The 72089-nt window shown below is 46.5% G+C and overlaps 1 long non-coding RNA gene across 1 annotated transcript; it reads right to left on the minus strand.

The window, feature by feature from the left end:
• Window positions 1–26141: 26141 nt before the first annotated feature.
• Window positions 26142–49040, minus strand: A330076C08Rik (RIKEN cDNA A330076C08 gene). Its single transcript, NR_045088.1, has 4 exons — window positions 48924–49040; window positions 48681–48712; window positions 30600–30668; window positions 26142–27860 (listed from the first exon to the last, which is right to left on the minus strand). It is a non-coding gene; the product is annotated as an RIKEN cDNA A330076C08 gene (long non-coding RNA).
• Between the last annotated feature and the right edge of the window lie 23049 nt (window positions 49041–72089).

A 72089-nucleotide genomic window follows, 5' to 3' on the forward strand; every position in this document is an offset into this window, starting at 1 on the left:
AGCCCCAAAGAGAATAGAAAAGCTGCCGAGAAAAGAACTGTGATTTTGATTGGCTCTGACACATGTTGCAGAACGTGGCTAATTAGCGCACAGTCATACTAGCGTGAGAAATTGAGAACCTGTGGATGTCCCTTACAAGTCAAAAGACTCCTCAGGTGTCTTCAGGTTTGTGGAGGACTTTGAGCCAGAACCGCTCAGCTAAGTGATCCATGTTCCTGTCCCACAGCAGTGATGCAATGGCAAATACTTATTCCTTCATGGCACTAGCTTCTGCAGTCATTTGTGTGCAGCAGCAGGTATCTGATAGACAGCCCTGAGGGGTGACAGGATGCGTTGTGTGCTCGTGTACCTTAGAGTGGGTGCAAAGTTGGGAGCTAAGAAATTAGATTTCAGAAAAGAGAGTCAATGCATAGTATAGGAAAGTGAACATTTGAAAATAGGAGCATAAAACCTATTTCCCGAGAGATAGAAGACATATTGGAAAAACTAAACAGTGTTTACCTTGTGGTCCAGGAACCAAGTGTAAAAAGTTCAGTGTCCAGAGTTAGGCGAGGCTCTATTAACGACACTAAGAAAGGAATTTGACTTTTAAATTCTATCCATATCTCTATTAGAAAATAAATGTATTAAAAGGCCATTTCTATGCACTTCCTGATAGAGTCAAGTATCAGAGACCACCTTGCTTAGGTACAAGCAAAATTCTAACCCTTTGATTAGGCAAAAAGAACATAAAAAGGGAGGATTCTGAGATGAAGGCAGACCCCACAGGGATCCCCTCTTAAGTAGAGGTGTTTGACAGCTTTTCAGAGCTCCATGATTCATCTAAGCCAGGCAGTGAGGGCCAAGAGGCCCACAGCAACATGGAAAGGAATCCAGAGTGGGATGAAGGAGTTGGTTCTTTATGTTGAAAAGAAAACTGGCCGTGAAGAGGACCAGATGTTAGGCTAGGCATTAGTCACTCCAGAGCCCTGGGGAAAGTATTCATCCATCAAAAGCAAGCTAGCTGCTGTAAGCGCTCTCTGAAGAAGCACTCCATAGACATCCTTAGCTGCTTTGAACAAGCCCATCGGGAGAGCGACTGACAGGTTACCAAAAGGTCCTCGTAGATTATTTTCTACACAGCAGGTGGTGTCAATTCTCTTCGTGTGCTGACCAGATTACTAGACGAAGTTCATGCTCAAATGGCAACGGCTAACTTTATTATTGTTATCCTAAAACTCACGATAGCTTTGGCCGAGTGTATGATGGTGGGTGCGCAGTTTTCAGTTGTTGAATTCATGGTCCTGGCTGCTGAAGACCCAGAAGTCTTCTCTTCTGAACTAATACCAGATTCCCATGAGATGAGTCACCCACACTGTAAGACGTTAGTGTGGGGGATATAATGATTCTATGACCCTGGAGCTGCCAGATGATGATGACAATGACATCAATGGAGATGATGATAGTGCTGATGGTTATTACGATGATGAAGATGACGACGACGACGATGATGCTGATGATGATGCTGGTAATGATGGTGATGCGGGTGGTGATGATGATGATGGTCATGAATGTCGGGTTGGAAATCTTGTATCTTTCTTTTTTATATTTTGGTTTTTTAAACTTTTTATTAAATTCTTTCTGAGTTTCACATCATGTACCCCAGTCCTCGTCATCTCCCCATCCTCTCATATCCACCCTCACCCTTTGCTCTTGCAACCCCTCCCACAAAATAAAGCACACACATACACAAAAGTATAGAAAAAAATCTTGTTGAAGCTGTGGTGTGTCAGTGTGTCCCACAGTACAACCTTCTGCCCACACATCTTCACTTGCAGATACTCACCGCAATGAGTCATTGGTCTGGTTCAAGGTCTTCAGATTCTCACCAGGACTTCTCCCCATCATCCTGTATTGCCCTGCCTCATGGAGATCCTGCAGTTTTGGATCAGCAGGAATGGCCCAACTGCTCACACATGACATAGATTTTGGGGCAGATCAATTCAGAATTCTGGGCTGTAACTGGGCTGGTCAGCCTGCCTGCTTTTCCTTATCCACACCACCAGGGCGAGTTCTCCAGCACTACTCTGGCTAGGCCACCAAATGCCATCCTTGGTAGGAGAAAAGGCTAGCTCTCCTGCTCTAATGCCCTCGGGCCACCTCACCCACGCCCTTTCTACCAGGGTCAGCATATTAGGCAAGGAGGATGCAAGGCCCACTCTCCTGAGTGCTGCAGCTGGTAAAAGGTTGGGCCAGCCAGCTCACTTGATCTCATGATCCCAGGGCCAGCTCTCCTAACTATCCCAGGTAGCAAGGGAGGAGGAGAGAAAGGGCATCGCCCTGAACCCACAGGATCTCATGGTAGAGGAGCGGTGGGACCAACTCTCCCATGCTCTCACCCTTGGGACTGGATCCTCTGTGCCCCCACCACCAGGGTCAGCTTTGCAGTCCTGCCCAAGCAAGGCACAGGGCCCACTCTCCCCAGTGTTGCCCATGGTAAGAAGAGGGGCCAGCTCTGTGGAACCCTGAAGCCAGTGAGGGGCAGGATGAGTTCTGTATAGCCCTAGACGTCCCCATGGTCCCAGGCGGCTGCGCCAACCAGAGAAGTCCCCATGTTCTCTAGTGGTAATATGAGCTACAGACATCACACCAACCCCAACTTCTGTGAGCTGTGTAGCCACAGACTCAGACTCGGCCCTCCACAGCAGCTTGGACTGGGACCTCATCATGGTTCCAGGTGGCGGGGTTGCCCACTCTCCAGGTCCACCTCTCTTCATAATGCTCAAGCTCCTCCCCTTTCCCTTCTCTCCCATCTGACCACTAAAAGTAGTGGCTCCCACTGCAGGCTGACCACGTGACTGCCGGGCCCCTGGATGATATCCTCAGTCCACAAACTGCATGCATTATGGTGGCAACCGGCCAGCCTGTGCTGTACTCAGGAGGGCAGGTCTGTGGATGGCATGGTGGTCCACAGGTCTCACTCTTCCTCCATCCACCCTTGCTGCATTTCATAGTGGTAGGCGGGGCTCCGTGTGTCTATCTATGGCCCACCTGTGCCACGGGCAGAGGGCAGGTCTGTGAGCGTCTTTCCCCACCAGTTCCACATGACATGGCAGAACGCAGGTCTCTGTCACTCTTCCTCCTCCTCCCATGTTGCACAGCCTGGTTTTGACAGGATTTGATTTTTATGTGTCCTAGGCAGAAAACAAGTTTTGGCCACCAAGCCGGTCATCAAGCTAAGATGAACAAAGGACTGACATCTGCTCTGCTTCTGACTGAGATAAGAACACCACAATCAACAAAGACTCTTTGCCCAATTGCGGGGTCAGAGATGTTGTGGTTTTCTAGAGCAGCTTCTCCTAGAAGCTCATGGTCATCTGTGATGAGCAACTGCTGCAACTCTGTCCCAATCTATGAAAGAACATCCTACCGGAAAAGGGGAAGAAGAAGGAAAGTTCGGAAGACTCAATCACTTCCACTGGGTGGCCGCATCCTTCTCCATTGTCAGAGGACGTGCAGACGAGGGAATGGCATGAGACTACCCATTCATAAAAGGGTGGCCTGTCTCGAAAACTAAAAACCAAAAACCAAACAACAACAATAACAACAACAAAAACAGAAAAGGGCAGAAGTGTCCGGTTGATAGTTTGGGATTGCTTCTGCAATTGGATTTCTCTCGATATGCTTCAAGTCTCTGGTCACACCCTAGTCATCTCCCTGTCACTTGCCTCGTTAAATCCTGATTTTCCCATCCAAATGTGGGGCAAAGTGTCCAGCTATCCTGTAGGGTCTCGGAATCCTATCTCCAGTCCTCTGCTCCTGCTTCCTTCTTCCCCATGTCTCCCTAGCTTTCTCCTTCTCTTACTGCCTCTTTCTCTGGCTTTTTCTGGAACCAGACAAGGGACATCCAACTGTATAAGTGCAGTTTCAACGAATGGAAGCCCTCTCCTTGCAACTTGATGTCAACCAGGTATCCTTTGATGGCAGATATGTTACTATTATTCACGATGGCCTATCTTAGCAAGCTATGTACAAGCTCACATTCACTCCCTTCAGGCTGTCCTAACTCACTCCTCTATGCTTGTGTTTGCTAACATCTACAAGATAGTTTCAGATAAGGAAGAAAAAAAAAACTTTAAAAAAGAACTAACAAAGCTCCTTTAAAATCCTGCAACTCATGATAAGGATAAAGGGATAAAGACACGCATTTACCGTGAGAATTAGGCATCTTTCAGAGATAAGGCCCCGAGTCAGGCTATGAGTGAGTTCTACACTGCCTGTGAAGATTAATAATAAACACAGCCATTGGGAGATAAAGCCACCAACATACAGGGGACAGGAGAGTAGAGCACGGGTCTTGTCCTCGGGGACCTGAACCATATGCAAACAAAGACAGGAGATGGGCCAGCCTCTGAAGCAAAGTGTGACTCATCCTTGAATGTCTACCGAGGACCAAGAGACAACCGCCTGCTCAGGCTGGGGGGAGAGGCCACATGACACCTATGATCTTGATAAGGAAGCAGCAGAAGGCAATAGGAAAGGCAGTGAGAACAGAGCTTTAGAGTTCTCACCCATGATCCCAGGAGCTGGAGTTGGAGGTAAGAGGATCATTGAGTTTAAAGTCAGTCTGTGCTAGATAGAGAGATTTTGCCTTAAAAAAAAACAAACGAACAAGCAGCCCTATTTGAGGTATTCTGACAATAAGGACAGCAAGAGACTGAGTTATTTGCCACTTCTCTGTAATTGCTGTTTTTCCTCATGACCCACAGTAAAGACCTTAAAGACAAAAGATCTTCTCTGTTCACCCTCGGGGGACTTTAAAGGGAAAAACTCCAAAGATAGTGGCCACTCCTGAAGGAGAGAAAATGAGTTGATTTTTTTTTCTGGAGCATGCTATAGAGTTGGGGAAGATGCTATGGAAAATGGAAAAAGACTTTAGAACCGATCTCTAGAGATACATCATGGAAGCCAAGCACGGTAGTGCACATAAGCAGTCTTAGCACTGAGCAAGAGTCAGAATGTTCACAGGTTCAAGGCCAGCCTGGGCCACAGAGAGCCCTTCTCTCAAAATGGAAAGAAAGAAAGAAAGAGAGAGAGAGAGAGAGAGAGAGAGAGAGAGAGAGAGAAGGAAGGAAGGAAGGAAGGAAGGAAGGAAGGAAGGAGGGAGGGAAGGAGGGGAGGAGAAAAGGAAATAAAGAGGAAGGGAGGGAAGAGGAGAGGAGGAGGAGAAGGGAGCAGAGGAGAGGAGAGCGGAGGGGAGAGGGGAGGAGGGCAGGGAAAAGGAAACAGGATGGTGGAAGTGAGGAAACAACACAGCACAGCGTGAGATGCTGCTGAACTTGGCAGTGAAGCCCTGGATCTGGGAAACACCACACCCCACAGAAAGATAGCAAGCTTCCCCTGCCTCCTGCTTCCCCTCCGATGGATGAGACTAGCTTTTGTCTGGTTAACCTCCTTATGCCAGCTCATGACATCAACATGTCATCAAGGGCCTCAGTCGCTGATGAGTCCCTCTGGCAATGTTGTATGACCAAGATAAACCTTAAAGCCACCACTGGATGATGCTCTCTTCGAGGTCCTAGCAGAGCGTTTATCTTCAGGAACAGGCTGACTGGCTTCTTAATATCTCTCAGAGTGTTCTGAAGAAATGGTTCTCAACCTGTGGGCCATGGCCTTTGGGGGTTGAATAACCTTCACATATCAGATATCCTGCATGTCAGGTATTTTACATTACAACTCATAACAGTGGTAAAAATCAGAGTTATGAAGTAGCGAGGAGGTGATGGTTAGGGGGTCACCACAAGGTAAGGAGCTGTTTTAAAGGAGGCGGCATTAGGAAGGTTGAGAACCACTGCTCTAGAGCCTAAAACTAGAAAGCTACACTGTTGCCATTGATCAACCTTGTGGTACACAGTCAGAAGATGGGGCTTGGGAATTCCTCTTCGGGTTCTCAGGACCCAGCTCTTCCGATTCTCAGGACCCAGCGCTATTGTATTGTATCAGTGACTCTGACATCACCGTGAAAAGACACCCAACAGAAGTGAGAGGATGGAGGCTCTACTCTAGGTATGGTCCGTCGTGGTGAAGACCGCACAGCAGTGGGAGCAACTTCCAGGCTGTGGCACCAGTGGTATGAGGTTCCTTCCTATCAGGAAGGGCTGTAACCAAGAAGAGACTGTAACCCACTTCCTGGAATTATACTGGAAATGGCTCTGTACCCTTGCAAACGAGTGCCACTAGCAGGTGACTGAGTCTTCAGACATATGAGCTCCTTCGAGGAGACACTTCACGTTCAAACCAAAACAATACACCTTGAATGGCTTATTCCAGCTCCTGTTCCAAACCAGGGGGTTGTGTCTCCTCCAAGTCTGCAAGTTGCTGACCAGTTTCCAAAGGGCCAGAACATGCTTCTGACATCCTTTGTTGGGTTTTCCACTGCTGTGATAAAGCACCATGATCAAACTCAAGTCAGGAGGGGAGCGTTTGTTTCATCTTACCACTTGTAATCCATCACCTAGGGAAGTCAGGGCAGGAACTCCAAGCAGGAACCTGGAGGTAGAAACTGATGAAGAGGCCATGGAAGACGGCTGCTTTCTGTTTTTCTCCTTATGGCCTGCTTTCTTATGCCTAGGGGTGGTAGCACCCCCGGTAAACTGAGCCCTGTCACATCAGTCACTATTTAAGAAACCGTACTATAGACTTGCCTATAGGCAAATCTTATGGAAGGATTTTTTTTTCAGTTGAAAATCTCTCTTCTTGGTAACTCTAACTTGTGTCAAGTTGACATAAAACTAACAAACACACATGCCAAGGAGATACTGACAAGTGTACAGGAGCTCTAGTATGCATGGATGTACACACACAGAGATAGACACACATATACACACATATCACATACACATGAAAGAGAGAGAGGGGTTGCAAATATCCATCTGCACATGGGTTTCTTTGGTAAATGCCAAATTCCTAGGTGCCGTCTAGATGTCCAGATTTAACCACTTGGCACAGACAGGGTGCCCTAGCTCTGAGTCATTTATAGACAGCAATGGTTCCTGTAATTAGTCCTAGTAGATATGTGTGCCATGCAATAACAATGGTGGATGATTCGGTGTCTCTCTCCTTCATTTCTCTGCTGTGCCCACCCCTACACCTCCTGTCTCTTACTCACTCTTTTTAGCAGAACAGTGAGACATGGCTTGCTTAGCCATCCTTCACAGCGTCACCCTGCCATTTAGGATGAAGAGCCCAGATGTGGGTGACCCATCTGCAGTGTGTGTCACGTTTCAGCATCTTCCTTATTTAGAGCTAGGAGAAAGAGACTCATTAGAGAGAGGAAGTCCACAATGAAATTAGGAGACATTTGATCGGACCATTATCCCGGCACAATGCAGGCAATGAGAGACGCGCGCTGGAGTTGGCTGTAAACCCTAACTGTGCTTTGCAGCCCCCATGAGCTTGCTCATCATTCACTGCTGTGAATGATGCTGACCAGGGAAGCCTACAGAGAAGCGGAACATCATTAGGACACAGAACGTCTTTCCTCTTCTCTTGTGGCTTTACTATGGCTTTAAAGTCTATGGCAATGAGAACATTCTAGGCCTTTGTCTACCTTGGTTCTTCTTTGTTCCCTTCATAGAAGCATTTGTGAGACCCTAGGGGTGGATAATAACCACCTCAAAGCATCCACCACTGGACAACAGGCCTTCCTCAGCTTCCTACCACACAGAGGGCAGAGGGTTGCTACCTCTGTCAAGGACTCCAGGTCATCCTTGAATTCCGGTTCTGTTGCTCTGTTTCTGGTATCTCAGCTCCTTTATTGTGTAGAAGCAAAGATCAGAAATAGATAGCCATCCTAAACTGAATCACTAATAATATGTGTTGAGCCCCAGGAGATCATTTGGCTCAAAAAATGTCCAGTTGTATCATTAAACACATGATCTGAGTGCTACAGAAATTGGCTCCATACTAGAAAAGCAGAAATGAAGCCCAAAGTGATGGCGTCTAGAGACGGGGTTTAAGAGAGAAAAGAATGCATTTTGCAGAATGAATAAACTCCAGCCCAAATTCAGTCACTGGCTGTGAGCCACTCAGACACTTCATCTCACTTGTAACCGGATTCAGAGTGGTTGTTTTACCCCCTCAAAAGGTTGTTGCGAAAACATAATATGAAGATGGTTATTAAAGCGACCTGGAGAATTAAAGCATTGTATAAAAAAGTAAAGTGTGAGTTTTATTACTATCCGGTCCCACAGCAAGTTCACTGCCATTTGTGGGGTTGGAATTCATTTCCCATCTGGCTCTAAATCCACATTGTTTCATCTGCTTAAATGGCATTAGAGACTTGCTATTCTCAAAAGACATGGAAAATCCATCTCTTGGTCCAGGTTTAGAGCATCGTGTAGCTCTGAGCAGGCAAACATTAAGCAACAATGTTCTAAAGTCCACCACTCAAGCATTAATGGCTACACACTCAGCATCTGCACAGGGTGGGCTCTCCGTGTCTGCTCACTGGATTGGTTAACCAAGGAAAATGTCTACATAAAAATCCTGCTAAAAATTAAACTAGGGGCTGGTGGGATGGGTCATCAGTTAGGAGCACTGGCTGCTCTTCTAGAGGACCCAGATTCCGGTTCCAGCACCTACATGGTGGCTCACACCCCTCTGTATCTCCAGTCCCAGGGGAATCTGACACCCTCTCCTGGCCTTGGTGAGCATCAGGTGACTTCACGATGCACAGACAAATCTATACACAAAAATGCACACATTAAAAGAAAGGAAAGAAAACAGAAAAGGAAAACCAGACGTAATCAGCAGACGCGGTATCACCGAGTGCCCAGGGTGCTCATGCCTGTGGTTTTAAACTCATCTGATGAGCTGAGTCAGAATCCTGTTATCCACGAGTCAGTCACCTAAAGCCTTTCTTTATGGAGAGTTTGGTAAACCAGCAAAGAAAAGCAATAAGAAGTATGTCCTAACTTGACTCATCAGAGCCAGTTCCAACAAATTTATTCCCCACTCTCAGTTGAAAGGAAAGATGAGGGTAGTGTAAAGAAACAGAAAGAAATGAGTAAAAAACGGCGGCAGGTAAAGTAGCAACCAAGGAAGTCGCAGGGAAACTGAGATGCTCGTAAGTACAGTGAGTTTTGGGGGTTGGCAAGATGGCTCCGGGGGTAAAGGCACTTGCCACGAAAACATAAAGGTGGAAGGAAAGACTCCATAAGGCTGTCCTCTGACCTTCACAAAGCATGACACAGATGTCTACAAATACACACACATATGCACATACACACACTCATATACCATTTACATACATAGGCTCTCACACTCCTGCACACACACACATGCACACACATACATACACACACACTCATATATCATATACATACATAGGCTAGCACACTCATGCACACACACATACATCACACACACTCATATACCATACATACAGACTTGCATGCACATACACACACACATGCACACACTCATATACCATAGACATACATAGGCTCTCACACTCCTGCACACACACATCATACACATTCGCGCATGCACATACTCATATATCACATGCCCTCACACACATGTACTACATGCACACACAATAATAATAAATAATAGTTCTTAAATCAACATTGAGTCTGGGGTAAAGAGAATCTATATTTTTATAAATCTTGGGACATTATCATTTTGGGTTTCTTTGAAACTGTTACGGCAGAACAGAAAGAAATTGTCTTTTCATTACCGCATTTGTCTTGGTACCTCTAAGAATAACTTGTGCTGAACAACTCACTAGATTTTTCTTTTAAAAGGTAGAAAATGTTGTTAATATATACTGTTAGTGGAATCAAATATTAGACAGTGAGCCATGCATAAAGAGCAGCTACACGCACTTCTTTATGTTTATTTTTCTGCCATTTTTTACATCTATTTGTGGATATATTAGACAATTTTCCATTATGTCACAAAATACCTGAATATGCTAACTAAATAAGAGAAAAGTTGATTTGTCAACTCACTATTGTGGAAGTTTCAGTCCATCGCCAATCAGCTCCTTCGCTTTGGTCCTGGGGCAAAACAGCTCAGGTCATGCCTCAGATACCAAAGAGAGAAGAAGACAACCTGAGTTTCAAGGGTGCACTCCCATGAATGACCTCTTCCTGTAAGGCCAGTACCTCCCAATAATATCTGGGGAACAAGCATTGACCACATGGGCTTTCTTGGAGACATTTCAAATCTAAATGCTAACATTAAGTGCAATGCTTAGTAAACTCTCTGAATTTGTCTGGTTCTATCTCTGTGCAGTCTCAAGTTATAAGCCAGGAACCAGTTCCTCTTCTTGCAGAAGATGCTGATGAATGCATCAAACACGCCTCCTGCCCCAATTTCCCACCACTCTAGTGCTCCAAATTCCTGTGATGTGACCTGCCTGACTTAACCTCAGCCTGAGGAAAAGGACCTGGAACAAGGGACACAAGCCTTTCTGTGGTATATGTCCAGATATTTTCTTACAAAACATGTATCTTGGTGCCCTGCCTTGCACTGCTTTCTGTCAGCTATTACTTGTGTTGCCTCAGTCCAAACTTCCAATTTAATACTTGATTACCCTGGAGAACTCCCACATGGAATAATATTAGCGGAGAGGTGGGGGTAGGTTTTCAGTGGAGTGACCACTTGATGTGCTCAGTTACCCACCGAACATGAGGATACCTTTAACGTTTCTTATTTAGAAACCTTTGGGTTTTGGTTTTTTTTGGGGGGAGAGGGGGCGATTGATGAGATGTTTCCAATTTAAATCCAGATGTTTGAGATCCTTAGATGAATCCAGGAACTGGAAAAATAAATTATAGTCCAGCGAACGAGCCCTGGGTTGGATGTCTCTATTTAGATGCAATCTGACAGCATGTGGAATTGAATATCAGAATTCTGGACCTGGGTCTAGATGTAGACACTGAAATTCTTCTGTAGCTGGAAGAAGCTATTTATACCTTTGTGCTCATTCTCTCTGCAACCAGAAGGAGATTTATAATACTGCATTCTGGGGAAAGCAATGGTAGTAAGAGACTACTCCTGCTGTGGTGGAGCTTGTATTTTGTCTGGCACACAAACAACAGAAAAATGCAGTTCCTACCACAGAACTACGTTGGTTCTATAACGTGTCCAAATGTTCCTTGATACCTCGTTTGAAAAGAAAAGGAATCTACAGAGCCGGGTTTGGTGACTCACCCTCGTAGGTAGACACAGGTGGATCAGAAGTTCAAGGCCAGCTTTAAGTACTTCAAGTCATCATTGTAAATCTGAACTACATTTGACCCCTGCCTCAAAAATAAAGTTTTTTTTGAAGTCAATAGACGTGGGAGCTGAGGCAGGAAAAATCTCATCCTTAAGGTCAGCCTGGGAAATGCAAGAAAAAAATCCTGTATCAATTGGACCAACCAGTGAGTTCTAGTGGTGAGGGGTGCAGCTCAGTGCTCAAGCGCCTGTGAAGTCACTTTCTCCTCCGGGCTTTCCTCGGTAAGTTGCATCCAGTAAACAGATGCAGAAGAAATCATGGTGTTCATTTGAATTTATGGTTGGGACATAAAAGCCAATGGCTTCCTCCTCACTCTCCCAGATCACTCCTTTAAAGCAACCAACTGCCATGTTGTGAGGGTTCTCAAACAGTCCTAAGGAGAGGTCCTCACTGTGGTGTCCTGAGGCCACCTGCAGACGGCCAGCTCAGGACTGAAGCTACCTGCGGACCACCATCCAGCAGTGAGCTATCTGAGGAGCAGGTTCTCCAGTGCCAGGTTGGTAGACAGATCTCTAACCCTGACTTTCATGGTAAGCCTCTTATGTTCACTCACATAAGAGACTCCAAGCTACAAGTCCCAGCTAAACTACTAACCTATCCCTGAATGGCAACTTAAAAACTGCCTGTGGTATGGATCCAGTAAATTGTAGTATAAGTTATTATCCAAGATAATACAGTATTGGGTTAATTCCTTATTCTTCTATAATAATCTCACCTCTCTCTGTGTCTTTCTGTCTCTCTCTCTCTGTCTTTCTTTCTCTGTGTGTGTGCATGTGTATAAACCTCACTTTGAGTATGAAGAGTGGTTTCCAGATTTTTCATCACTGAAATCCTACTTAAAAAACAACCTCTAAGAACACTTCTCCATTGCTGGTGGGAGTGTAAACTTGCACAACCACTCTGGAAATCAATCTGGTGGTTTCTCAAAAAAATTGGAAATAGTTCTACTTCAAGAGCCAGCTATACCACTCCTGGGAATATACCCACAAGGTGCCCCACCACACCACAAGGACACTTGCTCAACTATATTCATAGCAGCTTTATTTATAATAGCCAGAAACTAGAAACAACTTAGATGGCCCTCAACCAAAGAATGGATAACAAAAATGTGGTACATTTACACAATGCAATACTATTCTGCTATTAAAAACAAGAACATCAGGAATTTTTAGGCAAATGGGAGGAACTAGAAAACATCCATCTTGAATGAAGTAATGGAGACCCAGAAAACCACACATGATATCTACTCACTTATAAGTGAATATTATTAGCCTTAAAGTATAGGATAACCATGCTACAATCCACGGACCCAAAGAAGCTAAGTAACAAGGAGGGCCCAAGGGAAGATGCTTGAATCTCACTCAGAAGGGGAAATAAAACAGACATCAGAAGTGGATGGAGAGAGGGAACTGGGTGAGAAAGGAGCTGGGGAGAAGAACAGGTCAGGGAGGGGGAGGGTGAAAGGAGTAGGAAAAAGAAGGGAAATCAATGGGGGAGGGGCATCTCTGGGACAAGCCAGGGGGTGGGGGTAGGTTCCTGGAAGTATATGAGGGTGACCCTAGCTGAGACTCCTAGCAGCTGGGGATATGCAGCCTGAAGTGGCCACCTCCCATAGCCAGCTAGGACCTTCCAATGGAGGGAGAAGGACACCACCCCATCTACAAAACCTTTGACCCAAAATTTGCCCTGCCTACAATATGTGCCGGAATAAAGATGGAGCAGAGATTAAGGGAATGGTCAACCAATGACTGGTGCAACTTGAGAACTACCCCATGGGAGAGATCCAACCCCTGACACTATTAATGATACTCTGCTATGCTTGTAGACAGGGGATAGCACAGCTGTCATCCGAGAGGCTTCACCCAGCAGCTGATGGAAACAGATGCAGGCACCCACAGCCAAACATCAGGCAGAGCTCAGGGAGTCTTGTGGAAGAGTCGGGGAAGGACTGAGGGAGGAGGCAGAGGGTCAGAGACAGCACAAGAAGACCTACAGAGTCAACTAACCTGGGCCCCTGGGGGCTCACAGAGACAGAACTGCCAACCAAAGAGCATGCAGGGGCTGGACCTATGCCCCCTACATATATGCATTAGATGTATAGCTTGGTTTTCATGTGGGCCCATGGGAGCAGGGGCTGTCTCTGACTCTGTTGCCTGTCTTTGGATCCCTTTCCCCTTTCTGGGCTGCCTTGTCTGGCCTCAGTGGGAGAGGATGTGTTAGTCCTGATGAGACTAGATGGGGGGGGGGGAGGTGGGTTGGTATGGGGGGGCTCCTCTTCTCTGAGAAAAAAAGGATGGGGGAATGGGATAAGGGGGTGAGAGGGTAGGGCTGGAGGAGAGGAGGGAGGGGGCTGAGGTTGAGCTCTAAAGTGAATAAATAAATAAATTAATTAATGAAAAAAGGAACAGTCCCTGAGTCTCCCCCCTTTAAACCCACAGCCTGCTGAAGTTACCACATAGACAAACAAACACATGCGTTAACTATTTTAAATGCATGGGGTAGGCACAGATTCTTATTATCCCACACTGACTATTAATAATAAATTGAACAATGCATCCGGGGTTACTTCTGGGTGCTTCCTGCATTAGCTTCCTTTTTTTAAAAAAAAATAAGGTCATCAATTTACTTTTTATTTGTTTAGGAACTTACGTTTTAAAAGGAAAGCAGCTGTGTGTTTATTATGAAGATAAAACTTATCTTTCATGAGAATGAGATAAGAAAAATTGCACTTGGGATATTAAATAATGATCACGCGACAGCACCAACAAACGACTCCGGACATCTGCTGAAAGCTCACGGATACCTGAGTGAATCTCAGTCAGTCCCCTCAACAGTCTTGTAGGGGCAGGGGACAGAACATTTTCCTATTTTGAATACATAATAGCCAAACAACAACAAGACCTCTTAATGTGAGGAACTTCTAGAACTCAGCCCTCTTTGAGTCTTCAAAGATAATACTCCAGTTGCAAACCCAGTCTCCCCCTGCCCTTTCCAGCTAGAGACAGAAAACCATTTCTGTAAAGGGCACAGAGAGAAAGCAAGTTAGGGGGAAAGTCTTCCCAGCTACAGTTAGAAAGGTGTTCAGGAAAGGGGAATGTGAGAGCTAATCTAGATTATGAAAGGCCTGGGAGTGCTATGAGTGTGTATATGCAAATGTGTGCATGCATACATGCATGTGTGTGTGCATACATGTGTGCGTGCATGTGTGCATGCGCGTGTGCATGTGCATGTGCGTGTGTGTGTGTGTGTGTGTGTGTGTGTGTGTGTGTGTGTGTGTGTGAGAGAGAGAGAGAGAGAGAGAGAGAGAGAGAGAGAGAGGAATCCAGAGTTTGACTCGGGTGTCTTCCTAAGTCACTCTCTACCTTTAAAAAATACATATCCTGTTAATTCTTGGGCATTACATCCAATACATTTTGATTGTATGACGCACTTCCTTGTTTCTCAGAACAGGGCTCTCTCCCCCACTGACTGGAACACACTTGCTCACTAATCCCCACCACAGGTACACACCACTCTCATTCTCTGGTGGTCCAGAGACCCCAGCTCTGGTTCACATGCTTTTGAGGATGTATTTCCCTGACTGAACCATTGTTCCAGAGTAGGAAGAGGGGAACATAATTCTATTCCCATAGACTCCACTGGCGATGTGGGAAATGGGTAGAAGCCATGCTCGTTATTTTGATCTTTGCTCCATCCTTTTCCAATACGTCACTCTCTTAAACTCCTGAGTCCAGGTTCAGATAGTAAAAGTGATCTTCGCAGAGTCCAGCTCTCCCAATTAAATCAAACACTTTCTTCAGTTTATCAAACTTCACCTTTGTTCCTTCATTCGTGTTAAGCAAATAGCAACTAATCATGGGATGGAGTCGGAGCCTGGGGAAAGAACTTGGCTTTCAAGTGTGAAAAATGTCATTCTTCCACTCAGCCAAAGAGTTCAAGACCTGACTTCAGGCTCCTCTGGGTCAGGCTGCTGCCAGACTTGAAATAAACAACCTGGATGGAGTCTTTAATGACTCCGACACAAAGCCAGCATTGTTGCGAGCTAGCCCCGTGGTACAATGGCAATGCCTTGGGATGTGAATGAAACCCGTCTCTAATTGTACATTTTTACCTAGGGTCGAGCCAAGGTTTTACTTTGTTTTCCCCTCTCGTTATTCCTTTATTTTAGGAATATGGCTTTTTCCACGGATCTAGACAGCCTGTGCCAGAAAGCCTTTTGTCCCTTTGGAGGAGAAAAGGACATTCAGGCGCGATCCCAACGTTAGGAGCCAAGAACTGTGAGCAGTGCTCTTGGTGCTTCGGGCTGTGCTGCACTGCGGGTGTGCTGTGCACTGTGTCTTTTAAACACACCTTGGGGAATTCATTAACCTTAGGAGACTTTGTTCTCGGCTGCTTACATTGTTAGAGTCATTCTGACTGCCTTAGAATAGCTATTACTACCAAAATAGAAAGTAGAAAATAGGACTCTTCCCACCTCCCCTAGGTCTGTGTTAAGGTGTGTGTGTGTGTGTGTGTAGCCCAGGCTAGCCTCAAACTCATGCTGTTATCAGAGTTTTTAGTGTCAGAGCTGGAGCATGGTAGCCTTAGCAAGCTATGCTTGCTACTATCTTCAACAGGCCAACTAGATGGATAACTAATACAGCAGAGCAGAAATTTGAGTAATGTGACTACGCTGGGAAGAACAACAAATAACGAGGTCCAATGGTACAGTCCCCTGAGCACCAACTCCATCTTCAGTGCCTGGACATGAGGTTCAGATTTAAGTAGAGGATAAGAGCATGCAAAGCTCAACAGTCCTGGTGAAGGGATGGTCCCGCCCATCACTGACCCATCCGTGTCTCAGCTCCAGCCTCTCTTGCCAAGTGCTCTCACAAGTTGTGCGAACTATGCAGAATATCTTCCTGGAAGCTAGAGACTGGAGACCGTTTCTTCCTTTTACTGACATCAGAGCCTTGCCCTTCCCCAACATGGAATTCCTGTGGAAACAGCATTTTCTTTGAGTCTGTTGTTTTAATAGTTTGATAGTCAAAGGGAAGGGCAAAGTATCTCTTTAGAATACCTTCATCTCTGTCAGGATGGTAGAATTGCACATTCTACGTACTGGGACAAGACCAGGCAAGCATTTCTCTGCTTCGAGCTACCCAAGTCCTACTTGATGCCTCCCTGTCTTAATATCATAAGATATCACTCTTCCCTGGTTTCCTTCCTCATTACAGGACTTTGTCCAGACTCCTTTCCTGCCTCTCTTCCTACACTCAAGTTCAACTGCCCCAGGACTGGGCTGATGGTGGTCATCTAGGCATGTACTGTGCTTTCTCCCTCTGGGGTATTATCCAGGGATGGTCATCTAGGAGTGTACTGTGCTTTCTGCCTCTTGGGTATCATCCAACCATGATCTGTATTTTGCTGATACCAACATTTGTCATTTTCCTTTGACCTTGACATTTGCATTTCTAGCTGCCTTCTAGGAGGATGGTCACTTTGGCTACCCAGGAGCTAGCACAAATTATACATCTAAAAGGTATCCTTGGTTTGGTCCCCAAAGCTACCCCTCTGCCACGCCTAAGGAAGTGCTGCCTCTGCCTATTCAGTTGTTCAACTAAAGACCAGAAGTCATCCCTTGTCTTCCCCATTCACTTCTAGTGCTGCCCATCTCAGCCTCCAGGACAGCCCTATATGTCACCATCATATCCTATGGTCTGATTGTCTGGGAACCAGTGTACCAGGGTCTCCATTTACTATACAACACTGTTTCCTTAGCAGCCAGCATTATCTTTTAAACACATGTTATTGTAGTTCTTCTTGATCACTATCTCCAGCTACAGGAGATAAAACCCAAAGTCTTTCATGTCAACATGCTCCTAAACAACCTGCCTCCCACCTGATATCCAACTTTATTCCTCTCCAATTCCCACTTCTGCTATAATGTCTTCTTATGGGGGATCAGACACCACAACACCCATACCCCAGACAGAACAGTGGAGGTAGCTCTGTTCTAGGAAATGTAGCCTGTGGACCTACTGGGAGACCACAGCAGGGATTCAGTACAGATGTAGAGAAGGGGACACAGATTCAGCAAACGCTCAGGCAAGCACCAGAAAGTGTGGCATCAGGTGATCCTGTGGCAGCCATGAAGAGGCCAGAGGATTTGGGATGGAACCAGGCTGCTCCCAATGGCACCAAATGTCTACCTATGGTGATCTTAAAGCATCAGTGGAAATCTGACAGAGTCACTCAGTGACAAGAACTTAGGACTTATCACTTTTGGACCAGTGAGAAAAGATATAGCCTCTGTCCTCAATCATTATTCAGCCTGATGAAAAAAGGCAGGCAGACAGACAGACAGACAGACAGAAAATTGCTATCCAGTTTGATAAGTTCTATTGGCAGAACCTATGTAGGAAGAAGTGTGTCACAAGTCTATCAATGAGCAAGATTTTCTAGGCAGTGACACAGAGCAGACAGGGCAGTCACAGGACTGTGTGTCTGCAACTGGTCATGGTCTCTGTATTAGTCACTGCTCCATTGCTGTGAGGAGACATCATGACCAAGGCAACTCATAAAAGAAGTCATTTATTAGGGTCTGGCTTACAGTTTCAGAGGATTGGCCAATTATGACGATGGCAGGGAACATGGTGACACACACGGTACTGAAGCAGTAGCTGGTAGTTCTACATCCTGATCCACAGGCAGCAGGAAGAGAGAGAGAGACAGACAGACAGACAGACAGAGACTGGGGCTGGTATGGAGGACCTTTGAAAGCTCAAAGCCAACCCCCATGAACACATGACCTCCAACAGTGACACACCTACTCCAACAAGGCCACACCTCCGTATTCTTCTAATCCTCACATCCAGAGTTCCTGTAGGGCAATGAAGAAACTCATCCTTACTGGTTAATTCATGCTCCAAATAAAGTGCTACAAAAACATGCATTGGAGATTTGCAGAAGGACCTAAAACCCTAGTCACTCACGTTTTGTTTTTACACAGGTTTTCTGTGTCATACCAACATTACTAGCATTGATATCTTTTTTTTTTTTATCAAATAAATTGGGAAGAAAGCCATAAATGGAGCCAAGGAAAATGTCCGTATTATTATAGTAGAAATGCCATCATTTGAGTGTGGCAGGAAAATAGGCACTGGTCAACTAAGTAAGAGAAGCCATTAGGCTTTGGGTTTCTACTTTGTCCATGTGGTTCACAAGATACACTCTTCCCTTCTTCTGAAAACCTTGGCAAGGAAACTCATCAATTTGGGGGCTGGGGGGAAGCAGCACCACAGAGATAAAAGCCAGCATTTGTCCAACTAACGTCTAGCCCCTCTGCCCCATCTCAAAGCCCTTCATAGGGTAAACTTTCCAACATGCAGGCGGTCACCCCAGCACAGCAGGAGCTTACTAATGGTAAGGAGTGCAATTGGATTAGTTCTCTGGAGGCAGGAATCAATAGCCCAAGAGTATGTGGAGCCGATTAGACATTGCTAATTAGAGCTCTCAGACATTAATCAAACACCACGTATGGGGCTAATCAACCAATGTAGGAAGCAGAAAAAATCAATAACTTCCCAAGTCTCTCCTTGAATCTTCTAACCTGGTTCACCTTGAAATCCAGCCTAAAACCAGCAATCCCTGCAGTGTGTCCGTCTGCATGCAGTAGGTTAGGGCACTGTGCTGTTCCGTGAGCTCCTGAGCCTTCTAAATCAAGAAGTGGATGTGATGTCATCAGGCCCCTTCTTACATAAGCACAGCCTTCATCCTACAGCCTTGTCACTTTCCATCAATGGGGCATCAGGGCTATGGGTCAGCTGCAGGCTGGTCCCAAAGAGGCTGACCAATGGTCCTAAGGCAGGAACTGTAAATAAAGACAAATGCTCTCTCACTAATACGTTACACATGAGTAGCCCAGCATGTGACTCATACCATTGCTCCTAGGCAATAAAATAATAAACGATAGGCTTGTGCTTACTCACGTGAGTGGAGACATCCACTCAAATCAAATAGTGCTTTATAAACTCTAGATGATACTCCACTAGATTTTAACCTGAAGTCTAAGGTATGACTTTAAGTCCTTTAATACGACAAAGTATATAAGTTAAACTGGGCTTAGATAGATGCTCTTTCTAATGCTAAGCAAATCCAGACACACTTGAAAGTCAATAGCAGCGGGGCAGTGGTGGCACACGCCTTTAATCCCAGCACTGGGGAGGCAGAGGCAGGTGGATTTCTGAGTTCAAGGCCAGCCTGGTCTACAAAGTGAGTTCCAGGACAGCCAGGGCTACACAAAGAAACCTTGTCTCGAAAAACCAAAAAACAAGAACAACAACAACAACAACAAAGTGAATAGCATATTGTCAGACTAGTTCTAAACACCTACATCCCAATCGCTGGCTCCCTCAAATGTCTGAGTGTTATGCACGAGTTACTTCCTGCACAACATGTTCTTTGTACATCATCGGACTCTCTTTTGTAAAAATATTTTTTGTTGAAAATCACATTGTGTGGGTGTTTGCCACCATTAAACTTTTGTTTCTGTGGAAATAGAAAGTCAGCTCGAAATGAACTCAGATCCTGAAAAAAAAAACAGTAGAGTGAAAATTCCCACACTGTTGGGACCGAGGCTCTTAGAACACGTGTTCCTCCAGCCCCCTCAGCATTATCAGCTTTAGACTTAAGAGGGGAGAGGGAAATAGAGTTCCAGGATTGAATTATGGGATACAGAGCAGTACTGGAGGATGGGAAAGCACGACATAGAAAAATTAAGACGGACATAAAATCTCGCTTGGATCCCCAGGTCATGACACATGGATGGCAGGGCCTGGACAAGTATGTAATGTCCCCGAGCCTCTGAATGAAGACAGGAGTGTCCAAGGTCATCATGTGATATTAGACAAGACATATGAGCACTTAGGGTACCATGTGTGCTTGGAGTTAGAAGACTGTGGGTGCTTGGCCAAGTCCCCTTGGCTTTTCCCGTGGACGCTGGATATTGGGTATTACCTTCTAGAGAGCAATAATTGTATTTTTCATCTTTTACCTCTTTAGTGCCTAGAACCATGGTGGTGCAAAACTGACTTAGGAAATTATTATTGAGACAAATGAATTGATTAAAGGACATGAAAAGAATTAGTAGAGGAATAGAAGGATATCTCTTTCTCTTCTGTGTATAAGTCAATGCTGAACAGGATTTCCAAGGATCTGGGAATTAGAGGAAATAGTTCAGAGGAGCCAAGATAGGTTCTTCCAGCAATTTTCACCTTTGAAAAGATTGGTTATAGTGGAAAAATTATGTGTCATTTTATTTTTTTAAATTAAAGTACAATCACTTAATTTCCCCTCTTCCTTTTTGTTTTAGCTAGGGGTTTACTGCTGTGAACAGACACCATGACCAAGGTAACTCTTATAAAGAACACCATTTAATAGCAGCTGGGTTACAGGTTCAGAGGTTCAACCCACTACCATCAAGGCAAGAACATGGCAGAGTCCAGGCAGGCATGGTCCAGGAGGAGCTGAGAGTTCTGCATCTTCATCTGAAGGCTGCTAGCAGAATACTGGCTTCCAGGCAGCTAGAATGAGGGTCTTAAGGCCACACCCACAGTGACACACCCACTCCAACAGGGCCACACCTTCTAATAGTGCTACTCCCTGGGCTGAGCATATACAAGCCCTCACTTTTCATCCCTCAAACCCTTCCCCTGTTCCCTCCCTTCAACTCTTGCTTCCCATCCCTCACTTCCTTACTCTCAAACTCATGACTTCTTGTTCTTTGATTGTTAGGGTTACATATTGTCTTGTTAGGTTTCTACTGTGATAAAGACCACAACCAAAACGGCTTGGGGAAGAAAAGGGTTTATTTCAGCTCCCAGATCTTCTTCATGGGGAGAAGACAGGGGTAGGAACACCGTGAAGGAACCCGGAGGCAGGAACTGAAGAAGGGATGATGGAGGTATGCAGCTCCTGACTTGCTTCCCATGGCTTGTTCAGTTCACTTTCTTAGACAACTCAAGATGACCTGCCCAGGCAGAATGCTATAGGCTGGCCCTGCCACAACAAACACCAACTGAGAAAAGGTTTTATACATTTGCCAACAGACAATCGGATAGAGGCCTTTTTTTTTTTTCCTTCACCTAAGGTTCTTTTTCCCAGAAAACACTAGCATGTGTCAGTTTGGTACACACACACAGAAAGAGAGAGAGAGAGAGAGAGAGAGAGAGAGAGAGAGAGAGAGAGATGGAGAAACAGAGAGAGAGACAGAGACAAAGACAGAGACACACAGAGAGAAACAGAAAGAGAGGTAGAGAGAAAGAGACAGACAGAAACACAGAGAGAGAAAAATATAGTGCTTACATGTACATAACCTCAGGGCTGACCACTTGATACTGGGTAACCAGTTAAGAAGCTTATCCCTGAGGAAGACTAATTCTCTGTCTCTCACTTATCCTTCATTGTCTGTGTGGTTCCTTGTCATGGGGTAGGGCCCCATGAGAATCCCTCCTTCTACCTTAGCATGTCTACTGGCATTGTTGAGGTCTTCCTCTGGCAGCCAAATCACTGCACTCTCATGGGGCAGGGGTAGCTTTCCTATCATTTTCTTTTGGAGACATAATACCACAGAAGACTTCTTGGTCCTCTGGCCCGCACCCTCTTTCTGGCCCCTCTTTGGTCATGCCCACTGGAGCCTTAGCTACAGGAGTTGTGTTGTAGATACGTCCGCTGAGGCAGGACGCTCCATTGTCAGTTATTCTGTGTGCTTTGACCAGCTGTAGTTCCCTGCAGTGTTGCTTCATCTGCTGATGAGAAAGGGGAGCTACATTTACCTGTAGGTGTGAGGATAAATATTCAGAAAGCAATTAGGAGTTAGGCTGGTCTAGGAAAGCGGCAATAGTGGGTTCTCTTCTAAGATCCATTACCTTAATAGCCGTGGGTCGCTGACTAGGTTTCCAGATCCAGACATAATTTCCCTCCCGTAGAGCAGCCCTTAAGTCCAATTAGAGAGCTATTGGTTACCGCTGGCCACGATACGCGTGCCACTATTGCACTTTTAGGGATATCTTGCTGCACTGGCTGTTACTGTGGTTCATAAACATCACAGCTGGGTGGGTGAACTGATTGCTTTTCTTCTTTGGCAACTGGCAAAGCACCTTCCTGTGTGTGAAATCCGGTCCTCCAAGAGGAGGCTTTCCAGGTTAGATCCAGTTTGAATCTTCTGAGTCCTATGTTAGAAGTGCATGGTGGCCTTTACTTCATCCTCTGAGAGGCAACCGAGAGCAACAGTGGTCGCCTATATTGTTTTGTGAGTTCCCTTGAACTACCCTGACCAACATCTGGAAAGGAGGTCCTGTCATGCCTGATGCTAGGGCTTTTGCTTGAAGGTCTATGGATTTTGATGGGGGATATTGTCAGACCAAGTAGCATAACTTGCTTCCATAAAAAGATAGAAAAATACATAAGAGATATATAGATAGATAGATAGATAGATATGCCTATATATTGTTCATAGTTTGAGGTGAATACAAAATAATGCTTCCTAAAGGCTTTTCAAACATTCTGAATGTTCTTTGTCCTCCCTCCTCCTTCTGTACTGCACACTTCTCCCTCCATTAAAGTATTCCTCCTTATTTTTTCCCATTTACTGCATCATACCATTTGTATCCTGCTATTCCCTTCTTCTAGGGCTCCTCCCTCCACGGTCCTTTCTTACTTTCCTGGCTTCTGTGGTTGGTCTTTTATAGTTTGGGGAATACTCAGATCTGCAAAAATATAAGGCAAAATATGAGGTTGTGGCTCAGCTGGTAGAGTGAGTGCTTGTAGCACATGAGACCCTAAGTTTGATTCCCAATGCCACTCGAACAGACAGTGGTGCTGAGCACCTATGACCTTAGCAATCAGAGCTTGAGATTGGAGATCAAAGCTTCAGGTCACTGCAAAAAGGTTTGAGACAAACAGGGACTACATACATGAGACCCTACCAAAAACTTATTTAAGTGTGTGTGTGAGTGTGTGTGTGTGTGTGTGTGTGTGTGTGTGTGTTGAGGGAAAATAAATACAACAGATATCTCAAACATTTACTTTATGAACTATGAACTATATAGATAATTGCTTAAAATGAGAATACAGAACCTAAATATTAGAGAAAGACTATGGCTTAATATACTTTAAAGCAGGGAATATTATTAATATCCTGTATAATTCTCAAGGTGAGTGTTATGGAGCAAGTCAGATCCCTTCAGCCTGGACCATAAATATAGCAGGGCTAAGAGGACAGAGGAAACACTGCACCCCAGGGAGAGCCTTAGCTAGGCTGGGAGGGGGCCACCAGACCAGGGCCAGCACTGACCACCAGAGGCTGACCAGGGTCCAGCCTTAAGGCACAGAATGCTATTGAATCTCTATCTAATTAAATATCATATCTCCATCTCCCAAAAGGGGCAACGTTCTGTACAACGTGATTTTTAAGTTGACAACTCACGTTCATGGTGCTGTGATGGCGAAGACGCAATGGTAATAATCATTAAACTTTGAAAACTTCACTGATGTTAGAAACAAGCTGCCTTATCTGGGTTTATGACTCATTCTCTTACGCCCAACCAAATCCCATTGAGACACTTTCTACAAGCAGGCTGAGAAGGCTAGGTCACCAAAAGGGCCTCTTTCTCTCCTGCTTGCTGCATTCTTTACCTTCTATGCTGATGCTGGCTGGTTTCAACGGATCTGCCATTGCCCATCCTCAAAACAAATCCTCACTTAGTAAATCAACTCCTTATTTGTTAACTGAAGAGTAGCATAGTTAAATCATCCATACCTCTCTTCTTCATGCTTGGGACTTAGCTATCTGTCACTTAGAACCAAATTCATAATTCCAGGAGTGCCCAGACAAGCCAAAGCCTAGACCCAGGGACACCAGAGAGGTGGCATCCTGCCACATCACGTGGCGCATACCTGGAATAAAAGCCCTCGCTCCAGCAGCTCCTTGGCCTTTATTAAATGGATCCTGGTCCTGTGACATGCTGTGCTCCAGAAAAAAAAAAAAAAAAAAAACTAGCAGATGCTGACAGGGAGAAAAGGATGGAGTGTTTCCTTCAAATTTTGAGCCTCTGAATTTCACTCAGAGACCTTTTTTTCCTGGCCTACCCTTGTCCTGCCTTTATTCATTAGACTCCATCACCCTAAGTCACTTCCTATATACAGCCCGCATTTCCTGTAATGAGGGGAAGCTGAGATGCACACGCTCTGTGGCTGCATTAAGTCTCAGGTTATTGAATTAGGTTGGCATAATTTTAAATATTAAGCAATCTTCCCAGCCTCTGGTTATTGTCACTCAGTGCGGGAGACACATGTCATATCATCTGCCCGACATTGTTTCCCCTTGTCTGACAACAGCACCCCCTTCTCTTTTTTTGGGTAATTATCCCCCTGCCAATCCAGGTACCACTGACTATCTGGGGAAGAAGATGGCTCCTCTGAAGGGGCATCAGAGACTCATGCTGGGTTTTCTATGCAGACACATAGAAAGATTCCTGGGGACAGGAATCTCTCTCGGAGGTCATCACTCTCCGGCCTCAGAAAGTGTGGAGTGCTCTCTGCAGATTTACCCAGCATTCTCAGCCTCAAAGAACTGACAGCATCATCCCCAAACTCTGGATGCAGTCATGCCTGGAGCGAGTTCCCACCGTTACAAGCCTGTCATTTGCTCTTTCCGCATGCTGTCCCTCTCCAGGCTTGTTCACAGGCTTTCTTCCCACAAGCCTAACCCCTATGCAGATCATTTTGTCTGTTGGTTACAGATCCACCCCATTTTATCTCATCGTGGTGTCCTCCCCAGCCAATTAACCGCTATCCCTCTAGACTCCATGTTCTCAAAAACTTCTAGAAATGCATTAAGTCCTAATTTGTTCCCCTGACCTCACAATCTCTATGCTGCCGGCACATCCCCTGGTACCCCACACCCTGCTATTCTTATTCCCTTTTCCTTTTGCCAGAATTCAGACTAAGGGTTGTCTATAGCAAGGACTATTAGTGAGGTCCAGAGCCTAGTCATTAATGAGCTTTGGAGACATCTCAAAGCCTCATGCAATTATATGTAAGCCTTACCTGAATATTCATATTTAGATGCATTAGTCACCAGTGCTACATAACAAATTGCTCCATATTTTGACAGTGCAAAACCACAAACATTTATTGCTTCACAATCCCTGTGGGTTAAAAATTCAAGTGTGGCCCAGCTAGGTACCTAAGGCAATCAAGGAGGACCACAAAGTCAAGACTGTGTTGGGAATTTTTGTCAGTCGGAAAGGAATATCCGTTCTTAGCTCACTGTCATTGATGCTTTAGGGAAGTGGTCTTTCCTAGGCCGGGGCTCATGAGCAGCAGGAGCAACACAGGGCACTTGGGCCTGTCTGGAGTCTAACCTCAGATGTGATAAGCTTTCCCCTGGACCATAGTGCATAGATGAGGCACGAGGCACTCAGCCCAGCTCATGCTCCAGGTTGGAGGCTTCCACAGCATCTGAATGCCAGGAGGCAGGAGCCACGGGGCCCCTAGGCGAGGTTTGCTACGACAGTGCACTCTGAAAAGGATACTCGAATGTTGTCACCTCCGTACCTGTACTCTCTTAATTTCTGTAATTTCTGTCTCAGTCATCGGCTTTATCTAACTTCTTTAATTTCACACACTCTCAAGAAATTGCCAGAAAGTTCTGTGTAAATACACTACAATCAACTCCAGCTTTGGCAGAGTCCTTATACCTCCTGTTGCTAAAAGTTTTGTGACACAAAGATCCTGTTATCAGAGACTCCCCGATTAGTGCCCCCCTCCCCACTATGCAAGGCCACTTGAAGAGAAAAGGAATGCATTTTTAAAAAAGAAACATTCAATTAGTAAATACATTTTTAATTAGCATATAAGCATTATGTCTTATTTTTGGAGACAGATTCTCATATAGCCCAGGCTAGCCTTGAATTTGTTATCTAGCCAAGGCTGGTCTCAAAAAACAAAGCTAAGCTGTCCCATTGGGTAGAAAACTTCACTAGCATTTTTCCATAAATCAACCAGCCACACTGCCTGCTATACTGAAGAAATATTAACCCATAATTACCACTTAATCATGCAGAATATCCCAAAGATATAAAATAGTGAACTTTACGATAATTTATGTGTATTCTATTTTGTTTGTAGGTGACACTGGCTTTTTTTTCTATTGAGAACTCAGGGTCACCCTTGCAGCTAGGTGCCACTGCGAGGAAAGGCAACCAACACCTTAGCATTCATATAAACATGGTTTTTACTTCAGAAACACATGGAAAATGGCTTAGGAACCCCCGGAAATTTAGGGCATACCTTGGCAGCCACTATTACAGGCTGCTGTACATACACGCATTATACACTGAGCCACATATATACATGGTGGTTTGATAGATTGTCTGCTTCCTTCTGCTTCTCAAGGTCTGCTGGGAAAAGAGACTTCTAATAAAATGTTCTGAAGTAATGAGCAGGAACCACCCGGTAGTTCTCAAACACCACTAATTCACAGGTTTTTCCAGAGAAAAAACAATCACTCTAGCCTAAAATGAGTCTTTAAAGAGACTTTGCTTCAATCGGACACAACCATACTTTCCCACAAATAGTAAAAAAAAACAAAAAACAGAACAAACAAACAAACACCACCACCAATACCAACACCACCAACACCAACACCAACACCAACACCAACACCAAAACCACCATAGTATTATTGCTAAAGTGCATGTACAAACTCCCACAAAAGCTTTTTGTCAAGTATAGTGCTTGAAGATCCTACCATTGAAAACTCACTTGGAGGAAGAGTGCAATACAGAGCTCATCCCATTGTTGAATTACATGGTATGCGATTCACTTGCTTATATCTTTACATCCTTCTACCTACAGACTGTTGGGGATAATTAGAGAGAAGGAAGCTGGGGATTGGGTAAAAAGGGAGGGGGTGAAACAGATGGCATGGAGGAAATACAGCTTTGGGCATGAAGCTCTGGGAGACATAAAGGAGCAAGCAGGGGAAGAAACGTCTATTTGAGTGGCCCTGTAGGTTCTGGAAAGGCAGAGGGTTGAGGTGGGTGTGGAAGGAGCTAGCCAAGTGCTCCTCTGAGGGAGAGATTCTGGGCTCAGCACTAGAAACCAAACATGTCTACCCAGCTGTGTTAAATAAAGCTTTCTGAAAAAAATCTTTCTATTAAAACACAACAGCAACAACAACAAAACCCACTTTCTCTTACACCTCTGAGATTAGGGCAGAGGACAGGATGTTGTTGGACGTTTGGAGAAAAGGCAGGTATTGATACCCTTGCTTGCACACACATGCATCACATACTTGATTGTGCCGTCTCTAGGCATGTGCATTCTCTTCAGTGACTCGAAACAATTTGAAAGCATGGTGTAATCATGGAGACTGTCCTGAGAAGTCTCTCCTGAGGGAGAAGGCATAAACGAAAAGGAAGGCTGTGGTGCCCGCTGCGACCTTCTCAAGTTGTGAAAATTCCACTGAGGGTCTTGCTTCTGTGGCCCTCCTGCGGCTGATATTTGTGAGGTGTTCCGGGAGGACTCCTCTTGGCTTTCCTATGAACTTCCAAAAAAAAAAAAAAAAAAAAAAAAAAAAAAGAAGGAAACCCAATTAAAACAAAAAAAAAACGCGGTCAATGACATCATAAAAGAGTCTACCAAGTGGCTATGACATTTTGAAGTGTTTTCTATCCCATATTCCTCAATTCCATGATAAGGAAAACCACTCCAAGGCTGTTCTGTAGCCATGGGAGTGGCTAAGCTGAAATGATGACATCAAGGTTCTGTGCAGGCAATGGGGACACTGGAAGTGAACATTGCATCACCCACTGGAACGATGGCAGTGCCCACTGAACATCGGATGGAGCCTGCAGCCCAGTCACTGTTCCCTATGGGACACAAAGGCATTCAAGAAGGCTCAAATACAGACATCAAGGTAGGAGCGGGGAGACTTGCTAGAAAGAACTGTTTTAGTGAATGCAGGGAATTCTTTTTAAAATGTAGTAGGTGGGCAGGTGGGTGTGAAAATAACCAAAGTCATTATGAACGTGAGGGAAGTCATTGAAGATCCAAACAAAACTAATTAACAAAATTCCTCTTAATTACAAAACTGTGCTTATAATGGTAAATGTTCTATTATATTACGTTCACCACCACAATAATAATAAAAACAGAGACAAAATGGGAACATCCGCAGAATCTCTCAATATGCAAACATTTAAAAAGGAAGTAGAGGAAGCCAAAATCATTTTTTGAATTTATTTTACGGTTACTTATTCATCTATTTGATTTTGTGTGCCTATGTATGAATGCAGGCAGTCGATGGCCAGATCACTGGTGTGCAGGTCAATTTTTAGGCATTGGTTCTCTCCTACTGTGTGCAATTCTAGAAAATCAAACTCAGGTCCTGAGGCCCTACTGTGTGCTGCTCCAAGGATCAAATTCAGGTCCTCGGGCTTGGTGGAAGGACACCTGCCTGCTAAGTCCTAGTAGTTCCAGTGTAATGGATTACTACCACAACAACAACAACAACAACAACAACAAGCCACCCTTCCCATTCTAAATAAGTAAATACGTAAACCTAGCACATGCCCTTTGAGCATCCACTTAGGGCAGATACTGTACTCAACTTTAGAACTGTGCAGGCAAAGGAGGCCAGCAGAGCTTTGATTGGGAAAGTTTGCCGTCCGTCAATGGAATTCACAGTTGATGGCTACAGTGAGACAGTGTGCTTAGCACCATGAGGGCCAAAGACAAGGACAGGAAGACATCATAAAACAGCATGGGGATGCCTTCCTAAGTCTCTGGGACCGTGTTTCCCTCCTCTGTGGGCAAAAGCTAGTTGGACTTACAGTGGTTCAGTGTCCTCTTTCCCACTGCTCGCTTGTCACCTCAAATAAAATAGAGAATTGCACTGATTTGGAGTATCCTGTCATACTGACTTTTGGGCAAAAACTATGGCTTCACTCCACCCCCCTCTTCACAAATACCTTGTGAAGCCCAGTGTTACCCAGCACTGGACAGGCTGAGACAGGCAGATCATGAATTTGAAGTCAGCCTGAACTGTTACAAGACAAAAGAAACAGAAAACCCAGAACACTCAATGAGACAGGGAGAGAAAGCCAATCAGTGTACACCTATAAAGAGAAAATTTGACTCCAGAGATAAAAAACGCCCCAGAAAGCAGCTTGCTAAAAGGCTGGTCCATGGATACTCTCAAAAATAACCAATCTAAACCAAGAAAACTGAGAATAATGTTACTGTGATTTAACTGCCCGACTACGGAACTCAGAATGTTTGGGGAGAGAAGAGAGTCGCTACAGAAAACGGACGAAAACGGACAGACAGCTTCGGAGACACCCTTCATGGCTTGCTTTGCTCCTCCTAATGTTTCAGGGCAGCAAACACACCTAACTGCGTTCCATCTCTCCAGCCCCCCTTGCTCTCCTCTCTGAAACAGAGAGAAAACTCTTGGACATTCGTTTATCACCTAAAAGGCTCCCAACAGTAATCTCGGGGTTTTCCGCTTTCATCCAAGTTCCCGAGATAATGACTCTGGGACTTATTATTTATGAATAATCGCCTAGGCCACAGCTTGGGCCTACTCCCCGACTAGCTCGTAGCTTAATTAACCCATTTCTTCTATTCTCGGTCCTGCCACATGGTTAGTTACCTCTCCTCGGGCTCATGAAGACTCTCCCGTCAGCTGTTGGGGTGAACTGGCTCCCACACCCGACTCTATCCCAGAATCCTCTCTCCCTGCCAGAACTCCCACCTCCTGTTTTCTGCCTAAGCTAATAATAGGCCAACAGCTATTTTATTGACAGGTGATGCTTCCATACAGCACACGACAGATTCTCTAGAAAGTCAACGAAAATGAGACAAATTGCCTTCAGTTCCTTTCCTGAGGCTTCTTTGGTCAGGATGGACTAAACTACTACAAGAGGGTAGGCTTCATTGCCAGCCATTGTGTGTTCTCAATCTACCCAGCTTCCAGAGAGAATCATTTACACTCTTACATTCTTGGGGCCCACTCAGCTGTCTGAAGATCACTTACTGCCCCAAAAAAACTGCTTCCATTTCCACACCTCTCCCCCACTCTCCTGTGAAGAAGAGTGCCTGAGTCTGATTGAGTTATCAGACGGCCATCATTCTCCTGTGTGCCTTCGGTGCATTTCTTTTCCAGTGATATATTGTGAGTTCATGACCTTTGTAGGGCAGAAGAGACATTTCCCTCGCCCTGTGAAAATGTATTGACAGTCCTTCCACCAAGAAGATGGAACAGCGGCACCACGGGACTCACCTGATGAGACACAGATGGCGAATTTGTGCAATGCTAGGTCCCCGGCAGCGAACATGCTAGCGACTCAGGCTGCAAGAGGTAGAGCAATGGGGATAGCGGAGGAAAGAGGGCGACACACACAGGAAGATTATCTGCTGTGGCCAGAATACATCAAGATGCTGAGAAACCAAGGAGAGGAATGCTGAGAAGATAGATGAAGAACAGCAAGATTCCAAACTTAATGCTGGCTTCTCTCCTAATTACAGTTCTCCTCCCGGGAACATTCTAGAACCAGCAGGGATTGTTGTGATTATTACCATTGCTTATTGCATGTTGATATCCAAATACATAAATTAGGCACCCAATCCTTCCACCTGCTGCATTCTAAATGAGTCTTTTCCAGAATGGCATCTCTGAGAATTCGCTTATCAACAAATTAGGCAGCCTGCAGGCCTGAGTCTTTGTCATAAAATGCATCTACGCACCTCTCTCTGTCCCTCAGTGCTGGCATTAAAGGATGCACAGCCATGCCTGGCTCTTTATGTAGGTGTTGGGGAATTGAACTTGTGTCCTCATTGTTGCCCTTAATGCTCTTAACCGCTTTCTTTCTTCCCAGCACCCAAAGGCAAAACTCTTGATATTCTGTGTGTTGAGTGATTTTGAAGTACATAAATAAGTTCCTCTGAAGATTTGCAGAGTTGTGGCCCTGCCCTGACATGGACCCTTTCTCAGGAAAGGCCTGGATGCAGGTCCCTAGCAAGCCTTAAAAAGGCACTTTGCCCTGGCTCCGGGGTTACACACTAACGGCACTACAAAGTTCTGGCGGCTGCAGCCTTCGGAGCCCTTCCCCATGGAGGCCGTTCATACTTCCCTCGACCTCTTACAGCAGGATCTGTATTTATAATTCATGTTCCTCTGTTGGTTTCCTTTCCAGGTCTCTCTGGGCTGGCGCTTAAACAAAAATCTCTACCCACATTGAGCACATGTCAATCCTTCCTCGATTAATAATTGATAGTAGTGGTGATAAATCACGTGCAAATGTTTAAGAGTATTTATCCTTTGTCTTTCAACTGAAGGTCACTTCTTTCCTTGCTACAAGGGATGCTGCTGAGACACAGATAAACTCAGACATCTTGAAACATCACTGACTGGATTTTTATGTAATAGTTAACAAGAGGTATCCACCAAACCTTGGAGACATAATAACTGTATTTACCATCATAATTTAAACTGTCTCCCAATGTGGTTACAATGGTGTTTTTTCCTTAAGAGAACACTTTCTTCCTTCTACCTACTCGGATTCTTTGCTCTTATTTATCGTCAGTTAAGGCTGAAGTCACCATCAGGCCATGGGAAAGGCTGGACAGTGACTGTCTCCATGAGGTCTGTCCTCATTCCCGCAGAACCTGAATTGGTGAGGGAGCTGGTGAGAAAGGCGATCTCAGATCCACTTGAATCAGAACCTGACATTCACCCTGCCTGCCAGACAGCCCCAGTGTCTACCCTTAAACAAAACTCCCAGGTGAGTCCTATGCATATTGTAGTTCTAAGGACGTTGTTAAAGGCCCCTGCATAGCTACAAGGATTCCATGGCCTGAGAATTACATAGCCTGAGGACCTGAGCCCCTGTTAGTGATTGGAAAGTTGATTGTAGATTCTGACTGTGACTAGGTGTGTGTGTGTGTGTGTGTGTGTGTGTGTGTACCTGCACACACATGTATGCGTGTGAGTTCAGAGGAAAACCTCAAGTATCATTCCTCAGACATCCTCCACTTTTGGTTTCAGACAGGGTCTCTCATTGGCTTGGAACTTTGAACAAACAGGCACGGAGCTGGCCAGTGGGCTTCCAGGGATCTGCCTGCCACCATCTCCCATCTCAGCAATTGCTGACAACACAAGCCTTTGCCACTACACCTGGCTTTTTACATGAATTCTGGAGTCAGACTCAGGTCCTCACACTTTTGAGGCAAACAGTCTTCAAAATCATCCATCTCTCCCACCCCTGGACTTGAATCTTGAAGTCTATATTCCCAACAGCTGGCAGCCTTTGGGGTAACAGGAAGGAAGCAAGGCAGTGTGAAAATCAGTCCACATGGGGGAAGGGAAAAGACTGTGTCCAAGCCCGTTGGTTGCTGTACCTTCTTTCACAGCTGGGCCTGAGGCTAACTCAGCAGTGAGGCTGTTCAAAGGACAGATGTGCAGTCTTACTTAGGGAAACATCAACTTGAGCTTCTGTTACTAGAAACCAAGCACGTTCTACAGGATCAGGACTCCGTTCCTGAAAGAGGACTCCTCTTGTCCAGCCACCAGTACTGACATCCTTGCCATTCCAAAGGCAGATCTGAGCTACATCATTTTTGAATGTGTTCTTATAAAACATCTCCTTGGGGAGGCTTTTTCGGTATGCACGGCTGCAGTGGTGAGAAACCCTCAGGCCACAGGACTCTAAATTGACTAAGGTCTCCTTTCTGTTGCTGTGACCTCAGCTTCTCTATTCCTCTCAGAAATGCAAGGCTCACTGCTGTCCTTTGGCAAGAACAGTCAGACTAGAAAAGTCACACCCCAAATGTCCATCCTCTACGTTGGTTAATGGGTCTTCCTAGTTTGCCTGACTGTTTGTGCCTTTGCCAGAGAGCTCAGCAGCTCCCTGAAGCATCCCTGTAGTGTAGCTGCCTTGCCCGAATGCTCAGAGCATCTAGGTTTATCCCCAAGTTCCTGGTTTAACAAAACACATCTGTGCCAAGGCTGCCACCAGAAGAATCTGGCTTGTTTTCCACTTCTGTGGAACAAAAAAGCGTAAGGACAGCAGAGTGGCCAACCCAAAGGGTGAGTTTCAAATACAGAAGGCTTTACCTTGCTTCCTTCCGTTGACCCACCACGACCACCGTGCCAATGTGTCTCAAGGAATAGTCAAGGAGTCTTCGGTCTCAGCACTCCTGGTAAAGTGTACTCTACCTGTCATCTCTGGGCCTCTTCTCCCCTCCTCTGGACCACCTTAGCCCACATTAATTTTGTCACTGGGGTTGGAATGGATGAGCTTTAGAAAGGTCCCTTTTAACCCTGACATTCGGTTTCAGCTGGGTTGGAGCTGACTATCACTTCATGAGATCCGCCAACTCTCATGCCCTCACAGAGGAAGAAGATGGGTCAGGAAGCTCGTGAAGCATCATGAGAGTCTCATGGGGTCTAAGAGGTTAACAATTAGCAGGTACCACTTGGGGAGTGGGAGAATGGTCGGTGCCGGTGCCTAGCTGGCCTTAGCATAAGTTGTTCTTTTATAACTACATGCCACAGATATTTTTCTGTGGCATGACTTCCCATCAACCCCCCAGAGGGTTTCTCCATGGTACAATTGCCTGTGAGCTGCCCAATGCTTCTTACATGGCCCCCAACAGGCTCAGTGGATCACCAAGATGGACTTAGATGAAATCCCTTTCTCTGGTCTGTGAGAATACTCTCCCTTCCTGGGAAGAAGGGACATTTCTCCTTGTCTCCTCAGAAAAAGTCACGTAAGGGAAGGTAACATCTGTCAGAGAGATGGGTGAGAATGGCAAACTGCCGTGGGTGAGGAAGGTTAGGAGGATGGGAAAGTTGGTGACGTTGGCCAGTGGCGCCGATCTCTTGCTCGATGAAAAACAGAACCAGGGGGACAGGACAGTGACATTTGGGAAGAGTGTGAATGTGGAGAGGCAGCAAAGTATCACTGCATGAGGACAGGGAGTCACCATGGCAACCCCCACAGTGGGCTCCTTAACTCTGAAACATGTTCGTTCCCTGAAAACCCCAAGCATCCTCCTGCACACTTTAGTTGAGCCAAGGAAGCACTTCGGGTTTAATTGTCAAAAACTTTCTTCTTTGTACTTTTTGAGACAGGGTTTTCTGTAGCTCAGGTTACCCCAAACGCACTATGTAACTAAGAATGGCCTCGAACTTCTGATCCTCCTTCCTCTACCTCCCAAGTCCTGGGATCACAGTGATAGACCGTCGAAAACACTGGGGGCCTTCTGGTTTTGTATCTTGGTCATGAAGAGCTCCCGATCTCATTGAAGTGAAAAGTTCAATTTGTTTCTGAGGTGTGCTTGAACAACTTCATTTCTTTACATCATAACATGGGATAGATTAAAACGGACACAAAAGGCACTGTCATCTGCCCAAACGGCCCTGCCACTTTGAGAAGTGGCCTTTGTTACAGATCAGAAATGGCTGGGCTGACTCTGCAAAGACGGGAAATCAGACGCAGGGCTCGACAGGTAAGGCAGCTGAGAGTCAAGGAGACGTGCTCTCTCAGCCCTGAACCTCTGTTCACGAGGGTTTGTTTCCCATAGGAAATTACTGACTTCACAGTGGTTTGCTTTCCAGTAGCTGTAAGAACTAGAAATATACAAGGGATACTATGGAGCTGAAACCAACATGTTGACAGCCATGGATCTTTCTGGAGGTTTCAGTGGCTGCCAGCAGTTCTTGATTTATAGCCATACAGCATCAAGTTCTGTTCTGTGGCCAAATGTCCCTGTACTCTTTCTTACAAAGACACTTGTGGTCACTTTAAGAATTTATCCAAACATCCAACCAATGGACAGAAGCTGGGACCCCTGTTGTTGAATTAGGAAAAGGCTGAAAGAAGCTAAGGAGGAGGGTGACCCCATAGGAAGACAAGCAGTCTTAACTAATCCAGACGCCCGAGATCTCTCAGACACTGAGCCACCAACCAGGCAGCACACACCAGCCGGTCTGAGTCCCCCAACACATACACAGCAAAGGACTGTTGGGTCTGGCCTCAGTGGAAGAAGATGCAACTAGCCCTTGAGAGACTTGAGGCCCCAGAGAGTGGGGAGGTCTGGTGGGGTACTGCGGTAGGGTGGGGACAACTTCTTGGGGGTGGAAGGGGAGGAATGGAATGAGGAACTGTCAGAGGCCAGAATAGGAGGGGGGATAATGACTGGAATGTAAGAAAAGATTAAAGGTAATAATAATAATAATAATAATAATAATAATAATTTATCCAGATAACAACCAAGGACAATCTCCCAGCTGAGGTGTGTACAACGTCTGTCCCCTGGAACTTCTATGTTGAAGCTTTTTGTTTGTTTGTTTGTTTTTGTTTTTGTTTTTCGAGACAGGGTTTCTCTGTATAGCCCTGGCTGTCCTGGAACTCACTTTGTAGAGCAGGCTGGCCTCAAACTCAGAAATCTACCTGCCTCTGCTTCTGCCTCTGCCTCCTGAGTGCTGGGATTAAAGGTGTGTGCCACCACACCTGGCTCTATGTTGAAGCTTAATTCCCACTGTGAGGAATTAAAGTGGAAACTTGATCCAATCTTAGCAGGTAATTAAGATTAGGTAAAGTCGCAGGGGTAGAGACCTCATGATTGAATGAATATTGGTGGCCTTAGAGAAAAAAAAAAGAGAGAGTTACCAAGACTATATACATGGTCTCTGTCTCTTGGCATATAGTTCCCTGAACCATGTCAAAACTCTGAAAACAAGATCATTACCGTATGCAGAATTGTAATATGAACATTAGCCCCTTTATAACATTTTTAAGCTTCAGATATTTTATTACAGTACAAAGCATGGACCCACACGTTCCATTCTCAAGGTTGTTCACGTAATCCCATTCTCGGAGTTCCTGTTTCCACACAAACAGACATTTACAGACTCCTCCGCTGGGACGAGGATATTATTGGGGGCCGTTGTTCAGCCTACAGATGTGAGAGAGGAGACATTTGAAGGACAGATTGTCAGGGTTTGGAAGATTCAGTGCCACTGATGTCTAGGAAGCAACAAGCCAGAAAGATCTTGTCTGGTGTCACTCATGGGCAAAGGACACTCAGGCAGCCACTGCCGGGCCGAGTGTCACAGACCCAGGATCTTTAAAACCCTCACAGCTGAATGCATGGACGGCAGTGTTGTTTGCAGGCTGAACCCCCAAAAAATAAAGTCAGGAAGGGATCCCTCATCTCTGGTTCATTGTCCCTGTCAGGTTTCAGTTGATGCCAAATGTGGGTTAAAGGGGAAAAGAATCTTACGGAGCTACATGGCAATACAGTCACTGCCAAAGACCAACAGTGACTCAGTTTCTCCCACGTCTGCCTGTCTGCTCCATGGAGTCCAGATTGACAGAAAGAGGGAAGGAGGTATCGTGGATGCAGAGAAATGGATCTCTCTACACACATACATGAGAGACAGTTTTTAAGCCAGTCTGGCACAGGGGTCAGAGAAAGCATTTAATTCCTGGCTTTTGTGCCTTTTTATGTATACTTAGAAGAGTCTTCTTCCAAACCCATGATTCCTTGAGACAAACTGCAGCAGGGTAAAGCGGTCTGCTCTTAAGACATTTCTGGAGTGCTGATGTCGCTTTGTGACTCTGCATGGTGCTGAAGCCACATTTGCTAGTCACACAGGTCATCCCTTGCTGCCTTCCTGTCTGAAACCCAGTCAGGATACGGGGTGGGCCACTTGAAGAAGCCTTCCAACTGTGTATCTTCAACATACATCACTATTCCAACTTCCTCTGGCTTTGGAAGGCTTTGGCTCCAGACTCTATCCTGGATGGAGCCCTCTTCTAAATACCACACATCAGCTCTGCACCCTCCCTTCCCTCCTCAGTCCAGCTGAGAAGATTCTACAACGATGCTTCTATTCTCGATATATTCCTCCCTTCTCCGCTGCCTCCCAGAAACAGCCTGTGTTAGCCTCTCTGGTGTCTGTTTTAGATCCTTCTCCCCCAGTAAAACTCATCTTCATTAAGCTGGTGACTTACACAAAAAAAGCCTTTCCTGGCTCTAGACACTGTACCCCGTGGAACCCCAGAGTTGAATTTTGTTTGTGCGTTGTTTTGTACCCATGGCTTTTAGATGCTGAAAGCTATTTGGAAAGCATTAAGACACAAGAAACACAGAACAGCAAAATCACTTCAAGAACTGGGTGAGTAACAAATAGATATGCTTGGTTTAAATGGAGCAATGGATTTCTTTTCTCCCCCCACCCCCTCTCTCTCTGCGTGTGGTGTGTATAGAAGACCAGCTTCAGCTACACTCTAGCTCTTAGGCAGATAAATAACACAGAAAACAAGAGGTGAGTCTGTAGGCAAAAAACAAATTCATCCCCCAAAACTCCTTGACTTGAAACATGCATCTCTTTAGAATGGTCCCAGCCATCCAATGAGCAAGAAGCATGAGCATTCTGTATGTCTGCAGAAGTGAGCACCTGCCGACACCAGTTAGCATGTAATAGGCTCACGTGGATATCCTTGTGTTTTCAAACAGCTACCTATTCCAAGGCATGATTTCAAAACTGACTTTCCCCCCAACAAGAGCAAAGAAAATCAACCAGTAAGAGAGAAGGGATAACTGCACAGGAGTGACTTTGTGGCACTTGATTAAAGGGCCTAAACTGTTGCTATTTTCTTCCACGGATCTGCTCAAAGAGAAGCCCACTTGGGTCTCCATAGTTTGCCCTTAAGTGGAGACTTTGGTCCTAAGGAATGCCAGTAGAGATGCATGACCTGGCCATTTTGTTTAGTGGCACTTAAGTACCTGGAGATACCCAGCCCTCAATTCCATTCAGGACAGAGAAAACACTCATGTTCACAGTGCCCAGTGAGTCCAAGTGATTAATATCACCCTGTTTTACAGACAAGGGACTTGACGCCAGGGAGCTCAGGTCACTGACCAGTCTCTTGCAGATCATGGCTGGTGCTAGGGTTTGAGCCACGGGCTTCCAGATTATTCCCTTGCAAGCCCCTAAGACGGGTTCACAGTGTGGTCGCTGAGCTGTCTGCTACTCCGTTTTCCTTGGATGTTTGTTATTTACTAAAAATAGATTAGTTTAGTTATCATTTCTTCTTCCAGCCTTGTCTTTTCTGTGCCGTTTCTGCACTCAACCCCCTGTTCTGTGCTGTGATCTAGTGTCTCTGTTTCTCTTTGTCTAGATGACTCACACAGCCTCCCCCTCCCCCTCCCCCTCCCCCTCCCCTCCCCTCCCCCCCCCTCCCTCTCCCTCTCTTTCTTTCCACTTCCTTCTCTTGAAACCCCCTTCAGAACCTTAGTCTAAGTGTTTAGATCTAATAACAAAGGCTCCAGTAACATTTGCTTTTGCCTGTTTGTCTGATTTCTTTGTATCTTTTTAGAACCCCAGTACCCCAAGGAGGTAGATATTGTTGTTATCTACATAGCGCAGAGAAAAACTGCAAATGACTCAGCTATTTGCTCAAGACTTGAGTTCAAGTGAGTGACAGAGCCTTGTCTCGGACCCCTGTGTTCAGGCACACTAAGCCATTGTCCCTTTCTGGCTTCAGGAACCTAAACCTCCCCTCGTCCCCTATCCCAGCAGCCTGTGGTGACACTGATATGCTGTGTGTGCCCAGGCTCCTCCTGGCCACCTGGTGAGCACCATGAGATGTTAGCTTGTCGGTCTCCATAGAGAAGCTCTGAATCTTGCCAAAGGCTCTGCCCATGGGGTCTGGCTGTTCAGAAACAAAGGCTGCTTGGTGGTGTCATGGCCTTCAATTAACTGACAACAACTCTTATGAGCCTTTTGATGCACTTGGTGGTCAGAGAGTTGAGGGGTCCCATGTGCTGAGCACCAAAGGCTCCTGGTCACAGCCACTAGACTCCTTGTCTGTGGCCCCAAGAATAGATAAGCTTCGTGTACAGACAAGGGTCTGTAAGAGGGTAGTTAGCTGGCCGGCCTGCAGCAGTTTCTTCCAACTCAAAGGAAAATCTGGACCAGTAGCCATGAGGGTTCTAGGATCTTAGGTCAGGAAGACCTCTAAGGTTTGCTTCTGACTTGTGACGCCCAAGCAAAGGTCGTGAGGTTAGGGGACATGAGCAATGTAAAAACCAATGGTCAAACACTTGGGATGTACATCCTGTTATAAGCGCGTGCACACACGCGCGTGCGCACACACACACAAACACACACACACACACACACACACACACACACACACACACACACACACTTAATGCATGACTAGTGAACATTACTGGTGAATTACCCAACTCCGTTACCTTCTTCCTGTGATAAAAGTATTCATTTGGTTAGCAGGGGTTGACAAACTCCTTTAAAAGGCTAAAGAGCTACCCTGTTCATTTGGTAGGCTGCACACAGTCACTATAAAATATTCTTGGTGTTTTACTTCTTTAAAGAAAATAACCTCTTGCAAATATAAAGCTGTTCTTAGTTCATGACTGTGCTGATGGGCTGCAGCCTGGATTTAACATTACCAGTCATCTTACCACCCCTACGTGCAAATAAAGACATAGGAGTACTGCAGTTTCTGTGACTCAGGTTTGGTTTGGTTTGGTTTGGTTTCCCCACTGATTACCTTAACATTACGGGACTTGCTGGGATTGAGGTCAGTCTGCCCTGGCCACATGTGTGGGAAAGGGTCTTCACTCGTAAATATTTCCCACTGTGTAGAAAACAGAACACCAGAAAACTGTCATTTTTTTTTACTGTGTGGGCACATCTGTGGGAAGCTTGAATACGCATCTCAGCCCTCATCTTGCCCTGCCTGCGGAGTGGGTATAACATCAACACAGGCCCCGGCAGTGACCACAGGCAGGGCTCTTGTGCTCCTCTGGTCTGACACATTCTACACAAGCTACAAATTTTGAGGTTGGTTCGTAAGCTGTGGCTTTGCAATGAAAGGTTTTTACTCTCTCACGGACCGCAGTGGGGAAATGGCTGAGCACAGTGAATAATCCCTATGCGGCCAAACACTTCGGCAACTGAGGAATGCCAAGGGGCAGGGCTGGGAGGCTGGTGGGGGTGACTTTAGGACATCCCAGATCCCCAAGTGCTCCCTCTGCTGCACGGTAAGACTAAGCACCTCACTATACCAACCTGGCTTTTCTGAGGCTGGCCCTACCTGACCTCCAGTGCTGTGGGGAGCCACAGGGTCTCATTCAACTTCTAGCTCTTCCATCCTCCGTGTGGGAGGAAGAACCAGGCTGCACCCATGCCTCAGGGATGAAGCTGATATCTGCTGGATTTGAAAGTTCAGACCCTGAAGCTAGCAGACCTGAGTTTGAGTCCCCGCTGCAACACAAAGCCACTGAGCAATTGCTTTGGAAAAACGAAATCCCTCTGAACCATGCTGCCTCCGCCAGGAGGGCTTTGAACATCAATGGTCTCCAAGAGCTACCTGACATGAGCATCTTAGTTCCCGTGCAAGGCACCTCCTGACCCTCTGCAGACAGCGTTATTTCCTACCTCCTAGAGAAAAGGAAGAATAGAATGGCAGCCAAGGTAAACTTGCTCACATCTGCTGCTCTCCCACTCTCCATGACTGACATCTGTTCTGTGTTTCCTTCCCAAGCAAAGTAGAAATAGAAGAGAAGGGAGTAGTTTCCTATCTCCCAAGGGTGCATGCACCCCAGGAGCCTCTTCCATGGGTGCATGCTCCCCTGGAGCCTCCACCCTCTCCCAGTATCCCTTGGTCAGTTCCTCTCACCTGTGTCTCCTCCTCTGCCCCCTGTCAGAGGCAGAAGTATATCTAAATGTTCTCTTTCCTAAACACATTCCTTCCCTGGCTCCACTTCTCCCTCTGAGAGCCTGGTCCTGCGCTGTCAGCCCCCAAAGTCTAGTGCCCGTCCCTTTCTGTGGCAGCCCGGTGGATAAACAGCCCTCTCAGCCTGTCTGTACCCAGCTCTCCCAGTCCCTGCTGAGAACTAGGGCTGGAGGACACTGTGCCTATCATGTCTGTCCTCTCTGTCATATACTGCATTATGGGGAAAACGACACCTAGGAAACAGGCTTGGGCAAGCCATAACTTATAGCTGCTTGGAAGGGGAGCTCCTACGTAGATCTAGTACTCTCCAGAGGACCCATCGAGAGTCCCTTGCCTGTTTTAGACAGAGGGCCCTCTCTGTAAGGGGAGGATCATTTCTTAGCCAATTTCCTCATTCTCTTCTTTTAAATAGTGGGAAGGAGGAGAAGGAGGAGAAGGAGGAGGATTCTTTGAGAAGCTGCGATTTTTAAGCCTCCCCAGAGGTCAACCAAATTGCTTTTTTTTTTTTTTTTTTTTTTTTTTTTTTGCCACAGAGATGGTTAGGGCAGGGGAGGGGCAAATGACGGATTGGCTCGGTGAGGCCCTTCCTGTGATGTCTTTCTGGAAGCCCCCAGCTGGCAAAGCTTCAGTGGAGTGAGGGATAGCCCCTCTGGTGGGCAGATCGGATCACAAATGGAGAAACAAGGCGAGCCAGCAGGAGCCGCAGCGGCAGGGAAATTATTTCCTAATAAAACTACAAAGGGAAGGGCGATAACCGGGCACCGCTGACAAGTATTGTTGTCTTGTATCAAAATCTCTTTATAAACCTGTTTGAAGAAAAGAGTCCGGTTTCTCTTTGAAGTTCCAGTTCAAAGCCATTGACTCGCAGAGTGGGGGGTGGTCAGGGAAGAGAAGTCAGAAGGACTTGGCAAACTCTCCCTCAGCCCTCTGAGGGTTTGTGAGATTTCCCAAAAGACTCTGATTATTAATAGCCACGGAGCCGTACCTCTGTAGTGGACCATCCCTCCTTAAGTCCATCTCACTTAACCCTGAGGTTTCTGCAGGCTGGTTCCCTGTCCTTGCTGGTGATTCTCAGAGGGAGGGGAAAGATGGAGGAGGGACACCATTCCAGTCCAGGCAGGGCAGAGAAGAGCTCTGGCCTCACTTGGGATGGCTCCCATGCGTGTGGGATTCTGACGGCCTAGCTCCTGCCTGTCCCCCGTACCATTCTCTTCAACTGTCTCCAATGTCCATGTTCTTCAATCTGTATCCACTTACCCACACCCAGTCCCTCTTTCCAAAAACAGGTTCCTGGCATCTCCAAATGAGTGTGTCTCCAAGTAGAGTCTCCAGATGGGCAGCAAGGGCTTGGCCTGGAAACTACCTGGAAAACGCATAATTATTTGAGCCACATCCCAAACCTCTAGGTCCTGGGATCTGTGGTATGCTAAGTCCTAAGAGAAAAATCACAGCTTCAGCTCCAGGAGAAGCTCACAGCAACGGCGGCGTGAGAAGTCACTGGTCATGGAGAGCCGGAATCAGCATCTGCAGCAGCATACGTGATCTTAGCCATGCTTAGAGCTGAGGATGTGAGGGGAGAGTGAGGGAATTTTCTCTGAGGCTAGCAGTCCGTCCTCCCCTCCGCAGGGTGTCCGCAGGAGAACAAAATAGGTCCAATAAAAAGCCAGACCTTTCGATTTTTACAATGCAAGGTCATGGGCCTCCTGACCTTCTGGAATTGGCCCCCACAGTCCCCCACAGGGCAGACAAGAGATGAACACAAGGTGAGCTGTCTTGTCTCAAGAAGATCAAAGGAGCCTGCATTGTGTTCTCAGTTTGCTGCTTGAACTGGTATAAGCTGGTGTGACATCCGGTCTCTGCCTGACAGCCATTTCCTCACTTCCTTCTCTGCATGGGCTTCCCTGATAGTAAATCGGTCCTCAGTGTCTCCCTTCCATAGGATGGACCTGCCAGCAAGGTGGCCCTGCTTCCATGACACAGGGGCAGGGGTTGGCAAACGCACCCCAGGCTTCTTTTGCTTCGTCTCTCAAACCAGGAGGAAGCATTTGACTGAAAGCAACCTCCCTCTGACATCCTGGTTTCTAAGATTAACACCCCCAAACCTTACATCAGAACACATCCCAGACATTCATCCCACAGGCTCAGTTTCACAGCCTTTATCTCTCATGAAGTTATCCAGGTGTCCTTCCCTTTTAGTGGGGCCCAACATAGGACTCTTAAGAATGGGGACTTTTCAGTTGGTATTTTGTTTGATTTGATTTGATTTGATTTGATTTGATTTGATTTGATTTGATTTGATTTGACTGGATTGGATTGGATTGGATTGGATTGGATTGGATTGGATTGGATTGGATTTGTTGAAGAGAGGGTCTCCCATGGCCTGTGCTGGCCTGGAACTCACCATGAAGCTGATGGCAACCTTGAACTTCTGATTTTACTGTCTCCAACTGTGGCAGAGATTACAGGGGTGTGCCACTACACTGGGATGTATTTAGTGCTGGGACTTGAATCTAGAACCTTCTATATACTAGGCAGGTGCTCTACTGAGTTACATCCCTGGTCCCCATTGCTATTTGCTTGGTTTACTCCCATGTTTAGGATAGCAGCTCCAAGAGCCCCTATCAGAGAAGGTCCACTGCTATTTCCCTCCCAGCCTGAACCAGCACACTGCAGGCACCCACTTCCTCCCTGGGTCGCTCCTCAGCCGCACCCCCATTCCCACCATTCACTCCCATTCCACCCCACATTCTAAGAGCAAGCCTGAACCACTCTTCTCAATGTTCTCTGACACAAAACAGCTTCCAGTACCGAAATCTGACTGATGGGCCGTGCTTACTCAGCTTGTAGCAGGAGACAACTGCCCCCTCCTAAAACCATCCAGATCATCACCTTCGAGGCTGAGTCATACATGCATCCTCTCACACCAGTCCTTATGGATCCAGGGCCAAGGAAGGAGGGGTCACAGCTTTGGGGACAACAGAGAGATGCGGCAAGCAAAGGTGGGGCATCAGGACTGGCATCCCCATTGGCAGAGAGCCCTTGAATAGCTGCTTTACTTTATGCCATGCAAATGAGGGGCCGATGAGGTCATTGCATTCCGCTGGATTATTATCTCTGACATTTTATTCATAATAATTATAGGGCCTTTCCACCTTCAAAGTGCTTTGCAAACAATAATTAATTAATTAACACTCGTCACACCCCGGTGAGGTAGCTCAGTATTATTAATTTATCTCTCCAGCATATTATTATCCATCTTCTCCTCCCTCCCCTCTGAACGGGCCAGGGACCTCCTGTGCTGTGCTTCCAGCCCTCCGATGCCTCACCGTGTCTCTCTTCACTCTTCCTGTGTCCTCAAGCAGTGCCCCCACCTCAGGGGTGTGACAGCCCCATATTAGACCAAGTTCACCATAACCACCCATTCAGTCTTACAATACGGGAATCATTTCTGATCTCCGAATGCCCCATGCCTGTGTTAACTCAACTTTCAAGCTTACCCTTTCGGCCCACTCACTTTCTGTTCTGCCTCCCCCCATACAACTAGGTCTTTATTAGAGTTATTATTGTTATTGTTCTAGCACAAGCATGTCTCCGAGCCCCTGGTCACTTCCTCTTTGTGTTCTCTCCCTATCATTACAACCCTATCCCTTCTCCATTCACTGTTCATTCTCCTCATTATTTGGATTTTAATTATGCAAATTTAATGTCTCTAAGGGATGCTTAAAAGAAGGGTATCTTTGACTCTTCTCTCCCAGCTCTCCCTCCCCATTTTTTATCTCCTCTCCTTGGTACAGATTGTTCTCCGACCCCCTACCCCCACCCCCTCTGAATCTTGCAACCCACAGTTGTGCCTGCATTCATTGCATGACAGACCTCGAGTGCCCACTGTGTGCCCACAGAGTGCCCACTGTGTGCCCACAGAGTGCCCACTGTGTGCCGGCTGCCATGCTCTGCACTAAGCATGGAGGTGGGGGGAAGGAGGATGACAAAGATAAGTTATGACAGAAGTGCCATCTCCAAAGAGGATGCCAGAATCCCTGCAAGAGATGGTGGCAGAAACGTGACAGCAGACCAGAGAGGGTGGCAAAGTGTGATTCTGCCTTAAGGGGGGCAGGGGAGTCACAAGACTCTTCAAAGAAGATGCTCACTGGTGAAAACTGGGGAAATGTGCCATGGGGAGGCGAAGCATTTGGGAAATGCAGGCTTGGGCTGCTGGCTCTGATTTCACCTTTAGCCACCCAAAGACAGGGTAGGAAGTAGATTAATGCCATGAACATCCAAAGGAGTCTGTAATTTTTCATGGATGGCCAGAGACAGACAGAAAGAGAGGAGAGAGTACAGTGACAGAAACAGACACAGAGAGAGAGAGAGAGAGAGAGAGAGAGAGAGAGAGAGAGAGAGAGAGAGATTAAGAGAGAGAACAGAGACAGAGAGAGACAAAGATCTCCAGAACGTTCCACTCAATTCTGTCCTCCAAAGCCCCATGGGATCCAGCCTTGGAGAGCGCTTTCCCTGGCTCCCACAGCCTCGCAAGCCGGCATCCCTGGCTCTGCGTTTCCCCTGTCTGCCCTGCTCCTTGCTGGCATCTGCTCCTGCATCACATCAATTGTCTCTGGGCTGCAGATGGCTGCAAACAGACGGCGCTCCGGGCATGGGATCTTAGACGGAGTCACGGCAAATAGCAAATGATGTCTTTCCATCACAAGTAAACTTGTCAGCCATATTTGCTGGTAGAAACTCAAACAGTCTTCTGCTTTACAGTGTGTACTTAAAGCGGTGGGGGGAGAGGGTTCCAAACACTCTGCTGAGAAGTCTGAACTGGTTGCTTCCTTATAACACAGCAGTGGGGACGGTGCTTCTTTGCCAAGGGCAGCTTGAAGGAAGTAGCACAGCTGGGTGGATTAGAACAGCAGAAATGTATACTCATGATTCTTCAGACTCACTGTCCAAGATCAAGATAAAGGCATGGTTTCATCTCCTGTCAGCCTCTGGAATGGTTGGCAAATTGCTTTCATCTCTGTCTCCACTCTCACAAGGCCCTCTGTCCTTACATGGCTATCTCCCTTTACAAGAACACCGGTGCTGTTGAACTAGAGGCCAATCCCGTTCTGGTGGGACCCGACAGACAGATCCTGGCTACTTGATGATGGGGCTATACCCTCAGTAAATCTATTGTAAGTGAAAGTACATTGAACACAACTGACCTTAGCATCTTTGCTTCAGACATACCCAGAATATGCACGCCACCCTACAGCGGAGTCTGCCCCTTCTTTGTATCTCATGAAACTGAATGAATTCAAACCGAAAGAGAAGAATAGCCATTTGTAATCATTGTCCAAGTATCACACTGGAAACCATCTGTAATTATATGAATAATGCCCTTTGTCTATATAAAGTCACATTCTGAGGTACTAGGAGCTAGGATGTCAACTTATCTTCTGGAGGGTCCTGTTCAACCTACATAAGTTGGGGGGGGTGGTCACCTGAGTGGAACCATACCCAAGCAGTGAGGTGCCTGGGACTACAGCTTGCAAAGGACTGAAAAGGCCATAGGGAGACAGCAGGGAGGAGCCAAGAAGGATGAAACCTCCTTGTTTTTTCTGCAACTGACCCCGTCAACACCCCTGTCTCACCGCCTCTTATCCCATGTGTGTGGGCTGCTTTTCTTGCCCTTGCTATAAAATCCCCCAGGGAAGTCACTTTAAGGGGGGAGGGGTTTGTTTTGCCTCACAATTTGATGGAATATAGCAGTTTCTTCACACTCAAACCATAACACACCATGAAATGATTCTAACACAACTCTAAATGAATTCCCTTAACGGCAATAGGAACAGTTGCAACTTATCGTGTGCTTACTGTAGTTCAGACGCTGGGCCAGGCGTCCTATGAATAACACTCCTTTTAATCCCCACAGCTTGGGGATTTAAAGTAGGTGTCTAGTTCATGACCGTAGCACCAGCCCTGTGCAAGCTACCTTCGGTAAGTGCTTCTGAACTATTAACTCGTTTAATCCTGTTATAATCCAATGAGATCACACCCTGTTTTATAGATGCAACAATGAGGGTTATACTTGTGATAGCAAGGCTTCCCATTCGAGGAGGGGTGCCCTCAAACCTCTTCTTGCCCACAGAAGCACTAATCTGCTCCTTACAGCACAATAGATGACCCCAGCAGAGGCAGAAGTTGTTTGTTGTTGGGAGCATAGATTGACAGAATACCTAAAGAAGGTAGTTTTGGTTTGGTTTGGTTTGTTTGTTTGTTTGTTTTCCTTCAGGATTTTAAGCTTGGAAATAAATAAAGCTACACAGAAAAGAAACAGAAGAAGTGGAGCAGGAAACAGAAGAAAAGATCTGTCTCTGATGTTTGCACCCCCCAACCCAAGACTGTAGTCACTGGTGGTCCTTACATGGGGAGGTGTCACTCTGTGAAGGAGGGCTTGCCTAGCATATGCAAGGCTATGAGTTCTAATCCCAGCACTTCACAAAAACCCAAGACTCTGGGATAAAAGCAGTAGTCCTCAAAACAACAAAAGGATCATACGTACAAAAGAAAGTGTGCCACTGATGACACTGCCCATGGGGTCTCGAACAAAGCTCCCCAGGGAGAGATGAACAGGGGCTTCGGAGACAGGCAGAAGATGCCCTTCCTTCACACTCAAGACTGGGTTCTGCTTCTGGGATCAGCCAGCTTCCACACAGTCATGAGGATCTTGCTCGAACTCCAATCTGATAGTCACCTTCTTCCCTGTCAGTAATATTCAGTGACTCCCCTCACCTGCCTACCAGATAGCCAAAGCAGGGTAATTCTTTCCCCAACCCCTCTGTGCATCATGCTGGGCACTGTTTATTTGGGATAAATATAAAAGTAACATCTGGGCCATCCTAAGTCCACGATCTCGGGTTGGTGAGATGGCGTGTGGAAACCACAAAATGCAAGATGTGGTGGAAGACATCTGTAATGCTGGCACTCCTGTGATAAGATGGGACGTGGAGACAGAAGACTCTGCCTGAAGCCCACAGGCCAGCTAGTTTCGAGTATGTATAATAGCAGAAACAAGAAAGACTGCTTCAATATTGCAGATAGAAAGATCCAATTCCCAAATTCATATGCCCTGGCACAAAGTGTGCAAACACACACACACACACACACACACACTGTACAAATAAAGAAAATGTAAAGAAAAGCACAGTTCATGGGCAGTGAGTCACGCATGCATGTTCCCATCTCCAAAATTCTTTTGACTTTCTGAAACAATTCTGTCTGCCCCTCCTCTAGCCCCCCACCCCCGCCGCCTTCAAGAGTCACTTTTACTTTCTGTCTGTCCTTATAACATCAACTGTTCCAGACTTCTCTGATCCCTTCTTTGTCTTTCATTGAATCACAGTTATGTCCAGGAGTATGATATCAAAATTCATCACTCCAAGGCATGGATGGCCCTGCTTAAACTAAACCATCTAAGATCCTACTGAATTCCCCACCTTCTGGGACAATGAAAAACAAAACAAAACAAAACAAAACAAAACAAAACAAAACAAAACAAAACAAAACACAAAACCTCGGGCATGATTACCAATAGAGGTACTTGCCTGGAGGATTCCATGGTAACCAACTTCCTCCACTGCAAAAAAAAACGCAACAGAAGCCCTGTTCACTCTTTAATCATCTTCAGCCCTTCCTGATCCTCAGAGTTTACACTGTCCCAGCCAACATCCTAAGCTCCTGGACCAGCAGTCTGACCTTCTGGTTGAGTCTGGGATCTCTAGGACCTCTGAGCCACTATCTCCAGGTCTCCCACCCCTCTCCTTTCTCCATGTTTTGTATCCCCTTACCTCTGTCTTCTTCCCTCTCTTCCTTCCTCACTCTCAAGCTCTTTCTCAGCCTCATACACTGGACACATCCTCCTCCCACACTGCTGTTCTCAAAGCCCTCCTTCTCTGCTCTCCACCTCTGGGATCCCTAGCATCCCTTATTCAAAGAGCTTAGAACTTTTACAAAAGCCTTTGACTTCAAGCAGCTTCTGTTTTTTTGCCCTGAAAACATCCCCAGGCAAGGACGGGCAAAGGGCCAGTGTGCCCGTCGATGTCGAGCAAATCACAAAACAATCGCTTAGAACATAACTCTGCTGTATTAATGGAGTTCCGTGCTTTCCTCCTGACTGGACTAGACGCAGCTGTGGACCCTGCGTTCCTTCCTGTCTCAAACATCTCTGTGGAGTAGCTTCCCAGCGAACACGACGGACAACAAGAACTGAAGTGAGCCAGAAGTTTTCATCTTCTCTCTTTTTGATGTGTACACAGAAGCATAAAAGACCTGGTGTTGAAGACAGGTAGGGAATGGGAAATAGAATCCTACTACTAATAACATTTATTTTATTGTTGGGTTTCTCTGGCTTAAATAGTATCCACAATTCAAGATTTTAGAATCAAAGGAAAGTACATTCAATTTCAAAATTCGGGTTTATTGATTGGTAAAGAAAGAAAAACACCCTCTTCTCGCTCTACAGGGCAGGCTGCTCTCCCTGCTGTGGTGGCCCGGGATTACGTCACTCTAGCATGGTATGGGTTGAAGATTCCTTATTCAAAACACTTGGGCTCAGTAATGTTTTACACTTCAAAATTCTTAAACTTTTGGATATTTGTGCAATGTGACTTAAAACTTTGAAATCCCCCAAATCCTCTGAGATTTGAAATATAGATTCATTTACGGAAGAGCTGGAGGTTGAACCTAGGGCTTGCAGATATCAGGCAAGTGCTCTACCACAGGGCTGGGTGCATCCCCTAAGCTTTGTTGCCTGGAGCAGGAGATTGCAGGTAGGTGTGTGTGCATGTGTGTCTGTGTGTCTGTGTGTGTGTGTGCGTGTGTGTGTGTGTGTGTTTCTTTGTTTGGAAATTTGCTTACTTAGCTTATTATCTTTGAAACATGTTCTAGTTTGTGTCTGTTATTATGATAAAGCATTCTGACCAAAAGCAACCTGAGAAGGGAAGGGCTTGTCTCAACTTATACTTCCAGATCATAAGTCATCCCTGAGGAAAGTCAGGGCAGGACCTAAGCAGGAACTAAAGCAGAAGCCATGAAGGAACACACGTTACTGGCTTGTTCTCTGACTTGTGCTCAGTTATACAGCCCAGGCCAACCTGCCTAGGGATGGTGCCACCCACAGTGGGCTAGTCCCTCCCACATCAACCATCAACTAAGGAAATCTCTCATAGACACAGTCGCTGATCTGATCAAGGCAATTCTTCAGTTGAGGTACTTTCTTCCCAATTAACTTTTTGCTGGTGTTAACAATACAAAACCAACCATCTCAAGACAGAATCTCCCTGTATAGTCTAGGCTGACCTAGAACTTGTAATTCCCCCTGCCTCGGTCTTCCCAGTGCTGGGATTTACATGTGTATGTCTAGCCAAATAAGTAACGTTTTAAACATGCTGACATGATGCTCAGAAAGTTTCCAACTTCATAGCATCTTGGGGTTGAGGGTTGCAGTGGTCTGACCTAGGCATGGGACCAGTCCCTACAGCCTCTACCAGTGTTCTCTCAGTGGAGCTAGAATCTGGAAAAGAGGAGAGAAAAATCAATAAGTGAATGACTTCTGATCCACGTTGGGAACAAAACCCAGAACTCCAAGGGCCTCAGGTGACCTTCAAGCTGATGAAGAACAGCATGCATTCTGTCCTGGTGTGAGGATGGGCAGCAGTGGCTGCCTGTGGTTCTTAGCCAATTCCGATCAAGGGAGCTTCATCATGCTGGGTCTAGGCGGAGAATAGCCTCCTGCAGCGGGCACAGCGTCCATCCAGACAGTTCTCTGGAGCTGCCCATCTGCAGTGGCCAACCCCATTAACTGACCCCTCTATCCATCCTCTCCCATTCACTTCAAAGGACACCCCATGAGGGAGAGAGACAAAAGGCTGTCAAGGGGAGTTGGGGGAGGGAGGGAACTGGCTGAATAATTAGCCCCACAACTTTCAAAGTAGTCTGTAATCATTAATTAATCCACCCACCTGCGGTCCACAGGCAGGCAGATGGACGCTCATTTCCCTCCCTGAAACGCCCCTTGCTAACTGGAGCCTGGGGGCTGTGTGAATGTGTATGGAGGTCAGGGTTGGGGGCGGGGGGGGGGGCTGCAATGCCACCTGAGAGCCAAGGGACAGAGACCACAGGCTTTAGCTTTGAGATCTGCTGAGGATGAAAATCTATGGTTAACCTGGGTGAGGTGGCAGAGAGGAATCCAGATGCTTTGAGGACAGACTCCACCCTGTGGCAGGGGAAGTGGGGCCGAGGGTGGGAATTTATTTCTAAAACATTGAAAAGGTGACAGCTCTGGATCTGCAGAACCATTGTGTGGTTGTGTCTGAATGTCTGGCTGTCCTGAGCCATCCCTAAGGGAAGAGGATCCTCCCTCCTCCCAGACCAGAAAGAGTACTGCCTGGGTCCCACCAGGCAGATGGGAAGGCCGCTGCTCCCACCTGCGGCAGAACTAGGGGTGCACAGGCAGGTGTCCAAGGCGGGGAACATGTCCCCACTGCAAGGCTCCCCAGACCAGCTACACCTGTACCTTTGCGAGGAAGCTCAGCCCACAGGAAGTTGACTGCCTGGTGGATTGGAGTTGGGGACACTGGAAGGAATCTCGGAGCCTGACTGAGCCATGCCACGCAAACCGACAACCACTCTACCATTGTACATCATGCTCAACCCTCTTTTAACTTCTCATTCAGAGCAGGGTGTGGATGTACACACCAGTCATCCCAGCACTAGAGAGCCCAAAACAGATCGAGTATTATAAGTTCAAGGCCAGCCTGGCCTACTCATCAAGTTCCAGGCCAGACAGGACTGTATATTGAAGATACTATCTATAAAAGAACCCAAAACAAAACAAAAAAAATTTTTTTAAAACAACAGGGTCTTAGTAGGTTACCCAGGATGGCTACGAATTTGTGATCTCCCTGCTTCTCCCAGACTTCCAAGTAGCTGGCATCACAGGCCTACACCACCAGGTCCAATCGTCTGGTAGATCTTAAATCTTTCAGTCATGTCCAATCTGTGATTCAAAGTCTCCCGAGCACCCCAGGATAGCTATGAATACAGTGTAACTCCAAGTTGTATGCTTAATTGAAATACCATGAGGTTGTTTTTCTTGGTAACTCCACTGGGTGGTTCTTTGAGCATGAATTTTGTCACAGTATCAGAAGGGTTAGGCAAGCCAGGGGTGGGGGGTGGGGTCTCACTTCCTGATAGGCAGACTATAATATATAGTACTATATAATATGTAACATAATAATAAAATCAGGCTGCATCTTAAGACCCTGTCCTCACAGGTGAGCTCACACCTCCCGGTCCTGCATTGCTATCAAGCCTCAGGAGAAACCTGTCACCTGAGCGATAAGCCAACAAAATCTCACTGTGAACTCAGTGACACTCATCCCAGCAAACTCATGGGAATACCTGTCCCAGGAGCATGTGGGTCCCCAAAACAATGCCTTAAAACCATTTGGACCAGAAGAGAGGAGTTGTGCTAGCAAAATTAATGAGAGACTGATGATACCACGGTGAAATGGATGATGAGAATGGCACCTTCTACTGGATGTCACTGCCGGAAGTCACTGTGAGCCAGCCGCTTCCCAGAGCACTCTTACCCACTACACATACTCCCTTTTCCATCACTCCTCTGCTCCTCCGTACCCAGGTGTTGGCTGCTCTCCTCGTCCCTGTTTTTTCAGAAGTAAGAACTGAACACGCAGCTGACTCCAAGGGTCGTGGAAGTGGAAGGGATGATTTTCAAACTCTGAAAAAACTGTCTGTTCCCAAGATAAGAGAACACTCCGAGGAAGCCTACAAGCAGGCAGCCCTGCCTGGCTGTCCCCTTCTGCATGAAGGCTTAATGAAGAGCTAGGTTTTCAGGGGGTGCTCTCTGGAGATGAAATCAAAACATGACTTCCAAGGGCCTCTTTTGGCTCCTGAAACCTGGCCACAGCTAGACAAACCTCCTGGGCAGTCCCCGGTGGAACATGTCCTCTGTGGTGGTGGTCCATGGGGTCCTTCTGACTCACATGACACCTTGTTTTCTTTCCCCTTGCAGGGTCCATGGGTCCATGAAGACCCATCTCCAATGGAGTGAACTTGTTGCTGGTCTCTATCTCTGAGGCACTCTCTGAATCCTTTCTGTTCTATTCTGAGTCCCAACTGAAAAAAGATAACCTGCAGAATCTACACTAGTCAGACTCATAGATAAAGAGTATTATGGAGATGGAGAGAGAAGTGGGAATGTCCATGTGTGGGTGTATAGTTTCTGCTAGGGACAATGAGCGTTTCATAGCTGATGGTCACATAGCACTATGGCTGTATGGGCAGTGCTGAATCATACACTTACAAGAGTTAAAATGATAAACAGTACCTCATGCCCATATATTTTTACCACCATTTTAAAATACACTATGACAGGAACAAACGTGAAGATGTCATGTGAAGTTAAACAAGCTGATCGCAGAAGGGCCGATTCTGTCTGATCCGTGTCCTCACTTGAGGAACAGAACCAACAGAATGATACACATTAGAAGGGGATTTATTAGATTGGCTTGCAGGAAATGAGCTGGGTTGTCCAACAATGGTTGTCTTCATACTGGAGAGCCTGAGACCCCTGTAGCTCTTCAGTCCATGAGGCTAGGTACCTGGGCCATCGCAGGTGGATGCTGCAGGCCTGGAAGATTCCTGGAGACACTGTGGTCTTCAGTCTAGGTTCGAAGGCTGGAGAAGAATAACAGCAACAATAGGGTAGATAGGACAGAGAAGATGTACCTGCAAGCATGACTGGAAGGCAGCCAGGCAAAAAGCAAAAGTGTTTTTCCCTGGGACTTTCTTTTGCCTGGCTGTCACCCACACTTGAATTGGACCTCTTTTCACTCCATGTAACCTCATTATGAAAATCCCTTATCAGTCTGCCCAGTGGCTTCCCTGTTGGTCCATTCCAGAGCCACAAGGCTATCTATAAGAAGTATCTAGAAGGTTCTTGACCTTCCTAATGCTGTGACCCTTTATTACAGCTCCTCATGCTTTGATGACCCTTAACCTCATTGCTACTTCAAAACTGTCCATAAGGAAACTGGCCAGTTGCAGGCTCAGCGACCCTGCAGACTCACCCTTTGGGAATTGTTACTGAAGATGTGTCCCCTTGCTTTCTTGAGCTGGCCTATCCTCATGACCCTGGTGAGAGAGGCCAGTCCCCAGTAGTCTGTGTCTTCCCCTACCTTGAGAGTCAGTGAGCAGAGACTGCAGCAGGTGTCTGTGTGATTTTTTTTTGCCACTGACAGCGACAAGCATCCATGTGAGGCCTGCTCAAAAAATCGCTGATGGCCAGGCATGCAGCAGACCTCTACCCAATGCAGCTGGGAGCCTGCCCAGGCTGATGGCTTCAGGCTGGTTTGCTCTCACTTCCTGACAAGGGCCTGCACTCCCGTGCCTCCCTGTCTGCAGATTCCATGGGCCCAGCCTCCAGTGCCAGCTGAGCTTTCGACAGGGTTGGTTTTTATGACTGGAGCTGTCGGCTGGAGAGACATGTTTTAAAATTCATGACCTTTCCCATTAGGGTTCACAAAACAGATCAGACTCAGAGATGAAAGCTGAGTTGATTCTTTCACTGGTGTCTTCATCCCACCCCCCACCCCCCAATCCCTGTACCCACCCCTCCTTTTGGCTTCTTCCTCCCCCAGATTTCCTTCTCCATTGTCCTCTCTGATCTTTTGCATTTAGCTCTGTTTTTAATCCCAAGGCCAAATGAAAATTGCCCCTTCTCTAAACAGAGGCTGCCATGAAGCCTGACTCTCAAAGGTATCTCCCTTGGTCAGGTAGGGAGAGGCCAGCCAGGGGACAGCTGTCCCAGAGAGATAGAGCCCACTTTAGAGTTAAAAGGGAGCCAGGCAACAAGGGCTGGGGAGTAGAAAGGCCCATTCTGGGACAATCCTTCCAGGCTGGGAGAGGCCAGGACACAACAGGGACTACAATCAGGCCAATAGGCATTCTGCATGCATGCCCTGCCAGGGAAATTAAAGAGGGTGTCTGCTTCCTGCCAAGGTATAAACAACAACACAGTTCCCAGGGCATCTGTCCTCAGCTGCCCTCCCTTGGAGCCTCTCTTCTCCTGGGCCTCTCTGAGGGCCCCAGTGAAAAGCAATGCCCAGTAGCCTGGTTCTCCAGGGGACCAGGAGGACTCAGGCTCTGCCCCAGATTGCCATACAGGAAACCTGTAGACTCTTACAGCACAAGGAAGGAAAAGAAGAGACGAAAACTCTGCTGACTTCAGGAATATTTGACACCAAGGACTCGTCACTGCCACAGTGAGAGAGAGAGAGAGCAAGCATTCCCAGGAGGGATGGGTAAATTTAGTGAGAACGTATTCACTAAAGTCTCTATGTGTATATAGAGCTCGGCTAATTTGTTCATAAACCTCAGAAAGTAGATCATTTCAGCCTTGGGTCCTGGCGAATCAACTCAGCCACAGTGCTCATGTATTCGGTCAAATGCCTATTTAGATATAGGTATTGCCTTAGTCAGGGTTTCTATTCCTGCACAAAACATCCTGACCAAGAAGCAAGTTGGGGAGGAAAGGGTTTATTCAGCTTACACTTCTACATTGATGTTCATCACCAAAGGAAGTCAGGGCAGGAACTCACACAGGGCAGGAACTCAGAGGCAGGAGCTGATACAGAGGCCATGGAGGGGTGCTGGTGACTGGATTGTCTGTCTCTCCTGGCTTTCTCAGCTTGCTTTCTTATAGAACCCAGGACCACCAGCCCAGGGGTGGCACCACCCACAAGGAGCTCTCCTGCCTTGATCACTAATTGAGAAAATGCCTTACAGCTGGATCTCATGGAGGCATTTCCTCAAGAGAGGCTCCTTTCTCTGTGATAACTCCAGCTGTGTCAAGCTGACACACAAAACCAGCCAGTACAGGTTTGGAGTTAATAGCCTGAGTAAACTAGATTATCCTGCATGTGAGTCTCCTTCAGCCAACTGAAATCCTCAAGGAAAAAGAACCAAATTTCCCCAGAACCCTTAGACCCGGGAGGACATGAGAACTCTGCTCTGGGTCTTCAGATTTGGGCTGCTACTCAGCCCTGTGCTCAGTGTTCAGCCTGCCCATCTACCCTGCAGATTTCAGGATTTCCATCCTGGAGCCAGTTCCTCAAGAGAAAAGCCCCTCTCCTCCTCGAGAATCCTGACTAATTCTCTTGCTGTGGTTTGAATGTGTCCCCCAGAAGCTCATTTGTTGGGAATATAACACATGTACTGGTGGTATTTATAGGTGGGGTCTTCGCGTGGTAGGGGTGGCGCATCATTAAGACTAAATTCAGAAGATCTTGAGGGTGGGGTCCCATGATGGTATGAGTGACTTGAAGAGGCAGAAGACAGGCTTCCTTGTAACCATGTGTGCCTGCTTTTTCATTGTTCTGACAAAATATCTAAGATGGACCATCTTATGTGTCAGGATTGGGGGCGAGGGAGAGTCTATCTCCGTTCCAGGATGCAACTGTGTCAGTCAATGATCACAGGACACTTTCAGTCTGCAGTAGTACCTCTCACCACAGCCACAATACATGGTGCAGAAGATCCTCAGGGCAGCCAAGAAGTTGAAAAGGTAACAGGAAGAAGATTGGAGTCCTTTGCCCTTGGACACCTCCTCAGTGACCTTCTTGCACTAGGCTCTGCCTTCTACAGGTTCTGTCACCTCTAAATTCAGATATGGGATTTCACCCAAGCCTTTAGACCATAGACTTTGGGGGACACTACTAAACCACAGCACGTGTGATTAACGCAGCAGTAAAGTTCTCAACAGATATCAGGATCTGTTAGATCTCCCAGATTTCTGACCTATAGAAAATATTTTTTTTCTTCTTTATAAATAGCTCTGTCTCAAGCATTCTGTTATAGCAAATCAAAGGGGTGAAGACAACACTCATACACCCACTTTGCTGATGAGAAAACTAAGGCACAAGCAGTTTAACATCCTGGCCCATGTATTGAGACTAGTGGTATCTTAGGCAAGGCAGGAATGTGTGCAGCCTGGAACCAGATCGGGCCTCTTGTGTAGACATACTGAAGTCATGATTTATCTCACAGGAAGTCAAAGCTACCAGTCCAGCAGCAAATTATAGGAGAAGAGAGGTAAGAATTAGAAATGTCTGTAGACAATCGAAACCAGTGATGTGCGTTATCCAGCTAGGCTTCACTTTGATGTTCGACTTTAAGTGTGTGATTTAAATCTCGCTGGGGCCTCCATGAGAACTTCACAGGCTGCTGATGGATTAAACAGGATAATTTCACGCACACATAATAGGAATGTTTAATCATATGGATCTTGAGATTATTATACAACAGCTCCTGATTCTAATAGACCAATTCTCCACTCACCTGACCTACCAGAAATGGCCTATAAATAGCTCCCTCTCAAATAAATTTCCATTCAAAACCTCTTATCTGTGTAGCAACTATCCATGCCAGTGCCTGTAGTTAGATCCCACCTGCCTGTGTTCACAGCCAGACAGCCTGGCTGTTCCTGTGATGGAGTTGATTCCCATCTGGAGCCAAACAGCACCTCCAATAGGGGCAAGTTGAGTTCCCAAGTGAGACCAACCTCTGCGACAGCATCAAAAGACTCATGATGGAGTGCTCTGTTCCCAGGTGGTGGCACTGCTGAGAGAGCATTGTATAATGGGCATGCTGACCTCATCAGTGGGTTAGTCCATGGCTCAATTCATAGCAGAATGAACCAGTAGGGGATAGGGTCTGGTTGGAGAAAGTGGGTCACGGAAATCATGCTTTCAAGGGTGCTTCTTGTCATCACACCTCCCCAGTGCCTGCTTCCTGGAGGCCATGATGGGAGCAGCTTTGCTCTCCTGTGTAGTCACATGCTCTGCCATGATGCTTGGCCTTGTCTCAAACCCGAGCAACCATGGCCCAAAAGCAGAAGGCAAATACATCTTTCATTCTTCGAAAGGGCGCTCTCAGGCATTGACCACACCAGTGAAGCGCAGTTAACACAACCATGCAGACACCCACTCCCTGGGCCTGCTAACCAGACCAGATTCCTCTTACTCCTTTTGTCTGCTGGTAGGGCTCAACCTTCACTGTCCCCTGCTGAGTCCCCACTGAGCTATCAGATCTGTGTGTGCCCAAATCTGTTGGTGAACGTGGCTCCTACATCCCTCTCAGGGTCACTAGGAACATCTCTGGGGTGGATCCTGCCAGGCTGAGGGAGCCTGGAGCCTTGGAAGTATTGAGGTATTTAGCTTGTTTCACTTTCCTTCTCTTGTCCTTGCTGCTGACCACATTCCATGTGCGAGGACCCAGCATTCAGTCTCTCCTACACCACCCAACTCTCTCAGGACTCCCCATCTTATGGAGAAGTTACCCCATCTTACTGAGGGTAAATTATGAGAAGCAGGATCTACCTGCCAGCAAGGCCCTAAGCAAGAAGAAAGAAGAGCTGCAGAGGCTGGGGAAATGGCTCTGTGGGGAATGAACCTACTGCTCAAAGGTGAGGGCTTAAGTTTGAGCCCCAGCACCCACGTAAAAGCAGGGTGAGGGTACCTGTAATCTCAGCACCGGGGAAGCGGAGACAAGAGAAAGCCTGGGCTCCCTGGCCAGCCAATTCAGGTGAATCCCTGAGTTTTGGGTTCAGAGAGAGGGCCTGTCTCAAAAACTAAGGTGACCTGTGTGAGTAAGACATCTACGCAGCTCCCTCCCCCATTTCTCTCCAAGGCAAGAAAAAGGAGAAAGAATTAAAAAAATAAATAAAAATGTTTAAGAATTTGAAACCCTTCAGAAAGTTAATAACACCACTATTAATTTGTGCTATACAAAATGTAAATTTGATATAGCTTATGACAAACTCTTCAGAAAGAATTTTAGAGCCCTATTCCTGCCTTCAGGACATTTATCTGAGCCACCAGGATGAACCTTCATAAGGGCACATGCATCCATTCTTAGCAAGTATTAAGAGTAGTTTGTTTTTTGTTGTGAGGAAAGAGACAGTAGTTTCTTCCCAACTCTGTCTCTTGAAAGTCGAATGGGAAAGCCTTGAGACACCGGGGCTCTGTTCCCTCCTCTGTTGAGGAGAGAAATCGTGGGGAAAACCCTAACAGCTACCTCAAGAAGACCCTCAGCTGCCTATGGCTTTCACAGTGCACCTTCCTCAGCTCACATGAGGGAGCTGGGGGGTGGGGAGAGGACACAAGGCAGAAACAGGGATAAACAAAAGCCCTCGCCATAAGCTGTATCAGACTGACATCTTGTATAGCACACATTAGTAGTGCTGTTCCTAACTATGCATATCTCTAGTCCTGGGAAGCCTCCATGAAATTACTTGCTTGGTAACGTGAAGATGTTATCATTAGTATGAAAATATCTGTCCTATTTTAAACATTGAGAACCCCTCTCTTTAAAAATAAATGAATAAATAAATAAATAAACCAAAGAAGGGAGGGAGGGAGGGAGGGAGGGAGGGAGGGAGGGAGGATGAAAACTATCCTTTAAAATAGTACAGAGCCTTCACAAAGTCTGAGAGGACTTGGAAGAGGGTAAAGGAGAATCCTGGTATAGCGTCCATCTGTCTGAACGCAGTCTGTCCTGTGTAGCTCCCTGTGAGGTAAACTCACAGCAGGTTGGATTAGTCTTAGTAGCATGTATGGTGACGGCTTCTCCCATAATAAACGAAGAGTTGCCCACCTGGCCATTCAACTCGATTCACATTATGCCCTTGGATTTCCTGTACCCTGGCCTTGGGTGCCTCTGTCATAACCCTAAACCAGGCTTGGGGGCTGCTCGCTTCAGAGGTCCATCACATTCTCCAGGATGAGCTCCGCACTCCCCAAATCTCTCTCAACTTTCAGTTTAAGTCACTTTTATCAAGTTACATAGTCATGTGTACATTCTTGCAAATGTATAACTTAGGTTCCCAGAGAGACTGTCAAAGGAAACCTGCCTTCGCCAAACGTGGGCCTCCACACCTAGGGTCCTGCAGCATTGAGGACTCCAGGGAAAGGACAAAGACTCACAGGATTCATCTCTCTGCTACTGATGTCTACCTGCCCTGTCACTGGCTTTGGCAGAACCTTCCAGAGCCTTCCCCCTCTTTGACATCCAGAGAACTAAACTATCGGTTTGTACCCATAAGCTATACTACCTGCAGAGGTACTCAGCGGCTTTTGATTACATAGGGCCTGACTTACAGCCGTCCTCAAAGAATTACACTAGTGATGGTAATGATGATGATGATATAGCTGATAATGATGGCTCTCGAAGTTGGGCTTCTTGCTTCTGCCATCCCATCCCCTGTGCCCAGCTGAGCCTTGTTGCCAGCTTGGAGCAGCCGCAGCAGTTTGATGCCAGTTTCTCTCGGGGTGCCACACTCCCTGACGCGTACCATCCAGCCTAATCTACTTTAGAGCTGTATCGAAATGAAAGATGAATAGGAGGGAGAGCTTGCTGCTAAAACATATGTGTCAGAAAATCATTATGAGTATTAAATTACAGCCATAAAATGAACCAGAACTAATCTTGCAAATTAAGATCCAATAAATTTTTTTCCAGGACACACCTTTTCTTTATGTATGTATATGTGTGTGTGTGTGTGTGTGTGTATGCAAAATAAGATTGAGGCCAGCCGCATGAAAACTGAGCGGATGACTTTGGCAGATGGCATTAGAAAGAGGTATGACAGCAGACATTTCAATGTGATAAATAGGTATGTGCTCTTGAGGGCAGGGGTGCAGGCTGGCTAGTGGATCGCTATTGCCCCTGTGCCAAATGTTATAATGATCGGATTTTACACTGATGCAACTATGTGTTTTCCATGTACAGTTTATACATGCGTGTTCCCGTCCCTCTCCTCAGCACCTCCCCCCACCCCTACTCTTTAATCCTCAGCTGGGGTCCTGCTGACATGAGAAACTAGTTCATTTCTGATAACCTCTTATTTTGGAAGAGAGGACACAGCCATTCAAATTAAATCTGAAGCTATAAACAAGCCTTTGGAGAGTTGCCTTCTCGCTGGAATAACAGGATAACACCCCCCCCCAACCCTGCGGGAGAAAAGAGACTGTAATTAGTTCATTGTCCACGAATAGGCACAAAGGAGGCGAAGCCCCGGCCTGGACTCCCTTTCAAGGGAGGATCTTGGGGCAGATGTTAATTAAGTGAGTAACTTCTACCATCTCCTGGGAATGCAGAGGAACACCACTCCCCTTCCAGAAGAGACATTGAGGAAGGGTGTGACCAAGGACATACATAAAGAGTCTCCAAAGAAGAAGAAGAAAACAAAACAAAAAGCAGGGTTCATCTCCCGCTGTCAGCCTTCCTGCCGCTGGCACTGGCAGAACATTCCAGAGCTGTTCTTCGACGCTCCCCAAACCAAACTATTTATAGCTGCGCAATCATTATAAATAAATCTGTTTATACTGTGGAGCCTTGGCCCTGCATGAGTTAAAACTCTCGGCTGGCAGCTATAAATAGCTGTTACACGCTCCAGTGTGACGACTGACGGATACGTCCTCAAATTGTGACAAATAATGACAAGTTTGTTTGACAAACATTCCGCTGACATTCATCTGATTTTGAGTAAGTGGTGCCTGCTTTCTTAATTTGGTCCCCGAGGCCCGGGAGCTGGGAGACATTCTTTATTCTCCCTCCCTCACCTCCTGCCCGGGAACTGTCCTGCAGTCCGGTGTTTTCTCCTCCTAATCAACTGGAAGGGATTGAGGCCATTTAAGGGGAAGCTTATTAAATCCACCATTTGTCTCCTGGGACAGTCCTGCTTTAGGGGATTTGCAAGGGTCTGGGGAGTTTTGTTAATGACGTGAGAGCCAGAGGGAGAGAGAAGGGAATGAGGGCCAGGCTGGAGTGTTGGGCAACGCAAGGGCTTCACGTAGGATCTGAGACATAGAAGGATGGGTGTGTGGGTGGAGGGATGTGAGCCTGGTGCTCCTGCTGAGTTGTCATCTAGGTTGAGGTCTCCAGAGTCTGAGGTCCTTTCTCTAGATCAGCTGATATTAACACACATCCTGAGTTACTCAGGACCTTAAAATACACACAGGCTTTGTCACCTGTCTAGTGTCACAAGGTCCTGATGCCAGAAGAGCTGGGACAAACTAAACTTCTGCATCCAGGGCTCCATGTTCATCACAAGTATCGGCTGGTTTACTTCCTTTAAAGCCCTCAGAACCATACCTGCCTGTGACTAGCACCCTCCAAGGGCCGGCAGTTTATGGGAGCAGCCAGCACCATCTCCTATTCTCTAGTGCTGTCAGTGTTGACTTTGCCAGGGTCACCTGTACTGCCCCTCAGTGTCCTCATGGGCATGTCTTCTCTCTAGGTGCTCTCTCTTGTTTGCTGTATTGCATTCTCCCCATGTGTGTTCTTTGAGTGTGTGGGGTGTGTGTGGGAGAGTGTGTGTGAGTGTATGTATGTGAATGTGTGTGTGTATGTGTGTGAATTGTGTGTGTATGTGAGTGTATGTATGTGTGTGTATGTATGTGTGTATATGTGAGTGTGCGAGTATGTGAGTGAATGTGTGTGAGTGTGTGTGTGTGAATGTATGTGCATGAGTATGTGTGAGTGAGTGTGTGTATGAATTGTGTGTGAATGTGTGTATGTATGTGAGTGTGTGAGTGTGTGTGTGAGTGTATATGTGTGAGTCTGTGTGCATGCGAGTGTATGTGTGTATGTGTTGCATGTATTTGAGTGTGTGTGTATGTGAGTATACGTGTAAGTGTGTATGTATGTGAGTGTATGTATGTGTCTGTATGTATGTGAGTGTATGTGTAAGTATATGTGTGTATGTGTGTGTGAGTGTATGTGTATATATATGTGAGCGTGTGTATGTGAGTGTGTGTATGTGAGTATGTGTGTGTGTGTGTGTATGTGTGTGAGTGTGGGGAGGGGTACATGTGCACAAATAAGTGCATACTCATATAAAGAGTAGAAGATCCTCTTGGAAGCTGTCAAGATGTCAAGATGGGTTTTGTTTGTTTTGTTTCTGTTTTGAGACAGGATCTCTCGCTGGTCTATAACAGCGGCCAGTGGCCAATGAGCCCAGGGATCTCCCTGTCTCTGCTCCCCAGTGCTGGGACTACAGGTACATGCCTATCTTTACCGTGGGTGCTGGGATTAGGTTCGGCTCTTCGTGCTTAGGAGACAGGTACTTTCCCCACTACGCTGTCATCTGAGCCCTCCCTTCTTTGACCTGACCTTCTTTGACCTCCATAAAGCTTTCACATCTTTTGACCGTTCAGCTCTAACCACAAAGCTGCTGTTCCTTGCTTACCTCCTTCCCAGCCTGAGATGGGGCTGTAGAAAGGGGACCTTGCTCTCAGAGCCTGCTTGAGTCTGCTCCATGTCACTATAACCAAACACCAGGATCAAGGGACACAGTAGTAAAGAGCTTCAGTTTTCCTACAGCTTTGGGGGCTCAAAGGGGTGATGGCGGCTGTCTGTACTCCAGCATGAAGGTGGTGTAGTGTAGCGATGGGACGACCATGACAAAACAACAGGCAAGTATGTTCCTGTGAGGTGCACTGCTTCTACCACCACCCACTCTTGGGGGGAAGAGCACTACATTAATCTCTTCCTAGGGTAGTGCCCCAGTGACCTGGTCACCTCCCACTAGGCCCCATCTCTGAAAGATCCTCCACATTCGCCCTGTCATCCTGAGGGGTCAAGCTGTCAGCACACAAAACTTTGGGAAGTGTCCTCAAATTATGTCCTATGAGGGCAAGTCAGGGCGGAGTCTTAGGTTGTGTGCCCCAGTTCCCCTTTCTTACCCCACACTGTCTTAACTCTGATTCTCCTGAAGTAACTCCCACATCCCACTGGTCTCCATCTGTCTAAATTATTGCAGACTTAATGCCCTGGTCAGCCAAGCCTCAAATGATCAGCTTACGCTCTGCCTCGCAGTGAGAGTCTCCCTCAGCCCAGAGTGCATGCCCCCAGATGACCCAGTCCCTTTCTGTGCCCAGACTGGCTTTCTGGACCCCTAGTGAATGCCTGTGGAAGCCAGGGCTTCCACAAAGCTGGCCAGCCAGCTGCCTGCATCTCCCCTGGAGCCCTGCCCTCTTATCCCTGGCTCCCTCTTACCACCAGCCTGTCTTAATCCTGCCTTGTCTAGATCTGTGAATTCGCTCAGGTTTAATCCTCTTTCTCAGTGGTCAGGGGTGTATTCCCTTAATCATCTTGGTACCATCTAGCCTGACATCTCCCCAGAATAGGAGAATCGGGAAAGTCAACTTCCTAAAAATGCCAGGAAACAAACAAACAAGCTAACAATAATAACAAACAACAACAACACCCAGGGCTGAAGAGATGGCTCAGCTGTCAAGCACTTTCTGCTCTTGCAGAGGACACACATTTGGTGACCAGCACCTACATAGCAGCTCGCAGGAGACTGTAACTCTAGTTCCAGCAGATCTGTCCTTAGAGTGTCTGAGGTCCTTTTCATGAGCTTATGATAGAACCCAGAACAGGGGCACATCACAGCCCAGGGAGAAGCGTAAGCAACGTGCTGACAAGCTAACCACCAAAGTGCAAAGCCACAAATTAAAAACTCCTTAAAGAGCCAAATCCTTGCTTAAAAGTTACAGGGGGGCTACGGGGATGGGGAGGGAGGACTCCGGGTCCCTTTGTGCATTTCCGTATTAACACAGTCACACTTGGCCATGCAGATGTCAGTTCCAATAAACAGCAGGGCTTTCCAGGGCCTGGCCTCTAATTGAAGGGATTGTTACTGTTGGTGAATGTCTGGGGAATTAATTAGTGGCGAGCAAACCGGTTCATAAATGCCTGCTTTGTAAGGGGTCCTCACATCCTGGGGACCTCGATTCCTGTGGCCAGCTCTGCCCTAGGAACTCATGCCAGCAAACGGTATTTATTATCCTTCTCGGCCTCACCTGGAGATAGGTCTTCCCTGCCTTAGACACCACCAGGTTTGTGTCTTCCCCCCCCCCGGGGGGGGGGCAGCAAGCATTATGGGAAAAACTCCCTCGGATCTTCTGGCTCCTACTCCCACAGCCTGACTGAGTTTATGAAAACAGGCCTCATTTGCAAGTCAGAGATGGAAACAAGAGCGAGAGCTTCACACAGCCCACGCCCATTCCCAGTTGGTAGGCAGGTTCAAACACGTGCTCACGCGTGCACTGCAGCTACAGCACGTGCATACACACAGCTGCCCAGATCGCTGTTTAAGCAGGGTGCAACCGATCCCAAACTCCACGCCTGAGCTGGATGTGGCAAGCCAACTCTTCAGGTAAGTATTATCCTAAGACTTAAGATGACTCGGAGGACAAGTCTCCCCAGCCCCCTCCCTCAAAAAAGCACACCGCTCAGAATGAACACAGCTGCTAGTTTTGCAAGCTCCCCCCTACCCTGGGTAAACTGCCATGGACATCATCTTGAAGTCTTTCTTTAAGTTGGGGAGTGGGAAAGATGCTTTATGCTGTTAAATATGGGGGAAACTGAAGAAGAGTTTTCAGAATTACAGTTTTTTGGTTTTTTTTCTCTTTGCATGGTTTATGCTAAGCTGTATACATGTTCATGCTCTATACTATATGTTTTTCTAGCTCCCTCCCCCACTCCAATGAGTGACGGTAAAATTTTTTGCATAAAAAAAATCCCTTTAGAAGCAGTGGTTCTCAACCTCCCTAATGCTGTGACCCTTTAATGCAGTTCCTCATGCTGAGGTGACCCCCCCCACACCATAAAATTATTTTAGTTGCTACTTCAGAAGTGTAATTTTGCTACTGTTATGAATTGTAATGTAAATATTTTTGAAGCTAGAGGCTTGCAAAGGGATTCATGCCCCACAGGTTGAGAACTGCTGTTATAGACTCTGGTTGTGGCCTGGGCAGTTTTGTCTGACCTTTGCAATAGTGTTCGGTCTTGAAAATGACCCTGAGTCACAAAGGAGTCTGCGACAGTCTCTGCACTGAGACCTTGTATCTGGTTTCTGGTTGGTCTTAGGAGAGGAAAAATAAAGGAGGGATTTCTTCCTGAAAGCAGCATCCCCTCCTCTTCTGTGGCCTTAACCCTTCTTCCACACAGGGCTGCTCCTCTGGCTCCTGTCACACTCCCTGCTCTGTTTTGGGCCTGGTATCAGCTATCTGCACTATAGAATAAATGAACTCGATTCACATCTAACTCCGATGTTAGAAGCTAGTATTTCATTTTCATTCAGCTACGTTTGGTCTTATAATCAAAGTATAGGCAACTCTGAAGTCAGAAATCTGGGCTCCTGGCTTCCTGCATCTGGGGGAAAGGCAAGCCCTGGGAGCAGCCACACAGCTCGGTGATAAATATCTCCACTTTAGCTATAGCATACCACCATTTATTACCCCTGTCCCTTCAGAAAGAATTCCCTCCATGGGCATACTTCGAAGAGTATGGTTATAAATAATGTGCCATCTGCCAATGCACATAGGCCTGGGGGTTTGAAAAGTAAAACTCTTTATGTTTCCATGTAAAACTGGACTTTCGCCATATGTATGCTGAGTAACAGTGAAATAAGAATACATCATGATCTATGGTGCTAGATTAAGAGATGACGAAATAACATCCCAGAGAAGTGACATCTTTAAAGGTCAGTCACTGATCAATGAACTAGGTGCTTGAACCAGGAAAGAGGCGGGGTGGCCTCTGGCTCCTTCTCAGGCTTCTTATTTCAACGCCAGATATTCCCAAGCAATCTAATGAAAGGGATGGAAAATGGCGGTTATTCCTTGATAGTGGAAACGACAGACCAATCTTGAGTGGGGTGGCACACTCCTGTAAATCCAGCACTCAGGAGGTGGAGACAGGAGGATTTACATAGATCAGGGCCATCCTTGACTACAAAGCAGGTGGCCCCGTGTGGCAGGTATGTGCAGCTGGGATTCTTCGCCTCTCAGCTTGACAGAACAGGAAGCAGAAACCAGACAGGCCAGACTATAAACCCCAAGGCCTGTTCTCATGACTCTCTTCCTCTGAGGAGACACCAGCTCCTAAAGGTGCCACGACCTTGCAAAACAGAGCCAACAGCTAGGGAACCAACTGTCCAAACCCAAGAGCCTATGAGGGACATTTTAACATTCAAACCCAAACACCCCCTTACCCAAAATACAATCTATGTAGTACAACAAAATGTGATACAAGTATGTGAATATCAGAAAAGGGCTACTTAATTGGAGACATAATTACAGCAGGGTGCAGTGTGGTCATTCAATAAATGGGTGTTGAAGAAGTGAATGGTGGGACTGGAGAGATGGCCACACGAGGATGGGGACTGAACTCAATCCTCCAGAATTCAACAAGCTAGAGATGCCCATGCATCCCTGTAACCCTGCACTAGAGATGGGAGGGCCCCGGGACTCACTGGCCAGCCAGCCTCACTGACTGAGTCCTGATTCACAAACTTAGGATAAAGAGGGACTGAGCAAGACACCCATTGTTGATGACCGCCGACCTCCGCATGCACGTGCATGCATTGGCATGCATGAATATGGACACACAGTGTCGGAGTAGAGGGACTCACTGGGCCAAAGCACTGTGTTACATCCAAATGCTTGATCAGGGCGAGGAAGAGATCAGCACTCTAATATCAGGGTTGGACCTGAGCGGCTCAGTAGCCTGAAGGTCATTGGCTCTAGTTCCAGCAGGACACACCCGCAATCACAGTACCTAGAAGGAGGCAGGAGGACCACGAGTTCCAGCCTTGCACAGACTATATACTGAAGCTGTCTCAGAAAAAAAAGAAAAAAGAAAAAAGAAAAAGGATGGGTGAGCACTATACAAGGATTTTAAGCTACATAAATACCTTCCATTTCATTCAGCCAGCTGTCAGTGTTATGATTAAATTAAACTCGCTCAGCTCCATCCACCCTCTTCAACGTATGAAAGTTAAGTAGGCGAGACCATAGGCACTCTCCCTTTCTTGTCAGCTTCTCAGTAAAGCAAGTCCTTGGCTGCAGGGGTGGCTACACAGTGCTGGTGACGAGAAGAGGATGGCTTCCTGTCACCTTCCTCTCAGGCTGGCTTGACCCTGCAGAGGGCTCATCACATCCTGCTCATCAGCAAGTCTACCTTCTTTCTTTGAGCCTGATTATCAGCATCCTCTTTCCTTTTTTTACTGAAAGACGAGAGGGGCAATCAGCCCCCAACCTTCATGTCTAGTGTAGTGTAGTGTAGTGTAGTGTGTGTGTGTGTGTGTGTGTGTGTGTGTGTGTTTGTCTCGCAAGGACAGACAAAACCTAGGACGTTTGCATCTTGCATCTTTTGGGGGCACTAAGTCTTCTCTTAAAAAATACAAGACAGAGAAATTCTACCATGATAAGATAAAACAGAGACAGTCCACCATGATGGCAGGAAGATAGGCTGGGTAATAGCAAATACTGTTTCTGTGTGGCTCAGTATATGACTTACTTGGTAGACTCTGGCATGGTCACATGTGTCCTGCTGGAACTAGAGCCAATGACCTTCAGGCTACTGAGCCACTCAGGTCCAACCCTGATATTAGAGTGCTGATCAAGCATTTGGATGTAACACAGTGCTTTGGCAGGCTGCTGTGCCCTATCTTCCTGGCATGCTTTTCCCTATAACCCTCCCTGTGACGACCTGCCATCCATGCATGGACTGAGTTCCCAAGAGACAGAGGGATCCCAGGCTGGGGCAGCAGCACAGAACATTCCAGAAGCAGCTGGGCCCATCCACTTGCTGACTATTCCTGGCTTGGGAGGAGAAAGCCTTTTTCTTTTAACCCTTGGAAATGACAAAGGATGGGTTCTCGAAGGCCTGTCTCGTGAAAGGACAGTCCTCTGGGTACCCAAGTCCCTCTTGGAAGTGCTCCTCTCTCCCCAAGTGCAAAGCCTTGGGGTATCACTAGTCTATTCACATGCATATGACAGCGTGTGCTTCAGATCTAAATCACACAGCTGTGCAGAACTGTAAGTGCTCACTGCTCCCGACACTGCAGCCTAAGAGCCATCCCTTCTCAACAGTCCAGTCCCTGTCCCTGAGTGGGCTCTGTCAACAGAGTTCCTTCAGCTAGGCTCTTAGATGTCCGGAGGCAAATTCTGTGGTTGGTTTTCATGGATTTGGTTGGTTGGTTGACTGAGATAAAGCCTCAGGATACAGCCCTGGGACTGGCCCAGAACTCACTATGTAGACAGGCTAGCCTTGAACTCATGGAGATCTACCTGCCTCTGACTCCAGAGTGCTAAGATTAGAGACGCAAGCAAGCCAGCATGCGCAGCTTTCATGGATTTCTTGAAGGCATGTCCTATGTTTATCTCCTATGGCTGCTGTAACTCATTAACATAAACTTGGGGACTTAAAACAGTAGAAATTTGGATTCTTCAAGTTCCAATATCCTCAAGTCTGAAGTCGAGGTGTGAGCAGGGCCACATTTCCTCTGGAGGCTCTAGAGGACAGTCCTTCCTTGTCTTACCTGACATCAGGTGGCTCCTGGCCTTCCTGGGCTTGTGTCTGCATCGCTTTAATCCAGAGGTTCTCAACATCTAGGTAGAGACCCCTTTGGGGGTTGAACAACCTTTCAGAGGGGTCACCTTAGTCCATCAGAAAACACAGATATCTATATTACGCAATTTTTAACAATAGTGAAATTATAGTGATGAAGTAGTAACAAAAATAATTTTACAGTTGGGGTCACCACGACAAGAGAAACTGTATTCAAAGGTCACAGTGTTAGGGAGGTTGGGATGTACTGCTCTGCCAAGATCTTTTCTTCTCTGTATGCTCACCTGTATCTTCAGGGACGTCTGTTGTTGGGTTTAGGACCCACCTACATAATCCAGATCTTATACTGTGAAATCTTTAAATCGATTACTTCTGCCGGGCTTCTTTTCATGCATGAGGTTGCATGTTCAGAAATTTGGGGAGTTATGATGTAGATATTGCTCCTAGGAAGCCACTGTTCAACATGCCACATTCTCTTCCAGGACTGCAGCTCACCCCTAAGTCAGGGTTGGATCAATGTACTGTAGGACGATTAACTGCTCGCTGTATTACAGTCTTCTGACACTGTGACAAAATACCCAAGCAATCAACTTATAAAGAAGAAAGGTTTACTTTAGCGCACAGCCCGAGGTTTCCACAACGGTTGGTTGTTCCATTGCTCTGGGGCTGGTGACAACACAGCACATCAGGGTAGGCACTCATATGGGAGGAAGCTGTTTACCTCCTGACAGCCAGGAAGCATTGGGGACAGAGTCTGAGGTCCCAGATCTCCTTTAAGAATCCCAGTGGCCTCCCTTCCTCCCCACTCCTCACAGGTTCCTCCACTTCCACACAGCCACACAGGCTGGTGCCCAAGCCTCTGACACAAGAGTCTTTGGAGGAACCTTTGGAGGACATGGGTTCAAACATTACTCCATCACCCCACCTTGTGCTGAGTGTTGTTTGTGGAAAGGGACATTGCCTTGGTGTCTGTCACAGGAAATGAATGAGAAGGCATAAGTCTTACTCTCCGGAAGTTCCCAGTCAAGTGAGTCAGAGACTACAACATCTAGATCATCAATTATACCCCATGATTGATGCTATGAGAACCTGGGAAGACCTGTCACTCAAGAAACCTATAGCCCAAGTGCCGGTTCCAATCAGAGTCATCTTTTTGTTCATGTGTCACAGAATTGGCTTAACTGGGAAATGAATACTGATGGAAGAAGAGGGGTGGCCTGGGAATGAAAAGGGGTCCTTCCCTGGAGAAGTTTCTCCAGAGCATGAATGTGTCTGTCTGAATATTGACAAGGAGAGACATTTAGTGCAAACCCCGCACTGAGTGTGTAATGCATTTGACTCCGAGCAGAGAGCATGGCAGAGTCAGAAAGTGCTCCCCTGTGGACAGAAGCGATGCCTTCCAGAAAAGCCGTCTCCAAATTTGTGCACAAATCAACAGCTTGGACGGAGGCCAAGAAGCAAACTCACTCCTTCACTGCCGAGTTATTTAGGCATTTAATGCTTCAGGCATGAGGGGCTGTGTGTGAGCCGCCACGTGAAGGCTGTGTATTGAATGCGCTGAGTAGGAAAAGGCCTGACTCACACACACACACACACACACACACACACACACACACACACACACAGAAACGAGCCATGCCATTTTCGTTGATCATGGACTTTTTGGCTAAGGCTGGACCCTGGATTTCCTAAGCAGGGGAGTGCTGTGGTGGTGTGAATGAGGAATGTCTCCCAGAAGCTCCTGTATCTGAACACTTGGTCCCCATTGATGTTGCTCTTTGGGGAAATTATAGAACCGTTAGGCAGTGCAGGTCTTGATGGAAGAAATGCAACCCTGGGGATGGGCTTTGAGAAGGTAAAGCCTCATCCTGCTTCCTCCTCCTCTTCTTCCTCCTCCTCCTCTTCCTCCTCTTCCTCTTCCTCCTTGCCTCCTCCCTCCCCACCTCTCTCTTTCCCCACCCTCTTCCTATGTGCAGCTGAGATGTCATCAGCCTTCTTCTCCTGTTGCCCTACCTTCCCTAACATTGTGGACTCTTTCCCTCTAGAGCTAAAACAAAGCCTTCCTTCTGTTGTTTTTTTCTTAACAGAAAAGCAACTAATACAGGATCCCAAGTTGTTTAGACAGTACTCAGACCACTAAGATGCCAAGAAGAAAAATTAATCAAACGGCGATCAAATGATTCTAGAAGGTTCTGTCTCACAGCAGAAGATCCACTCTGTAACTCCAGTCTTCCATATCTTAGGAGACAACTTGGAGATAGTGTTTCCTCTTGAGCATTGAGTCACAGGCACAGAAAGGCGCGTAGTCAGTGTGCAAATGACCTAGACTGTTGTGACTCAAAATAAGACTGCTTTATTTTTGCAGAGACTCAGAGACTCTTTTCCTTAAAGAATACATACCAGAAAAATGATTTTTCTAGTGTTTTGTTTTGTTTTTTAGTTGAAATGTAATGGACATCACAAATAAGTTATTCCAAACTAGCCCTTGTCCTAAGAGCCCTACCATTACC

The sequence above is a fragment of the Mus musculus genome, chromosome 13 (genome assembly GCF_000001635.26).
Source record: "Mus musculus strain C57BL/6J chromosome 13, GRCm38.p6 C57BL/6J".
Lineage (NCBI taxonomy): Eukaryota > Metazoa > Chordata > Mammalia > Rodentia > Muridae > Mus > Mus musculus.